Here is a 55551-nt window from a genome sequence, read left to right as displayed (position 1 = left end):
TGGAGGACAAAGGCTCCTTTTTGGTCACTTTCAGTCTCCGTAGTTTGGAGTCTTCCTCTGACTCATTTAAGGTTGCGCTACACATGACAGCGACATCTGGTGGACAAATATAAAACACTGTCGCTTTAAGAACAGAGAAAATTGCATTTTTTTATTCCTAGTTTTGGCATTTTTCTCTTTAATTTCCTTCTTATTTTCCTCCTGTTATCTATTTTCTTCTTTTTTCTTTTTTTCTATTTTTACCATTTTTTATTTTCCATTTTTATTCTTTTTTTTCTATTTTTCTTTTTATTCTTGTTTTTTTTCGTTTGCCTCATTTCCTTGTTTATTTTTCTCTAATTGTTTATTTTTCTCTGAATATAGGAAAACAAAGGCTCCTTTTTGGTCCCTTTCAGTCTCCGTAGTTTAGAGTCTTCCTCTGACTCATTTATGGTTGCGCTACACATGACAGCGACATCTAGTGGACAAATATAAAACACTGTCGCTTTAAGAACAGAGAAAATTGCATTTTTTTATTCCTAGTTTTGGCATTTTTCTCTTTAATTTCTTTCTTATTTTCCTCCTGTTATCTCTATTCTTCTTTTTTCTTTTTTTCTATTGTTTCCATTTTTTATTTTCCATTTTTATTCTTTTTTTTCTATTTTTCTTTTTATTCTTGTTTTTTTCTTTTGCCTCATTTTCCTTGTTTATTTTTCTCTAATTGTTTATTTTTTCTCTGAATATAGGAAAACAAAGGCTCCTTTTTGGTCCCTTTCAGTCTCCGTAGTTTAGAGTCTTCCTCGGACTCATTTAAGGTTGCGCTACACATGACAGCGACATCTAGTGGACAAATATAAAACACCGTCGCTTTAAGAACAGAGAAAATTGCATTTTTTTATTCCTAGTTTTGGCAGTTTTCTCTTTAATTTCTTTCTTATTTTCCTCCTGTTATCTCTATTCTTCTTTTTTCTTTTTTTCTATTTTTTCCGTTTTTTATTTTCCATTTTTATTCTTTTTTTTCCTATTTTTCTTTTTATTCGTGTTTTTTTTTTCGTTTGCCTCATTTTCCTTGTTTATTTTTCTCTAATTGTTTCTTTTTCTCTAAATATAGGAAAACAAAGGCTCCTTTTTGGTCACTTTCTGTCTCCGTAGTTTGGAGTCTTCCTCTGACTCATTTATGGTTGCGCTACACATGACAGCGACATCTAGTGGACAAATATAAAACACTGTCCCTTTAAGAAGAGATGATTATTTTAATCAGAGAAAATTGCATTTTTTTATTCCTACTTCTTGCATTTTTTTCTTTAATTCCTGTCTTATTTTCCTCCCGTTATCTCTATTCTTCTTTTTTCTTTTTTTTCTTTTTTCTCTTTTTTATTCTCTATTTTATTACTTTTTGTATTTTTCTTTTTATTCTTGTTTTTTTTTTTTTGCCTCATTTTCCTAGTTTATTCTTCCCTATATTTTATTCCTTATTTTTGTCTTTCTTCGAGAAAGTCTGGGTAAAAATTGGAAGACAAAGGCTCCTTTTTGGTCACTTTCAGTCTCCGTAGTTTAGAGTCTTCCTCGGACTCATTTAAGGTTGCGCTAGATATGACAGCGACATCTAGTGGACAAATATAAAACACTATCTCCAGCTGATTTTTTAAAAATCAACGCTATTTTTGTGAAAAAGCCCATTTGGCCCAACTTCACCCGGGCCCTAGCTTCAGGGGCCCCCGACTCAAAGGAGTCTGACACCCCCTGGTGGACACTATGCGAATTGTTTCCTTGTGTTTGAAAGAATGAAAACATGAATTCAAGATGGATGAGTCATGTTAAATAGCGAGAATAATTCAAGCCTGACTCACTGACACGAAAAGCAGGCAGTCAACCTCAGCCAACTCCAATAGAATAGACAGAAGCGTGAAGCTGAATTTCAGGATTACATGTGAAAGGGCACGCTGGTCAAAATTCAGCACTCCTCATAAAATACCAAACCTAAATGGCTCCCATACACAAACTACTTTTGTGGATCTCGTTTCAGGTTCTGCCGGCCATTTTCGAAAGCCCGTAAATCGGGGGTGTCAAACGGGCGGTCTGCGGGCCAGGTCAGGCCCGCTATGGCATTGAATCCGGCCTGAGGGAAGCGCAAGAGAAAAACGAGCCGCAGGTTTAATTATGTCCACTTGATGTTGCCAAAGGCAGGTGCCTCGCACAAATGCTGTACTTGTATTTTTTTTCTCTCTCTCTCTCTCTCTCTTCTCTCTCTCTCTCTCTCTCTCTCTCTCTCTCTCTCTCTCTCTTCTCTCTCTCTCTCTCTCTCTCTCTCTCTCTCTCTCTCTCTTTCTCTCTCTCTCTCTCTCTCTCTATTCCTCAATTTTCTCTCACTCTCTATCCCTCTCTCTTTCATTCTCTCTGTCGCTTTTTCTCGTTCTTTCTTCCTCTTTGTCCGTTTCTCTCTGTGTCTTTTTACCCTCTTTTGGTCCCTCTTCATTTTTTGCCCTTTCTCTCTCTTTTCTCTTTTTCTCTCTCTCTCTCTCTCCTTCTCTTTTCTCTCCTTCTCTCTATTTTTCTTTTGGATTTCTCTGTCTTTTCTCTCTCTCACTATTTGTCTTTTTATCTCTTTTGTTTCTCACATTCACTCTCTCTCTCTCTTTTCTCATGCTTTGTTCCTCTCTGTCTCGTTCTCTCTCTGTCTTTTTACCCTCTTTTGGTCTCTCTTCATTTTTTCCTTTCTCTCTCTTTTCTCTTTCTCTCGCTCTATATTGCTTTCCCATTCTCTCTTTTCCATATCCCTCTTTCTCTTTTCTCTCCACTCTTTCTCTCTTTCTATTTGGATTTCTTTCTTTTTCACTCTCTTTCCCCCCTCTCACTATTTGCTTTTTTGTCTCTTTTGTTTCTCACATTCTCTCTCTCTCTCTCTCTCTCTCTCTCCTCTCTCTCTCTCTCTCTCTCTCTCTCTCTCTCTCATCTCTCTCTCTCTCTCTCTCTCTCTCTCTCTCTCTTTATCTCTCTCTTGCTTTCCCCTTATATCTTTTCCCTATCGCTCTTTCTCTTTTCTCTCCTCTCTTCCTATTTGGATTTCTTTCTTTTTCTCTCTCTCTCTTTCCCCCCTCTCTCGCTATTTGCTTTTTTGTCTCTTTTGTTTCTCACATTCTCTCTCTCTCTCTCTCTCTCTCTCTCTCTCTTCACTCTCTCTTCTCTCTCTCTCTCTCTCTCTCTCTCTTTATCTCTCTTGCTTTCCCCCTTATCTCTTTTCCCTATCGCTCTTTCTCTTTTCTCTCCTCTCTCTTTCTATTTGGATTTCTTTCTTTTTCTCTCTCTCTCTCTTTCCCCCTCTCTCGCTATTTGCTTTTTTGTCTCCTTTTTGTTTCTCACATTCTCTCTCTCTCTCTCTCTCTCTCTCTCTCTCTCTCTCTTTCTCTCTCTCTCTCTCTCTCTCTCTCTCTCTTACTCTCTCTTTTTTTTCTCTTTCTTTGTTCCTCTCTGTCTCGTTCCCTCTCTGTGTCTTTTTACCCTCTTTGGTCTTGGTCTCTCTTCATTTTTATCCTTTTTTCTCTCTTTTCTCTTTCTCTATCTCTATCTTGCTATGCCCATCTCTTTTTGTCTCATTTCTCTTTCTCTCTCTCTCTCTCTCTTCCCCTCTCTCTTTTTGTCTCTTTTGTTTCTCACATTCTATCTATCTATCTATCTATCTATCTATCTATCTATCTATCTATCTATCTAGACATCTATCTATCTATCTATCTATCTATCTATCTATCTATCTATCTATCTATCTATCTATCTATCTAGACATCTATCTATCTATCTATCTATCTATCTATCTCTATTTTCTTAGCTATGCCCATCCGAAATCCGGTAATAGGCAGGGGACACCCTGGACGGCCGGCGGCCAATCACAAGGCCCCAACAGACACGCAAGCGCTCCCACGCATCTCCACCTGAAGACAATTGGGAGTCACCGATCAACATACCGTGCGTGTTTTCGGAATGTCAGAGGAAAGCACCTACAGACAATTCGGAGTCACCCATCCACCTGCCAAGCATGTTTTCGGAACGTGGGAGGAAACCGGAGTGCCGGAAGAAAACCCACGCAGCCACGGGGAGAACATGCAAACTCCGCACAGGAGGTTCGATATCATGACGGCAGAACTGTGGGGTGGATGCGCCTGCCGGTGGGGGAGGACGGTTTAGTTAATACAGGACACAATGCACGATTAAAATCTGCGAGGAACCGAAACTTCCTGTGTGGAGTTTGCATGTTCTCCCCGTGCTTGCGTGGGTTTCCTCCCGCATTCCTAAAACATGCATGTCAGGTTCATCGGCCTAACCAATTTGTCCCAGGTAACCAGTTCAGGGTGTCCCCTGCCCACTGCCCAAAGATAGCTGAGATTGGCTCCGGCACCCCGCGACCCTACTGAGGATAAACAGTGCAGATAATGGATGGATGGACATAGAGAAATACATTTTTTTTTAAACAATTAGACACACAAATACATGAATAAAACGTTAAAAAAAAAAACATAATATTTTTGTAGTATTTTACAATATTTCTGTAGTATCATTTTTTGATTATAGTAACACTGTAGTGGTCTTTTTGTTGTATTTCTAGAGAAGTATTTTTGAAATATTTCCATTTTTGTGGTATATCTGTAGTGTTTTGTTGTATTGTTGTAGTAATATTTTTGTAGTATTTCTGTCATGATTTGTAGTAGTATTTTTGTAGGACTTCTTTCTCAGTGGTTATATAGTAGTGTTTTTGTAGTATTTTGTAATATTTCTGTGGTATCATTTTTTGATTATAGTATCACTGTAGTGGTCTTTTTGTAGTATTTTGTAGAAGTATTTTCCATAGTTGTATTTTTGTAGTATTTCTGTCATAAATATTTGGTGTAGTAATTTTGTAGTATTTCTGTCTTGATAATTCTGTGGTGGTGTGGTACTATTTTGTATTTTTTTTGTAGTACAATTTTTGTATTATAGTATCACTGTAGTGATTTTTTTGTAGTATTTCTGTCATGATTTGTAGTAGTATTTTTGTAGGACTTCTTTCTCAGTGGTTATATAGTAGTGTTTTTGCAGTATTTTGTAATCTTTCTGTGGTATCATTTTTTGATTATAGTATCACTGTCGTGGTCTTTTTGTAGTATTTTTGTAGAAGTATTTTCCATAGTTGTATTTTTGTAGTATTTCTGTCATAATGATTTGGTCTAGTAATTTTGTAGTACTTCTGTCTTAATAATTCTGTGGTGGTGTGGTAGTATTTTGTAATGTTTTTGTAGTACCATTTTTGTATTATAGTATCACTGTAGTGGAATGTTTGTAGTATATCTGTAGTATTTTCCATAGTAGATTTTTGTGGTATATCTGTAGTATTTTTTAGTATTTTTGTAGTCTTATTTTTGTGGTAAAATGTCTGTAGTAGTATTTTGTATTTTCCAAGAAGTATTTTTGGAGTATTTCCGTGGTAGATTTATGTGGTATATCTGTAGTATTTTTTGTATTTTGTAGTATTTTCATTTTAATGAATTGTATTAGTATTTTTGTACAACTTCGAATATAGATTTGAATAAATATAAATATAAAAACAGATTTTTGTGGTATATCTGGAATATTTTGTAGTATTTTTGTAGTCTTATTTTTGTGGTAAAATTTCTGTAGTAGTAATTTGTTTTTTCTAAGAAGTATTTTTGGAGTATTTCCATGGTAGATTTATGTGGTATATCTGTAGTATTCTTTTGTATTTTGTAGTATTTTCATCTTGATGAATTATATTAGTATTTTTGTACAACTTCTGTTGTAAGAGTTCTGTAGTAGTGTTTTAGCGGTATTTTGTAATTTTTTGTCGTAGCATTTTTGTATTATATATCAATGTAGTGGGATTTTTGTAGTATTTCTGTAGAAGTATTTTTGTAGTATTTCTGTAGAAGTATTTTTGAAGTCTTTGCATATTTTTGTGGTATATCTGTTGTATTGTGTTGTATTATTGTAGTTGTATTTTTGTACTATTTCTGTAGTAGTATTTTTATAGTAACATTTCCGTAGTATTTTGTATTCTAGTATTACTGTAGTGGTATTTTAGTAGATGTTTTTAAAGTAATTCCATAGCAGTACGTCTATAATTTGTTAATAGTACTTCCATTGAAGTATTTTTGTCGTATATCTTTTGTAATATTACACAAAGTTGTATTATTAAGGTATTTCCGTTGGAATATTTCTGTAGTACTATCATGTGTTATAGTATTACTGTAGTCGTATTTTTGTAGTATTTCTGTAGAAGTATTTTTGAAGTCTTTACATATTTTTGTGGTATATCTGTTGTATTTTGTTGTATTATTTATAGTTGAATTTTTGTACTATTTCTGTAATAGTATTTTTATAGAAACATTTTCGTAGTATTTTGTATTCTAGTATTACTGTAGCGGTATTTTAGTATATATTTTTTTAAAGTAATTCCGTAGCAGTATTCTTGTAGTACGTCTATAATTTGTTAATAGTACTTCCATTGAAGTATTTTTGTTGTATTTCTTTTGTAATATTACACACAGTTGTATTATTAAGATATTTCTGTTGGAATACTTCTGTAGTACTATCATGGGTTATAGTATTACTGTGGTGGTATTATTGTAGTATTCGTATAAGTATTTCTTTTCTTTTCAGAATAAAAGCAAAATCATATATCAGTACTTATTTGATACTTCGTTTTGCAGTAATTTGGTAGTATGTGTGTAGTATCTCTGTAGAATTTTTTTTTGTGGTAGAAAAACACACAAAGGGAAGACGGGAACAAATATTCCACCCCCGAAAAAACACGTTTCCACGAGTAGTACTTTATTTAGAAATATTCTCATTTCTATTTCGAACATTTTCGTTCGAGGGCCGGATGAAAAAGGCTGGGGGCCGCATATGGGCCCTCAGGCCGTAGTTTCCTTTCGGTTTAATCATTAATGGCGTCCCGCGGCAGCCGGTTCCGGGAAGGGACAAAGTCTCTCCGGCTGTAAATCGGAGAACGATAAGGAAGGTGAGCCTCCCGAAGCCGAGTTGGGCGATCCGAATAGCAGGAGGAGGGGACTTTCTACCCCGTTGCATGCTGGGACAAAGAGGAAGATCGTTTTCTCCTTATAGCCCAGAGCTGATTTTTGTTACTCAAAATAAGAACTTTTCTTGTTTCCTCTTTGTTATCTATTATTTATTGGAAGTAGAAAGAGGGGAAATAAGACGGGAAGATAGAAAGGGAGAGAGAAAAAAGAGAGATACAAATAGAGAGAAAAGTAAAAAAGAGAAGGAGGGAAATGAAAGAGGGAGTGAAAGAGAGAAGGGCTGAGAGAGAGAGATTAAGAGAGGGAGAGAAAGGGAGGATGATTTAAAAAAGAAGAGTGATAAGAGAGAGAAATATTTCTTTCTTTCTTTCTTTCTTTCTTTCTTTCTTTCTTTCTTTCTTTCTTTCTTTCTTTCTTTCTTTCTTTCTTTCTTCCCTTTTCATGTCTCTCTTTATGTATCTCTTTTTTCTCTCTTTCTTTGCCTCTTTCTCTCCCTCTCTTTTCTCTCTTTTTTTCTCTCTTTTGTTCTCTCTTTTTTCTCTGTTTTCTCTCTTTCCCTCTTTCTTTCTCTCTTAGTTGCTATCTGTCTTTGTTTCTTTGTTTCTTGGTTCTTTGTTTGTTTCTTTTTTTTCTTTCTTTCTTTCTTTTTTATGTCTCTCTTTATGTTGTTTTCTTTTTCTGTCTCTCTTTATGTACCTCTTGTTTCTTTCTGTTTTTTTCTTTCTTTCTTTCTTTCTTTCTTTCCTTCTTTCTTTCTTTCTTTCTTTCTTTCTTTATGTCTCTTGTTTTTCTCTCTTTCGTTCTTTCTTTATGTCTCTCTTAATGTATTTATGTCTTTTCTCTCTTTCTTTGCCTTTTTCTTTCCCTTTCTTTTCTCTCTTTTTTCCCTGTTTTCTCTCTTTCCCTCTTTCTTTCTCTCTTAGTTGCTATCTTTCTTTCTTTCTTTCTTTCTTTTTTCCCTTTTCATGTCTCCCTTTATGTCTCTTGTTAAGTATCTCTTTTCTCTCTCTTTCTTTGCCTCTTTCTTTCCCTCTTTTTCTCTCTTTTTTTCTCTTTTTTCTCTCTTTCCCTCTTAGTTGCTATCTTTCTTTCCTTCTTTCTTTCTTATTTTTAGGCCTCTCTTTATTTTGCTCTCTCTTTATGCTGCTATTTCTTTATGTTACTCTCTCTTTATGTCTCTATTTATGTACCTCTTGTTTCTTTTTTGCTTTCTTTCTTTCTTTCTTTCTTTCTTTCCTTCTTTCTTTCTTTCTTTCTTTCTTTATGTCTATTTAGTTGCTAAGTTGCATCTCAAACTGGGTGAAAGTCACACCACCGTCCCTCTCTGTTGTAATTCCCCGTTGCACTTTTCCTTCCCCTTTTCTTCTCTTTACAATTTTTTGTTCTCCGTACTATGAAAGGCGCACCCTGGCGCTTTATTCCGAACAGTGATTGTCTTCCTTCATTCTAAGGCCCAGCTGTCAAAGAGGCGGCCTGCAGAGAAAGCCAGAGAAGCACAAGAGAAAAATCAACTGCGCGTTGGCAAAGCCAGGCACCACTCGCAAAACAACTGGAGCTCTTCTTTGTTTCTCTCTCTCTCTCTCTCTCCCCTCGTTCTGTCTTTCTCTACCTCTCTGTCTCTTTGTTTCCCTTTCTTTTATTCTGTTTTTCACTCTCTCTCTCTTCTCTCTCTCTCTGTTTCTCTCACTGTCTCTTGTTCTCTTTTTCTTTCTTATTTCCTTTTGTCTCTCTCTCTCTTTCTCTCTCTCTCTCTCTCTCGTTCTCTCTCTCTCTGTTCACTCTCTTTTCCTCTCACTGTCTCTTGTTCTCTTTTTCTTTCTTATTTCCTTTTGTCTTTGTCTCTCTCTCTCTCTCTCTCTCTCTCTCTCTCTCTCTCTCTCTCTCTCTCTCTCTCTCTCTCTCTCTCTCTCTCTCTCTCTCTCTCTCTCTCTCTCTCTGTGTCTTGTTCTCCTCTTGTTCTCTCTCTCTTTTCACTCTCTTTTCCTCTCACTGTCTCGTGTTCACTTTTTCTTTATTTCCTTTTGTCTTTCTCTCTCTCTCTCTCTCTCTCTCTCTCTCTCTCTTTCTCTCTCTCCCCCTCTCTCTCTATCTCTCTCTCTCTTGTTCTCCTCTTGTTCTCTCTCTCTCTGATCACTCTCTTTTCCTCTCATTGTATCTTGTTCTCTTTTTCTTTCTTATTTCCTTTTGTCTTTCTCTCTCTCCTTTTCTCTCTCCCTCTCTCTCTCTTGTTCTCCCCTTGTTCTCTCTCTATGTTCACTCTCTTTTCGTCTCACTGTAGCTTGTTCTCTTTTTCTTTATTTCCTTTTGTCTTTGTCTTTATCTCTCTTTCTCTCTCTCTCTTGTTCTGTTGTTGCCTCTTTCTCTCTCTCTCTCTCTCTCTCTCTCTTTCTCTGTTCTCTCCCTACGTTTCTCTCACTTTCTCTTATTCTCTCTATCTTGTTTTCTTTCTTTCTCTTTTGTTCTCTATTGTTTTCTCTCTCTCTCTCTCTCTCTCTCTGTTCTCTCTCTACATTTCTCTCTTGTTCTCTTATTCTCTCTATCTTGTTTTCTTTATTTCTCTCTTGTTCTCTGTTGTTCTCTCTCTCTCTTTCTCTCTCTCTCTCTCTCTTTGTTCTCTCTCTATGTTTCTCTAACGTTCTTTTGTTCTCTCTTTCTTATTTTTATTCTGCCTTTCTCTCTCTCTCTCTCTCTCTCTCTCTCTCTCTCTCACTCTCTCTCTCTGTTCTCTCTCCATGTTTTTTTTAACTTTCTTTTGTTCTCTCTTTCTTATTTTATTCTGCCTTTCTCTCTCTCTCTCTCTCTCTCTCTCTCTCTCTCTCTCTCTGTTCTCTCCCAACATTTCTCTCACTTTCTCTTATTCTCTCTATCTTATTTTCTTTATTTCTCTCTTGTTCTCTGTTGTTCTCTCTCTTTCTCCCTCTCTCTCTCTCTCTCTCTCTCTCTCTCTCTCTCTCTCTCTCTCTCTCTCTCTCTCTCTCTCTGTCTCTCTCTCTCTCTCTCTTTGTCTATTTAACAGACTAGTAAAGCCCCCGTGTGGCCCCCAAGCTAAAATGAGTTTGACTAAGAATATAACAATTTCTTTCGAAAAATCTCACAAGGTGTTGCGGGGGAGAATGGATCTCTCCCAGATTCGGGACTCGTTGACGATCGGGGTCATAGACTTAGTTCTTTGCAGGTTTTCAGGGTGACACACAAGCTCAGGTGTTCCTCGGAAGACGCCGAGCTCCCGAGTCCCGGAAAGACCGGTCTCGCGGGCGCAAAGGGATACAAAAGAATAGAAAACATTTGAAAAGGCGAGCTAGCATTTGCGGGCGGGGAGGAAGGAGGGGCCAAAATACCTTCCTCGCATTACTCTCCAAACATCGGTGGCGGGCGGATTATGAAATGGACAGGCTGCCAGATTTCATCACCATTCCTGTCAAGGTGCTCAAATAAGTGCGTCCTCTTATTTCTTTAAGGGAAGTTTGAATTTTGATCAGACCATTTTTTTTTCGTTTTCGTTTTCGTTTTCTTTCTTTCTTTCTTTCTTTCTTTCTTTCTTTCTTTCTTTCTTTCTTTCTTTCTTTCTTTCTTTCTTTCTTTCTTTCTTTCTTTCTTTCTTTCTTTCTTTCTTTATGTATCTCTTTTTTCTTTCTTTTTCTTTCTTTCTTTCTTTCTTTCTTTCTTTTTTCTTTCTTTATGTCTCTCTTTCTTTCTTTATGTCATTTCTTTCTGTCTTTATGTATTTTTTTCCTTTCTTTTTTGTTCTTTCCTTTTCTTTCTTTCTTTCTTTTTCTTTCTTTCTTTCTTTCTTTCTTTTTGTTTCTTTCTTTCTTTTTCTTTCTTTATTTTTCTTTCTTTCTTTCTTTCTTTCTTTCTCTCTTTGTGTCTCTCTTTCAATCTTTATGTCCTTTCTTTCTTTCTTTATGTATCTCTTTTTTCTTTTTTTCTTTTTTTTCTTTGTCTCTCTTTCTTGCTTTTTCTTTCTTTCTTCCTTCCTTTCTTTTTCTTTCTTTCATTCTTTCTTTCTTTATGTATCTCTTTTTATTAATTTTTCTTTCTTTCTTTTTCTTTTTTTCTTTCTTTCCTCCTTTCTTTCTTTCTTTCTCTTTCTTTCTTTCTTTCTTTCTTTCTTTCTCTCTTTGTGTCTCTCTTTCTTTCTTTATGTCCTTTCTTTCTTTCTTTATGTATCTCTTTTTTCTTTTTTTCTTTTTTTCTTTGTCTCTCTTTCTTGCTTTTTCTTTCTTTCTTCCTTCCTTTCTTTTTCTTTCTTTCCTTCTTTCTTTCTTTATGTATCTCTTTTTCTTAATTTTTCTTTCTTTCTTTTTCTTTTTTCTTTCTTTCCTCCTTTCTTTCTTTCTCTTTCTTTCTTTCTTTCTTTATGTCCTTTTTTTCTTTCTTTCTTTACGTATGTCTTTTTTCTTTATTTTTCTTTCTTTCTTTCTTTCTTTCTTTCTTTCTTTCTTTTCTTTCTTTCTTCTTTTTTTCCTTTAGTTTGTATGGCATCAAACAAATATATTCACGATTTACTCAAGATCTAAAAATCATTTGTCTTGATGAATGCACACGCGAGATTAGACATATCAAATGTAAACGTCAGATATATTTGTGGCTGGGCAAAGGACATGATTCACACCAGATTTGTCTCCAGTCATGGTACCAGAAAAGTCGGAAAATGGTTTTTGAAAGTCCTTAAAAAGTGCTTAAATTTGGCAATAAAAGGCTGTACGAACCTGTAGGTCTTAGTGAAAGTATGCTGAACTTTCAGAAACCAGTCACATTTTATTTTGAAGGCTTCCTGTCCCCACCGGGCCGCTTCCGGTCCCGTTCCAGTGGCTAAGTGGCGCTCCTGTCGCCCATCGAATGCGCCATCGCCTCGAGCGAACATTCCTGCGTAGGCGAGGTGCGACCTCAAGCCAGCCGAGGAGAACCAGCTTGATTCTTCTCTCGGCTTCTTCTTTCGCGTCTACTTGAAGAACTGAACGGAGACTGAGACGCTCCGGTCCGACTTCGCCCGCAGGTGCGCCCCGCCGGGACATGGATCGCGTCAAGGAGGTCCTGGAACCGGGCAAGTGCACGGATTGAGTCCCAAAATCGAGGTACTGCTTGACTTTTCCGGACTTTTTCTGCTTTTTACAAACTACCTGAGAGTAGGCACGCCTCTGGGACACACGTCTCAAACACACTTTGAAAAAAATGAAAACTCTAGTCACAACTAATAATAAAAATTTAAAAAGAGATATGTACGGACTGTTGGGACTGAAATGAGAGATAGATAGAAAATAGAGAGAGGCAGAAAACGATAGAGAGGGAGAGAACAAGACAGAGAATGAGGTAGAGAGAGAGAGAATGTGAGAAAAGGAGAGAGGGATTGAAGTAGAGAAAGAGAGAGAGAAAGAGGGAAAGAAAAAAAGAGAGAGAACAAGAGAGAAACATGAGAGAGGAGAAAACAATAGAGAGAGAACAAGACAGAGAAAGAGAGAGAGAGAGAGAGAACGACTGAGAAAGAGAGAAAGAGAACAAGACAGAGAATGAGGTAGAGAGAGAGAGAGAGAGAGAGAATGTGAGAAAAGGAGAGAGGGATAGAAGGAGAGAGAGAGAGAGAGAGAGAGAGAGAGAGAGAGAGAAAGAGGGAAGGAGAAAAAGAGAGAGAACAAGAGAGAAACATGAGAGAGGAGAAAACGATAGAGAGAGAACAACACAGAGAAAGAGGGAGCGAGAGAGAGAAAATGAGAGAAAAAGAGATAGGGATTGAAGGAGAGAAAGAGAGCGAGAGATAGAGAGAGAGAGAGAGAGAGAGAGAAAGAGGGAAGGAGAAAAAGAGAGAGAACACTAGAGAAACATGAAAGAGGAGAAAACGATAGAGGGAGAACAAGACAGAGAAAGAGGGAGAGAGAGAACGACAGAGAAAGAGAGAGAGAGAGAGAGAGGGAAGGAGAAAGAGAGAGAGAAAACAAAAGGGAAAGATAAGAGAGGGAAAATGAGAGTAAGAGAACAAGTTGGAGAAAGAGGGAGAGAGAGAGAGAATGATCGAAAAAGAGAGAGATAGAGGGAGAGGGAAGGAAAAAGAGAGAGAGGACAAGAGAGAGAACAAGAGAAAAACATGAGAGAGGAGAAAACGACAGAGAGAGAACAAGACAGAGAAAGAGGGAGAGAGGGAATGACAGAGAAAGAGAGAGAGAGAGAGAGCGAGAGAGAGAGAGGGAAGGAGAAAGAGAGAGAGAAAACAAGAGGGAAAGATAAGAGCGAGAAAATGAGAGTAAGAGAACAAGACAAAGAAAGAGGGAGAGAGAGAGAGAGAATGAGTGAAAAAGAGAGAGATAGAGGCAAAGGGAGAGAAAGAAAGAGAGAGAGAGAGAGAAAGAGGGAGGGAGGAAAAGAGAACTAGAGAGAAAGATGAGAGAGGAGAAAAGGAAAAAGAGAGAACAAGACAGAGAAAGAGGGAAGGAGGGAGAAACGAGAGAGAGAACAAGAGGCAAAGATAAGAGAGAGAAAACGATAGAGAGAGAACAAGACAGAGAAAGAGGTAGAGAAAGAGAATGAGAGAAAAGAAGCAAGATAGAGGGAAAGAGAGAGAAAGGAAAAGAGAGAGAAAGAGGAAAGGAGAAAAAGAGAGAGAACAAGAGAGAACAATGAAAGAGGAGAAAACGATAGAGCAGAAGACAGAGAAAGAGGGAGTGCGAGAGGAAGAGAGAGAAAGGGGGGTGAGAGAGATAAACAAGAGAAAGAGGAAGAGAGGGAGAGAGATAAAAACTAGAAAGAAATAGGAGAGAGAAAAATATAGAAAGAGGACAAGACAGACAAAAAAGGTGAGAGAAAAATAAATAAATAAAGTGAGAACACTAAAGAGTAAAACAGAGATAAAGAGAGAAAAACCTAGTGAGAACAAGAGAGAGTGAGAGAGAGAACCAGAGAAAAAAGAGGGAAAGAGACAGAACAAAGGAGAGAAAGAAGGCAAGAGGGAGAAAAGAGAGTGATAAGGAGAGTGAGAAAGCAAATATGAGAGAGAGGAATACACCCAGATAGTAAGAGTGAGAAAAAGAGAGAAATAGACAGAGAAAGAGAGATAGCGAAATTGAAAGAGAGAACAAGAGAGAAAAAGAGTTAAAGAGAGAATGAGAGCGATAACGAGAGAGAAAGAGGGCGAGAGAGAAAACAAGAAATAGAAAGAAGGAAATGGGAAAAAAGAGAGAGATAGAGGGAGAGGGAGAGAAAGAAAGAGAGAGAGAAACAGGGAGGGATAAAAAGAGAGAACTAGAGAGAAAGATGAGAGAGGAGAAAATGATAAAGAAAGAACAAGACAGAGAAAGAGGGAGGAAGAGAGAATGAGAGAGAAAGAGCAAGAGAGAGAGAAAGAGAGATGGAGAAAACAAGAGAGAGAACAAGAGGGAAAGATAAGAGAGAGAAAACGATAGAGAGAGAACGAGACAGAGAAAGAGGTAGAGAAAGAGAATGAGAGAAAAGAAGCGAGATAGAGGGAAAGGGAGAGAAAGAAAAAGAGAGAGAAAGAGGGAGGGAGAAAAAGACAGAGGAAGAGAGAGGGAGAGAGAAAAAGAGAAGAGTGAGAAAAAGAGAGAAATAGACAGAGAGAGAGAGATAGCGAAATTGAAAGAGAGAACAAGAGAGAAAAAGAGTTCAAGAGAGAATGAGAATGATAACGAGAGAGAAAGAGGGCGAGAGAGAAAACAAGAAATAGAAAGAGGGAAATGGGAAAACAAAAGAGGGAAAGAGAAAGAAGAAGAGAGAGAATGGGGAGAGAGAGAGAGAGAAAAAGGGAAATAAAGAGAAGCCGAGAAAAAGAGAGGATAGATATAGTAGAGAGTACGGAGAATATCTCAATGAGTAGAAATTCTCAGTTCATCGTCCCTTTCTGCGTCTACAACAAAAATACTCTATCACAAATCCTACAAAAAACTACAAAATGACTACAAAACTAAATATCAAATGTAGTGCTTCAAAACAGGACCTATCATTTTGCTTTCATTCGAAAAGTAAAAAAATACGAATAAAAGACAAAATTAGGTAGATAAAAAAATGAAAAATTAGGGTAGGGGTCCAGGATCGGCCCCATGGCCACATTTTTTAACCTAAAGTGGTCTAACTTTTTAGCTACATCCCAAGCTATCTAGCTAGCCTTTTACTTATTTTGTTTACCTGATTACCTATCTCGCTAGCTACCAAGCTAACTTTTTAGCTCTATAAAACCTATCTAGTTAGTTAGTTTTTTTTGCCTGCTACCTTGCTAACATTTTCCCTTTTTTGCTAGTTACTAAGCTAAATTTTGGCTTCCTTTTTAGCTAGCTATGGAGCTTTCTTAAACTTTCTATCTGGTCATTTATTGGCTTTTGACTCTTTTAGCTAGCTTTTTAGCTTTGTTTTTAGCTTTCTATACGGCTATATAGATGGTCTTTTACTCTTTTAGCTAGCTATCTATCAAGCTAACTTTTAGCTGTTTCCCAAGATATCTAGCTAGCTTTTTACTTTTTTTTGCATGCTACCTAGCTAACATTTGCCCTTTTTTGCTAGTTACTAAGCTAAATTTTGGCCTCCTTTTCAGCTAGCTATGGAGCTTTCTTAAACTTTCTATCTGGTCATTTATTGGCTTTTGACTCTTTTAGCTAGCTTTTTAGCTTTGTTTTTAGCTTTCTATACGGCTATATAGATGGTCTTTTACTCTTTTAGCTAGCTATCAAGCTCCCTTTCAGTTTTTTGACCTGATTACCGTTCTAGCTAACTATGAAACTAACCTTTTAGCTATTTCCCAAGCTATTTAGCTAGCTTCTTAGATTTCTTTTTGCATGCTACCTAGCTAACATTTTCCCTTTTTTTGCTCGTTACTAAGCTAAATTTTGGCCTCCATTTCAGCTAGCTATCTAGCTTTCTTTAACTTTCTATCTGGCTATTTATTGTTTTTTCCTCTCTTAGCTAACTTTTTAGCTTTGTTTTTAGCTTTCTATCTGGCTATATAGATGGCCTTTTACTCTTAGAGCTAGCTATCAAGCTCCCGTTTCGTTTGTTTACCTGTTTATCTTTCTAGCTAGCTATCAAGCTTTCTTAAACTTTCTATCTGGCTATTTAGATGGCTTTTTACTCTTTTAGCTAGCTATCAAGCTCCCTTTTAGTTTTTTTTTACCTGATTACCTTTTTAATAATTAGCAAGGTCAATTTTTAGCTATTTCACAAGCTATCTTACTGGCTTTTTATATATTTTGCCTCCTACCTGGCTAACGTTTTGCCCTTTTTGCTAGTTACTAAGCTAAATTTTTGCCTCCTTTTCAGCTAGCTATCTAGCTTTCTTTAGCCCTTTATCCGACTATTTAGATGTCTTTTCCTCTTTTAGCTAGCTATCAAGCTCCCTTTTCGTTTTTTTTTGTTTACCTATCTAGTTAGCTATCAAGCTAACTTTTTAGCTACATCCCAAGTTATCTAGCTAGCTTTTTACTTTTTTTGCCTGCTACCTAGCTAACATTTGCCCTTTTTTGCTAGTTACTAAGCTAAATTTTGGCTTCCTTTTCAGCTAGCTATCGACTTTTCTTAAACTTTCTATCTGGCTATTTATTGGCTTTTTTCCTCTTTTAGCTAGCTTTCTAGCTTTGTTTTTAGCTTTCTATCTGGCTATATAGATGGTCTTTTACTCTTTTAGCTAGCTAGCAAGCTCCCTTTTAGTTTTTTTTTTACCTGATTACCTTTTTAATAACTAGCAAGGTACATTTTTAGCTATTTAACAAGCTATTTAACTAGCTTTTTATATATTTTGCCTGCTACCTAGCTAACGTTTTGCCCTTTTTGCTAGTTACTAAGCTAAATTTTTGCCTCCTTTTCAGCTAGCTATCTAGCTTTCTTTAGCCCTTTATCCGACTATTTAGATGTCTTTTCCTCTTTTAGCTAGCTATCAAGCTCCCTTTTCGTTTTTTTTTTGTTTACCTATCTAGTTAGCTATCAAGCTAACTTTTTAGCTACATCCCAAGTTATCTAGCTAGCTTTTTACTTTTTTTGCCTGCTACCTAGCTAACATTTTCCCTTTTTTGCTAGTCATTAAGCTAAATTTTGGCCCCCTTTTCAGCTAGCTATCTAGCTTTCTTTAGCCTTTTATCTGACTCTTTAGATGTCTTTTTCTCTTTTAGCTAGCCATCAAGCTCCCTTTTCGTTTTTTGTTTACCTACCTAGTTAACTATCAAGCTAACTTTTTAGCTACATCCCAAGCTATCTAGCTAGCTTTTTACTTTTTTTGCCTGCTACCTAGCTAACATTTTCCCTTTTTTTGCCAGTCATTAGGCTAAATTTTGGCCCCCTTTTCAGCTAGCTATCTAGCTTTTTTCAGCCTTTTATCTGACTATTTAGATGCCCTTTTACTCTTATAGCTAACGATCAAACTCATCTTTTAGCTATTTCCCAAGCTATTCAGCTAGCTACTTAGATTTCTTTTTGCATGCTACCTAGCTAACATTTTCCCTCTAGCTCTATTTAGAAAACCGGCTTTTTTCGTCTCAGCTCCTCCCAAACATCTCCTCAGATTCTTTTCTTTAACGATATTTAAAATATTCCGAAATATTAAGTGCTAAAAATAATGCTAAACAACTATCCTACTCACAATCTTTACAGCAACCCATCGACAGAAACAAATCATAGATCATAAATAGGAACAGCTCAAAATAGCACAAGGTATGTGCTAGCAGCAAGACGGCGACTTTATTTTAGTCATCAAAGCCAACAACTACAAATAAAAATAAAAAAATTGGCCTTGAAAGTGCTTGAATTCAGCCTCTAAGCTGCGCTCGTGCTCGCACATTCTCAGCGCACAAGAAAATCGAGCCAGCGCACAAAAATGAGGGCTCGAAATTACTTATTAAGAAGCGACTTAAGTCAAAGTGACAGTGCATGAAGGTCAAAATACACGGAAATGCGGTATTTTGAAGTCGAGTCGAAGTAGAACGAAGTTGAGTAAAGTTAGTAGAGTTTGTCGAGAACCGGCTTCTTCGGCTCGGCTCACTAAAAGGAACCGGCTCCTTCGGGTCCTAAACGGCTCTTCGGGTTGTTTTTGCTTCTTTCATCCCGACACGGCCAAATATTATGCTAAATTATGCACAAAATGACTTAAAAGAAGAGGGGAATAGAACAAAAAAAGAAAAAAAATACCAAAATGAAAAAGTAGTGAAAAGCTGTGAAAAAAGAGTCAAAAGGAAGAGAAAAAAAGAAGGAAAAATTTGGAAAAAAGCCAGAAGAAAAGAAAAGAAAGAAATGTAGGAAAAAAGTAAATAGAGAACAAAAAGAAAAAAGTAACAGCCTGGAAAAAATAAACACAATGAGATTTTTTTTAAAGGAATTTAAAAAAAAGTAGAAAAAAAACACGGAAAAAAGAAGAAAAAGTCTGTGTTGCATTCAAATAATTTCCAATGATATCAAGTGAATCGTGTTGCCACTAAAAAATGTGATTAAATACAGTTCTGTATCGTGCAACCGACTCAATAAGCCCCCAAAAATGTGAATATTATGCGACAAAATATATCAGGAAATAAAAAGAAATGAATATCTTGTGAAAGAATTGTAAAAACAAACGACGTTGCAATAGTTCATGAGTCAATTCGTTCAAAAGTGAAAAATCATTTTGCATTGCCGGAGACTCAGCAAAATGTCACTTGATGTCAAATTTTGGACATGTTTGATAATGACCTAGCTGCCACACTTGGGATTGCCGTTGCTCACAGTTGTTTCAAGCGTTGCTCACCGACTTTGTGTGAACGCTCAGACCCGTAAGGAAAATGACAGGGAACATTGCCCATGAATACCAGTTTTTTTGACTGTAAGTCCCTGTTTCTGTTCCTGTCAGGTGTTTGGGAGAGGCCATGGCAGGTCTCTGGGACTGTTTTCGGCGCACTTTCGTCTGTTGCCTTCCCGAAGAGGCCCAGCGCTCCATCGCCGTGGACAAGGAAATCCGGCGAGAACTGAAGAAACAGAAGAGGATGGAACGCAAAGAGATCAAAATTCTCCTCTTAGGTGAGCCATGCCGTGTGTTTCCGGTATGAGTGGTCCCACCAGGGTCTCATAAACTTGTCCCTCTTTATTTATATACTCATCTCATCTCATTAGCTGCACCGCTTATCCTCAGTAGGGTCGCGGGGGTGCTGGAGCCCATCCCAGCAATCATCGGGCAGCGGGCAGGGGACACCCTGAACTGGTTGCCAGCCAATCGCAGAGCACACGGGGACAGACAACTCATTCACACCTAGGGACAATTTGGACCGGCCAATCCACCTAAAATGCATATCTTTGGAACGTGGGAGGAAACCGGAGTGCCCGGAGGAAACCCACGCAAGCGCGGGGAGAACATACAAACTCCGCACAGGATGTCTGGAGCTGGATTTGAACCCAAGACAGGTTCCCATGACATGAACTGTGCCGCACAAGCGCTAACCACTGCGCCGCCGTGCTGCTATCTGTATACTGTTAGGAATTAATATTAAAATGTAGCATTTACCAAATTGTTCGAATTACCGTAAATTCCGGACTATAAGCCGCTACTTTTTTCCCTAACTTTCAACCCTGCGGCTTATTCAGTGATGCGGCCAATTTATGTCATTTTTCTAACGGGCGCTAGCGGCGCTCAATTGTTGCTACAGACACAGACACAGAGAGAGAAAGAGACAAAGAGCAACAAAGGAAGAGAAAAAAAGAGAGACAGAGAGTGAAGACAGAGACAGAGAGTAGGAAAAAAGGGGTGGAAAAGAGAGAGAGAGAGAGAGAGAGAGAGAGAAAGAGAGACAGAAAGACAGAAAGAGAGAGAGAGAGAAAGAGAGAGGAATTCAAGTACAGTGTCTTTGTTCGAGGCACCTGGCTTTGGCAACATCAAGTGGACATATTTCAACCTGCAGCTCGTTTTTCTCTTGCGCTTCTCTGAGTGTGGTCTCGCAGGCCGGATTCAACCCCTTCGCGGGCCTGATCTGGCCCGCGGGCCGCCTGTTTGACACCCATGCTCTAAACAGACCTCTGAGATGATCACAGTGCAGGTGCATTTATACAGAGACTCGATTACGCACAGGTGGATTCCATTTATCATCGTTAGTCATTTAGATCAACGTTGAATCATTCAGAGATCCTCACTGAACTTCTGGACTGAAAGTAAAGGGGCTGAATCATTTTGTACAGCCACTTTTTCGTTTTTTATTTGTTAAAAAAGTTTAGAATATCCAATAAAGTGCGTTCCACTTCGTCACTGTTGATGCTTCACAAGAAATGACACAAAGTTCAAGGGGGCCAATAGTTTCGCAAGCCACTGTATGTCCATATAATGTACCTAGCATGTTTCGTGTGTAGTATGTGGTTGGCTCCCGAATGCAATAATATATAAATCGCAACATAATGCCCTTAAGAAAATCAGCAACTCAGCTCTTGTTGTGCTGTGGGCATAATACTCGGTGTCAGGTTGGGAAGCGCGAAGCGCAAGTATTGATCATTTTTTAAAGCAATTATTAAAGAGAATAGATCGGGAATTTATTTGTATTTTAAGCATTGCTGCTTTTTTGGCCATTATTAAATTTCAACCTGAAATGATCTGTACTTGTGCGACCGCGATCCATTATCCACGGTCCTGAGTTGCTTTGAACAGGAACCAGCAGAAGGCACTTTTGTCTAAAGTAAAATTCACAGTTGTTGCCACGATCCGTTATCCCTGGTCGAGTATTTCTGAGAACAGAGCCCGGCAGAGTACCATTTTTTTTCGGTTCAGGCCACGGAAGCGTGACGTTTTGGTCCGTCTAGAATGAATTGCACTATTTTGGCCACAATCCATTATCCCCAAACAACTATGGCGTGGGCTGAGAGAGTAAATTTGTGTCATAGACGGCACTCCTTTTTTAAGTTCTTTCCACGTAAAATAAACTGCACCTGTGAGGTGGCGATCCATTATCCCCAGAGGATTATTGCTACGAGCGGCTGCTTTTTTTTCTTTCTCCCTTTTTATTTCACCTTTCCAACAAAGATGAACAGCACCCCTGCAGCTGCGATTCAATATCGATTCTTATCGTTCCTTCACATGCCATTCACATTATTTGAACTCCTTTTGTACACTCAGGGTACAAAGAAAAATTGTATTCTTCTTCGTGCTTTTTAGCAGTCATTTTCTGTTGCACTCCACAACACAGCGACATCTAGTGGAGAGTATTACATCATTTCCCATTAAGAAATGTAGTGTTCAATCTCGAGTCAAGATTTATAACTTTAACATTTCATATCTCTTTAAAGGGACAATGTGTATCATTTGACCAATAGATGAATGCTACAGAACACAAGGACGAATACAAACTACAGAAACTCCAAGTGACCGAAAAGCAGCATTTTAGTCTCATTATTTTGGCCCAGCCTTTTTGAGGTTTTTGAGCAACCGTAGCAACAAAATAAAAATAAACAGCACCTGAGAGGTCGCGATCCATTATCCCAAGTCGATTATTTCTTCTCATAAAATGCTGCTTTTTTATCCCCCCTTTTCAACTAAAATGAGCAGCAACTGTAACAACAAGATGGAATCCATTATCCCCAAACAAATATTGCGAGGGTTAAAGGAGCAGATGTTTTTTCTTCTTTCCACATAAAAATAAACAGCACCTGACAGGTCGCGATCCATTATCCCAAGTCGATTATTTCTTCTCATAAAATGCTGCTTTTTTTATCCCCCCTTTCCAACTAAAATGAGCAGCAACCGTAGCAACAAGATGGAAAATAATGTCAGCTCCATTTCGGTGAAACTCATGTTCTGTAACTTTTCGACAAACGAGTATTTAAAAAAAATACATGTTTATATGATAGCACGTGTATTTTTTTGCTTCTAATTCCACTGTTTTAGCTACAATCCATTATCCCCAAACAAATATTGTGAGGGCTAAAAAAACAAGTGTTTTTTTGTTCTTACCACATAAAAATAAACAGCACCTGAGAGGTCGCGATCCATTATCCCCAGTCGATTATTTATTCTCATGAAATGCTGCTTTTTTTATCCCGCCTTTCCAACTAAAATGGGCAGCAACCGTAGCAACAAGATGGAATCCATTATCCCCAAACAAATATTGCGAGGGTTAAAAGAGCAAATTACTTTTTGTTCTTTCCACATAAAAATAAACAGCACCTGAGAGGTCGCGATCCATTATCCCAAGTCGATTATTTCTTCTCATGAAATGCTGCTTTTTTATTCCACCTTTCCAACTAAAATGGGCAGCAACCGTAGCAACAAGATGGAATCCATTATCCCCAAACAAATATTGCGAGGGTTAAAAGAGCAAATTACTTTTTGTTCTTTCCACATAAAAATAAACAGCACCTGAGAGGTCGCGATCCATTATCCCAAGTCGATTATTTCTTCTCATGAAATGCTGCTTTTTTATTCCACCTTTCCAACTAAAATGAGCAGCAACCGTAGCAACAAGATGGAATCCATTATCCCCAAACAAATATTGCAAGGGTTAAAAGAGCAAATCATTTTTTGTTCTTTCCACATAAAAATAAACAGCACCTGAGAGGTCGCGATCCATTATCCCCAGTCGATTATTTCTTCTCATGAAATGCTGCTTTTTTATTCCGCCTTTCCAACTAAAATGAGCAGCAACCGTAGCAACAAGATGGAATCCATTATCCCCAAACAAATATTGCGAGGGAGGGTTAAAAGAGCAAATGATTTTTTTGTTCTTTCCACATAAAAATAAACAGCACCTGAGAGGTCGCGATCCATTATCCCCAGTCGATTATTTCTTCTCATGAAATGTTGCTTTTTTATCCCGCTTTTCTAACTAAAATGAGCAGCAACCGTAGCAACAAGATGGAATCCATTATCCCTAAACAAATATTGCGAGGGTTAAAAGAGCAAATTATTTTTTTGTTCTTCCCACACAAAAATAAACAGCACCTGAGAGGTCGCGATCCATTATCCCCAGTCGATTATTTCTTCTTATGAAATGCTGCTTTTTTATCCCGCCTTTCCAACTAAAATGAGCAGCAACTGTAACAACAAGATGGAATCCATTATCCCCAAACAAATATTGCAAGGGTTAAAAGAGCAAATTATTTTTTTGTTCTTTCCACATAAAAATAAACAGCACCTGAGAGGTCGCGATCCATTATCCCCAGTCGATTATTTCTTCTCATGAAATGCTGCTTTTTTATCCCGCCTTTCCAACTAAAATGAGCAGCAACTGTAACAACAAGATGGAATCCATTATCCCCAAACAAATATTGCAAGGGTTAAAAGAGCAAATTATTTTTTTGTTCTTTCCACATAAAAATAAACAGCACCTGAGAGGTCGCGATCCATTATCCCCAGTCGATTATTTCTTCTCATGAAATGCTGCTTTTTTATCCCGCCTTTCCAACTAAAATGAGCAGCAACTGTAACAACAAGATGGAATCCATTATCCCCAAACAAATATTGCAAGGGTTAAAAGAGCAAATCATTTTTTGTTCTTTCCACATAAAAATAAACAGCACCTGAGAGGTCGCGATCCATTATCCCCAGTCGATTATTTCTTCTCATGAAATGCTGCTTTTTTTATCCCGCCTTTCCAACTAAAATGGGTAGCAACCGTAGCAACAAGATGGAATCATTATCCTCAAACAAATGTTGCGAGGGTTAAAAAAGCATATTATTTTTTGTTCTTTCCACATAAAAATAAACAGCACCTGAGAGGTCGCGATCCATTATCCCCAGTCGATTATTTGTGCGAGCGGGGGCCGAAAGTGTCATGATTACTGATGCAAGGCTCCTTTCGCGCCAACTGCCTCGGACGCTGATTGGCTGCCTGTCCCTATTTAAACCCCCTCCGATCTGTCCCCTGTTGTAAGTCCGTCTGCGAATCTCCGCGATACAAGGCAAGCCTTTTTCGATCCTAACTCCCGCCTGTCCCGTTTTTGCTCCCGTTTGTCTCCGGCTACGACCCGTTTTGATTCCGACCACGTCTGCTCTCCCGTCCTGACTTACAATCCGTTTTTGATCCCGACCACGCCTCGTTCTCGTTCACTTTTTAAACCCCTCGTCTTCCTGTCACCCGTTATCAGTCCGTCTGCGAACCTCAGCTCACTCTAGGCAAGCCTTCCGATCCTGACTCTTTCCTGTCCTGATTCCTGTTTGATTCCCGGCTCCGACCCCTTTTCTGAACTTGACTACGTTTTTGCTCCCCCGTCCCGGCCATTGATCTGTTTCTTCCCCGCTCTCGACACTGCCTTCGCTCGCCACGGAAATACCACTTTCGCGTCTGAGTAACCTGCTCCCCACGATCAAGAATCTACAAATCGTGTATACTACCCTTTCCCTTCTTCCTAAAAAAACTAAGAGAAACGCACGCAAGTGGGTCCTGTTTTCGTTCTGGTCCTGACAGAAAGAGCAAATTCGTCTCGTAAAATTCTGCTTTCTTATCCCGCCTTTCCAACTAAAACGAGCAGCACCCGTACGGCTCTGATTCAATATCCGTGATCGATTATTGCTGCAAGCGAGGACGATTGGGCCAGCATTGCACTTTTACAAAAAACGGGGGTTACTTTGCCTTTTTTGGGTACCTTGCATAAGTTTCTGGTCTCCTTTAACCACAATAAACAGAGAATGACAGTATGTAGGTTACACGTGTGTTCTTAGCAGTTATCCCTGTGGCTTGTGAATCAAACATGTTTGACACGCTTGCGTAATCCGGTCTTGCCTGGCCTGTTTAGCGGCTCAACCGGAGACTGAAGTTCGTGCGAGTATGTCAAAAATTGTCCAGATTGCCATCGCGTGTAAAAGTCACAAGACAGGAGTGGCAAACACGAAGAATCTTTATTTTGTGTTCTCAAGGGCAGTAAAATGCTTGAATTTCGGGTGCTTGAAAATACTTGAAATTGTCGACAGTGCTATTAATGACGCAATAAATTTAAATTTTATTTTTTAAAGTGTAAAAAAATGACGCCAACACGCCTGCTCTGGTCTTTATGTTATGTGAAGCGTCACCGCCCCCTACTGCACCCGAGAGGTAGCTAGCTATCTTCCCTACCTTTTTAGCTATTTAACAAGCTATATAGCTAGCTTTTTACATTTTTTGCTTTCTAACTAGCTAACATTTTTTTGCTAGTTATTAAGCTGAATTTTGGCCTTTTTTTAGCTAGCTATGTTGCTTTTTTAACTTTCTATCTGGGTATTTATTGGCTTTTTTCCTCTTTTAGCTGGCTTTCTAGTTTTGTTTTTAGCTTTCTATCTGCCTATATAGATGGCTTTTTACTCTTATAGCTAACTATTTAGTTCCCTTTGAGTTTGTTTACCTGATTACCTTTCTAGCTAGCTATCAAGATAAGTTTTTAGCTATTTCCCAAGCTATCTAGCTAGCTTTTTACTTTTTTTGCATGCTAACAAGCTAACATTTCCCCTTTTTTGCTAGTTATTAAGCTAAATTTTGGACTTCTTTTTAGCTAGCTATCTTGCTTTCTTTAACTTTCTGTTTGGCTATTTATTGACTTTTTTCCTCCTTTAGCTAGCTTTCTACCTTTCCTTTTAGCTTTCTATCTGGCTATATAGATGGCTTTTACTCTTATAGCTAACTCAAGCTCCCTCTAATTTGTTTACCTGATCACCTTTCTAGCTAGCTATCAAGCTAATTTTTTAGCTATTTCCCAAGCTATCTAGCTAGCTTTTTACTTTTTTTGCATGCTACCTAGCTAACATTTTCCCTTTTACCTTAAGCTAAATTTTGGCCTCCCTTTGAGCCAGCTATCCAGCTTTCTTAAACTTTTTATCTGGCTATTTAGATGGCTTTTTACAATTTTAGCTAGCTATCAAGCTCCCTTTTTGGGAGGGCGCAAGAGGATTTCTTCCTCCAAGGGAGGGTGCGACATAAAATAATTTACAAGCACTGGCCTATCAATAGCAGTAGGCCCGACCTGCAGCCTCGCTCTTGCCTTATCTCTCAGTCACTTCCCGGACCTGATAATAATCCACGAAGCACCTGCTTGTCATTACCATTTCTTTGCGCTCTTCTGACTTGCCTCAGAGTCTGATATTATTGAATAATTTCTTTTCAACGTAACGAGCCGCTAAAATACTAGCACAGCTGTACTGCAATGTTTGTTGACCATGGGCCCGCCCACCCCGGCTGTTTGACTGACAGCATGCACCAGCCTATCACAGTTGCGCACACAGTCATACCCACCCCACACAGACTTCATCCTAACCTTTGTGATAGCAACTGCTCACTGCTGTCTGCTGAACACAATGCACGATACGTTGATATCAATGACAATAAAGTCAATTCAAAAAAATCCCCAAAGAAGTCTCTGTGCACACATTTAACCAGCCTTCTCTTTAAGACAAAAACTGAAAGGACTAGAGAAATTAAATCTTTGAATGATTAATGAGCTTTGCTGTCATAAACGCCTCCATAGATGATTAACGACTTTAGATTATCAATTTTATTTGTCACGCGGTCGAACTGTAGTGTCATAAAACACTTTATCCCTGCAGGCAATTTTTGGAGTAAGGCTTGAAAAGCCCTCATGCATGATAAAACTTGAATACTTGTATATAAAGTATTATTTTGAAGTTATATTTTAAAACATGTGACGCTTTAGTAAATTAAACTGCATTCAATTAGAACAATATGTAGATTTATTAGAAATTAAAACAATTTTTTCCGAAAATAAATAAAACATAGTTTGAATGTCATAGGACAAAATTATGTCATAATTACTCTTTGGCCTCGGACTCTGATTGGCTCCCGGTCCCTATTTAAACACACTCATAGCTGTCCCCTGTTGTCAGTCCGTCTGTGAACCTCAGTTAACACTAGGCAAGCCTTTTTCGACCCTGACTCCCACCTGTTTTTTCTGCTCCCGTCTGTCCCCCGGCTTCGACTTGTTTTTTATCCTGACCACGTCTACTCTCCGGTCCCGACCACGTCTACTCTCTTTTCCTGGCTTACGACTCGCTTCCGACCCCGACCCCTTTTTTGCTCTCCTTTCCCGGCTACTGACCCGTTTTTCCGCTGCCGACATCGGATAGATTTTACTCACATTTTTCTAATTTCTTCTGGAATTTCTTTGGCTCGTGGCATGTCAATTGTGTTGTTGAGATTTTGTCACTGACCTCACTTCATCTAAGAGATACAATTTAAGTGATTTCTTGATTCAACACAGGTAATAGCAAACAATTGGCTCCCGTTCTGTTCCCGACCTGTCCTGTACCCTGTACGCTGTATCCTGTATCCGGTATCCGGTATCCGGTATCCGGTATCCGGTATCCGGTATCCGGTATTCGGTATCCTGTATCCTATATCTTGTATCCAGTATCCTGTATCAATCCCCTGTCCCTGGCTTCCCGATCGTCTCTGTTTATCTGACTTGTTCCGATCTCTGACCACGCTCCGATCTCCCGTCCCGGCTGCCTGACTTGTTTCCGTCCACTGACCACGCTCCGATCTCCCGGTTGCCCGACTTGTTTCTGCCCTCCGACCACGCTCCGATCTAAAGTCCCGTCTGCTCGACTCGTTTCCGCCTTCCGACCACGCTCCGATTCTCCTGCCCAGCGATCGCCGAATCGCTGGCGTTTCTTTTCTCGCGCCTGACTTCTCCACTTCCGCAATAAAGCTTGGTGTGAAATGTTATGCGTTTGGGTCTACCACCTGTTCGAGTTCTGACAAATCTGGTTTTGTCAGTGATAAGTATGCGAAAAACACAGATTGGCATTCTATTTACAGTATACTGTATGGATATGTATATTCAATATGCGTTACCTTTCTTGTGAGGCTTATATAGAGGTTTTTTTTTTTTATTTTGGGTCCGACATGGCTCTTTCAACCATTTGGGTTCCCAACCCCCGACCCAACATGAACAGCACCAGCATGAGCCTAAATATATCTTGAATCCATTCTCTGCCTTTCAAAATAAAAGTTTTAATCAAAGACCTAATCTTCCACAAAGCACACCCTGATATCTTTAGGAGTTCCTACTGACCGGTGTCACGGTGGACTCCTAAAATCCCGTTTCCGTTCTCAGGAACCGGCGAGAGCGGGAAGACCACCTTCATCCGGCAGATGCGCATCATCCACGGACGAGGTTTCTCCGAGGAAGACCGGAAAGAATTTGCCAAATGCATCTTCCAGAACATCTTCACCGCCATCAAGGCCATGACCAGAGCCATGACCACCCTTAGAATTCCCTACTCCAATCCAGATAACGAGGTACGCTTGTTTTTGGAGTTCCACGCGACAACAACTTGTTGGCTTTTACAATTTTCAGAGCTTGCAAACCAATACTCAGCTGAGACACGCTATATCCATTTTGTCTCTGGCTTCAACTGCTCTCAAATAGCATTATATAGTGTACACTACAGGTGTCAAACAGGCGGCCCGCGGGCCAGATCAGGCCCTCTAAGGGATTGAATCCGGCCCGCGAGACAACACTCAGAGAAGCGCAAGAGAAAAACAAGGTGCAGGTTGAAATATGTCAACTTGATGTTGCCAAAGCCAGGTGCCTCGAACAAAGACACTGTAATTTATTTCGCTCTCTCTCTCTCTCTTTCTCTCTCTTTCTCTCTTTCTCTCTTTCTCTCTTTCTCTCTTTCTCTCTTTCTCTTTCTTTCTCTATTTCTCTTTCTTTCTCTTTCTTTCTCTTTCTTTCTTTCTTTCTTTCTTTTCCACCCCTTTTCTCCCACTCTGTTTCTGTCTCTTTCACTCTCTGTGTCTCTTTTTCTCTTCCTTTGTTGCTCTTTGTCTCTTTCTCGCTCTGTGTCTTTTAACCTCTTTTGCTGTAACTTCCTTTTTTCCTTTTTTCTCTTTTCTCTTTTTCTCTTCATACCCTTCACGCTTTCTTTTCTCTCCTTCTGTCTTTCTATTTCTCTTTGGATTTCTTTCTTCCTCTCCTTTTCTTTTCCCCCTCTCTCACGACTTTTTATCTTTTGTTTCTCACGCTCTCTCCCTCTCTCTCTTTTTCTTTCTTTGTCCTGCCCTCTCTCCCTCCTCCCCCCTCTTTCTCTCATTTCTCTATCCCTCTTTTTCTTTCTCTTTAATATACTAGTCCGGCCCCCGACAGAATGTTTGTTCTATCGGTGGCCCCCGAGTTCAAATGAGTTTGACACCCCTGGTGTACACCAACCTGAGGAAGCAGTGAAGTCTTCATATTTCTTGGCTTTTACAATTTTAAGGGCTTGAAAAACAATACTCAGCTGAGACACTCTATATCCATTTTGTCTCTGTCTTCAAACCACTCCACGATATCCTTTTCTATTTCTGGGTACTGTCCAAGTCATTTTATTTTATTTTTTTCTCCAGGCACCGTGTTCTGCAATAATACTTTTCAATTAAAATAACTAAATTCAGCACACTTTTACTGTAAATTCTTTGCTCACTTTTGCCACATTGATTTTCTGTTGGTTCTTTGTTCCTGTTTAATATGCGTATATAAGCCCCCTATCTGAGTGTTTCATTTTACAGTTTTAAATTTAGCTTATATACGTGAGGGAGAATATGTTGATTAGGAGAAATTCAGTTCCTATCTATCTATCTATCTATCTATCTATCTATCTATCTATCTATCTATCTATCTATCTATCTATCTATCCCTATCTATCTATCTATCTATCTTTATCTATCTTTATCTATCTCTATCTCTATTTCTATCTCTATCTATCTATCTATCTATCTATCTATCTATCTATCTATCTATCTATCTATCTATCTATCTATCTATCTATCTATCTCTATCTCTATTCATCTATCTTTATCTATCTCTATCTCTATTTCTCTATCTATCTATCTATCTATCTATCTATCTATCTATTTAGTAACGCCACCTGAGTGTATTGATAATGCGCTACAGTACTCGTTACCAAGATTATGAACCGTGTTTAGGAATGCCTTCTTGGTTACATGCTAGTTAGTCCCAACTCCTTAAGCCATTGACTCTCCCCTGCAGTTTTACGCCAGGAAGATCGCCGATGTGGAAACGGTGCACATCAACAAGCTGGAGCGAGACTACGTGGACGCAATTCGCCGTCTCTGGTCCGACTCCGGCATGAGAGTGTGTTACAGTCGGCGGTGCGAGTACCAACTCCTGGACTCCACAGAGTAGTGAGTGCAATAGTTCATTAGGATTGTTATATATCATACAGTATAGTATGTTGCAAAAGTGAGTAAACCCCTCATATTTCTGCAAGGCTACTCGTATGGTTGCCAAAGATGTGGGCTGCTCACAGTCAGCTGATTGTGAACAGTCCAGTATAGGTTTCATTATAGTGCTTAATGGAACATCACTGAAGAAACATCAATTACACTTAATGGAAAGAAGAATTTCAAGCAAGGCCATGGTTTAGTGAAAACATAGCCTCTGGTCTGATGGTCTGGTGTGTTCTCAGCTACATGAGCCAACTGGACCGCATCGCAGAACCGGGCTACATCCCCACGGAACAGGACGTGCTGCGGGTCCGATTCCCCACCACCGGCATCCACGATTATTCCTTCATCATCAGCAATATCACACTCAGGTAGCTAACAGAGTACTTGTATCCAGATGATATACAGTAAGGCAAATATGCTTTTCGGCAAGTATTTTGCTGTTAGCATGACTCATTAGCATGTGGACGTTAGCATAATTTGTTAGCGTGTAGCTGTTAGCGTAATTTGTCAGCATGAAGCAGTTAGAATGTAGCTGTTAGCATAATTTGTTATCAATCTTGTCGCTGTTAGCGTGTAGCTGTTAGCGTAATTTGTCAGCATGAAGCAGTTAGCATTTAGCCATTAGCATGACGCCTTAGAATGTAGCTGTTAGCGTAATTTGTTATCATGTAGACGTTAGCGCAATCTTTTAGCATTTAACAGGTAGAACGTAGCTGTTAGCATGACGCAGTTAGCATTTATCTGTTATTATGACTCGTAAGCTCATTGCCGACAGTGTTGACAGCTAGCATGAGATAATGTTTGCGCTTGCCAGCCGAACATTTTGTGTTGCTTACAGCATTGATGGGAATGAGTTAGCATAGCATCAGCCTGTTGTAGCTAATAACTGCAAGCCCAGCTCACCGCTGACAGTGTTTACAGCTAGCTTGGGCTAGCAGCGCATGTAACTGTTAGTATCTACTCGTTAGCATTAACTCGTTAGCATCCACTTATTAGCAACCACTCGTTAGCATCCACCATTTGCCCATGGTTAAATTTAATGTGGGTCCGTGACCCCTTCATGCCACCCCTGGAAACTCCCTGGTTACCATGGCTACCCATTAAAATCAATAGGTCCAATGCATTCCGGATGGGAAAATCTCAAACCCATTCATTGTCAATGGGGCTTTTTTTTCCATTTTCGCTATCGCTAACCCAGACCAAAGCATACGATTCCCGTTCGTGGTAGTTCTCATTTTTGGAGGAGAGGGAATACTGAATTGCCGATCCGTAGAACACCATACCCACTGTGAAGCATGGTGGTGGAAACATCCCACTTTGGGGTTGTGTTTCTGCAAAGGGACCAGGACGACTGATCTGTGTAAAGGAGAGAAAGAATGGGGCCACGTATCAAGAGATTTTGAATGAAAATTTCCTTTCACCAGTTTCAATCCTAGTGATTTGCTGTCTTTTGAGTTAACTAATCTGCGAATAAATATTTTTTTCCTCTGCCGCAGGATCGTAGACGTCGGCGGCCAGAAATCGGAGCGTCGGAAATGGATCCATTGCTTCGAAAACGTCACTTCGCTCATTTTCCTGGCTTCCCTCAGCGAGTACGATCAGGTCCTGGAGGAGAGAGACACAATTGTAAGTGTGAGCTACGACTAGTATAACTAAGATAACAAATATTTGCGCCAGTATTTGCGCCAACGGCCTCGGTCTCTGATTGGCTCCCTGTATTTAAACCCTCTCCTTTCTGTCACCCGTTGTCAGTCCGTCTGCGAAACTCTTGTTTACTCTAGGCAAGCTTTTTTTGACCCTGACTCCCACCTGTTTTCTCCCGTCTGTTTCCGGGCCTCGACCCGTTTCCGATCCCGACCAAGTTTTTTTTGCTCCCCTGTCCCGGATACTGACCCATTTTTTCCGTTCCCGACACTGCCATCGCTCGCCACAGAAGTCCCACTTCCGCGTTCAGAGCAGTGCAATGGCAAAGTGAAGGCACTAAAGAGCAGTGTATGTGTCATTTTTAAGCAGACCGGTTCAGAAATGTGACAATAATTTCAAGTATTTAGAAGCATTTCAACCTTGAAAATTGTGACGGTTGCCATGGCGCCCAGTTGGCCCCGCCCGTGTGGCGCCGGCTGCAGCTTGTTGACGGATCGGCTTCCCCACTATTTAAACCCTGTACTATCAATCCCCTTTTGTCAGTCCGTGTGCGAATCTCCGTGTGTTCAAGGCAAGCCTTTTTCGACCCTGACTCCCGCCTGTCCCGTTTTGCTCCCGTTTGTCTCCGACTACTACCCGTTTTGATTCCGACCACGTCTGCTCTCCCGTCCTGACTTACAAACCGTTTTTGATCCCGACCAAGTCTGCTCTCCCGTCCCGGCTTGCGACTTGTTTCTGACCCTGACCACGTTTTTTTGCTCTCCAAGTCCCGGCTACCAACCAGTTTTTCCGTCCCTGACACTTCCGTGTTCGGATCACAATCCGATTGCGAGAGCGACTTGCTTTCAATAGAATTATGAGAAAACGTTACGCGATTGGGTCTACCCTGTGTGCTGGTCGTGACAGTACACGTTGTGTGTAGAAGTACTTTTTTTCCCGCCTGTCCCGTTTTGCTCCCGTTTGTCTCTGGCTACAACCCGTTTCCAACCCCGATCACGTCTGCTCTCCCGTCCCCACTTAGGACTCGTTTCCGACCCCGACCACGACTTGCTCTCCCAGTCCCGGCTACTGACCAGTTTTCCGCCCCTGACACCGCCTTCGCTTTCTACGGAAGTTCCACTTCCATGTCCGTATCACAAGCCGAGTACCAGACCAAACACCGGATTGTGGGCGCACCCCTTCCTCGTTCCTTCAATAAAACTTGTGGTAAACGTTACGCGAGTGGGTCCTGTTTCCGTTCCGGTCTTGACAGAATAAAACAACCCCAAAAAATGAATGAAAAATTGTAATACAGTGCAAAACAATAACAAATGCTACTGGTTCATAACATGTTAAGATTTTAGGATCCGTGAAACTTTACAAATAAGTTGTGAAACATTGTATGGGATGAGATTAGACATGGCACTCCAGGGTCAAACGTGTAATATAGAGACTACAAGGATAAACAGGGTTGGGTAGGGTTACTTTAACTGGATTACTTTCAATGACTTTTGGATTACTCCAACTCCAATTATGCTAATAAAAGACAAAAGAAACTAAATATGAATAAAATGATGACTCACAACACGCGGTAAGCTTTCTCTCCTGGCTTTGATCTCTTTGATCTCCGGCAAAACGAACATAAAATGCCACAGAAACAAAATGAAAATAAAATTTTGTCATTCTGTTCCTATTTAGTTTCTTTTGTCTTTTATTCGCATATTTGGTATTGGAGTAATCCAAAAGTCATTGAAAGTAATCAAGTAACCCTACCCAACCCTGAGGATAAATAGGCAAAAAAATACAACATAGTGCTTAAAAAAAAGTCGAAACGTGACGACAATTTCATGCATTTACAAGCATTTCAACCTTGAAAACTGTCACGGTTGCCTTGGCGCCCAATTGGCCCCGCCCGTGTGACGGTTAGTACATGGAAAATAAGTGAAATATCATTTATGAGAAGAAATATATTCAAAAAAGCAAAAGTAATATATTTTCACAGTTTTATGAAATAGTTCATTAAGCAACAACTAAAAGAGAAAATATGTATACATATATAACTAGATATTTCTATATATTTATATATCCTTCCTTCACTCGTATCTTATATTGTTTCCCACTTGGATTTAAGGTATATGTGTCTTAATGCGTCGAAATCCTCAGCCCTATTCCCTTAACTTCCACCAGATGTCGCCCTAACACAAATAAAAAGTAGACAAAACTGCTTATAAGCGCTATTAAATGATCACTATCGCTTTAAAGTGTTTAAAATGATTTAGCAATCGCCTGTTTGACATGAATTCATCGATTTATCCTTTTAGTAGCGGGAAAAAAGTATATTAAATCACAAAAAAACTGTATTTAAGTTGTATTCAATGCGGTCAAAACGGACGAAATTCCAAATGCCGTATGGGGCGTAATCAGGGGGGGCAGGGGTGGGCAGTGGCCACCCTAAGAAAAGTGGAGGTATTACAGCACCGAATATGCTATCCCAATAAGATCTCATCTCATCTCATCAGCTGCACCGCTTATCCTCAGTAGGGTCCCGGGGGTGCTGGAGCCCATCCCAGCAATCATCGGGCAGTGGGCAGGGGACACCTTGAACTGGTTGCCAGCCAATTGAGGGCACACAGGGACAGACAACTCGCTCGCTCATTCACACCTAGGGACGATTTGGACCGGCCAATCCACATGAAAATGCATTGAATGTGGGAGGAAACCGGAGTGCCCGGAGGAAACCCACGCAAGCACGGGGAGAACATACAAACTCCGCACAGGTAGGCTAGGAGCTGGATTCGAACCCACATAGGAGGTTCCCAAGACCTTAGAACTAACCACTGTGCCTCTGTGCTGCCCCTCCCAATAAGATAATCCTATTTATATATTATTCTGTATTATTTTTAAAAAATATATATAATTTTATTAAATTATGATATCATTTATATATTCTCTTTCCAGTAAACTTTTAACTCATTTAAACTTGAAACCCTTTTATCTTAAGAAAATTTAAAGTCAGGGGTCGAAAGAGGCTTGCCTTGAACACACGGAGATTCCCAGACGGACTGACAAAAAGGGATCGATAAGACAGGGTTTAAATAGTGGGGAAGCCAATCCTTCAACAAGCTGCAGCCGGCGCCACACGGGCGTGGCCAATTGTGACGCCATTTTCTTCCTCTCTGTACTTTGCCGATATTGTTTTATCGAGTCCATTTTTGAATACAGTTTAAGCTCGTCCTGAAGTTGTTTCAAAGTTAACAATGCCCAACTGAGTTCAAAGAGCCTTTATAAAAAAAAATTTCACCACTGTTTTTATCTGACTTTTATCATCTGTGTTCCGGCCACGGAGCGCATTAGGCTGAAGAAAAGGAGGGGGGAGGGGTGGTGAGTGATTACATGCACGTGCTTGCGTTTTTTTTGTTTTAATTGTTGGATGAAAGTGGTGAAAGTAAGAAAAATATAGTCCAAATGCCCAAGACACACCACAGGAAATGGTGATCATAGAGTAAAGGATCATATATATCTAGTAGTGTTTCGGTAGGGCATTGGTTAGCACATCTTCATTTACAGACGAGGTGGCCGAGTGGTTAAGGCGATGGACTGCTAATCCATTGTGCTCTGCACGCGTGGGTTCGAATCCCATCCTTGTCGGGTAACTTCTTCACTCAGATATTTTTACAATTACAGAAACTCAATAGAGATTATATTAAATACAGATCATGAACATCTTGGCTTAGGAGGTAAAGCGCTTGTATTGGGATCAAGAAGTCACAGGTTCAATTCCCGGATTTTCTAAGTTATGGGACATCTTCATTGACCCGAAAAGCGTTTTATATATGCAATTCATTTACATTAATTTGCAATAAAGGTACCCGGTTCGAGAAACGTTTGTTAGCCTGGAGAAGGAATGGGCGCCACCAGGCTGTATCCAAGACACACCACAGGAAAGGGGGCCCCTAAGGCTAACCATATATCTTGTAGTGTTTCCGTAGTGCAGTGGTTAGGACATTCGCGCCAAACGTTCCCGGGTTCGAGACCAGGTAAAAACATTTGTTAGCATGGAAAGGGATGGGCGCCATCAGGCTGTACTTGCTCAAAACACACCACAGGAAAGGGGGCCCCTAAGGCTAACCATATATCTTGTAGTGTTTCCGTAGTGCAGTGGTTAGGACATTCGCGCCAAACGTTCCCGGGTTCGAGACCAGGTAAAAACATTTGTTAGCATGGAAAGGGATGGGCGCCATCAGGCTGTACTTGCTCAAAACACATCACAGGAAAGGGTGCCCCTAAGGCTAACCATATATCTTGTAGTGTTTCCGTAGTGCAGTGGTTAGCACATTCGCGCCGAACGTCCCGGGTTCGAGACCAGGTAAAAACATTTGTTAGCATGGAAAGGGATGGGCGCCACCAGGCTGTATCCAAGACACACCACAGGAAAGGGTGCCCCTAAGGGTTAAGGGATCCCACTAACCATATATCTTGTAGAGTTTCCGTAGTGCAGTGGTTAGCACATTAGCGCCAAACGTCCCGGGTTCTGAGACCAGGCTGTACTTGCTCAAGACACACCACAATAAATGGTGCCCTGACCACTCCCTCTCATCTCATAGCATGTTTGTGTGTCTCAGAACCGCATGGAGGAGAGCCTGGCATTGTTCTACACCACCATCCATTCTCCTTGGTTCCAAAGAGCTTCCGTCATACTGTTCCTGAACAAAACTGACATCCTGGCTGACAAAATACTCACATCTGACCTGAAGAAATACTTTCCTGGTTTCATGGGTAAGATCTCTTTGCTTCCATCCAAAATGTGATTGGTTCATGTAAGGAACTTTACTTTCAATGGACTTTTAGCAAAATAATAATAAAAAGTTGCATATGGAAATTGTATTTACACAACCAATACAGTAGACAAAGCATGGGAGCAAAGTGGATAGCGCCTGTGCGGCACAGTTATGAGCAATGTTCCCTGTCAATTTCCTTACGGGTCTGAGCGTTCGAACAAAGTCGGTGAGCAACGCTTGAATCAACAGTGAGCAACAGCAATCCCAAGTGTGGCAACTAAGTCATTATCAAACATGTCCAAAACTTGACATCGCGTTACATTTTGTGGAGTTTCCGCCAATGCAAAATTATCATGTAGGGTTTAGATCAGGGATAGTGTCAGAGTACAGTAGATAGATAGATAGATACTTTATTCATCCCCGAAGGGAAATTCACATTTCCAGCAGCATCCCTGAGCTGAGAACAATACAATAATAAAGCAAAAAAAAAATACAATATACAAATACCCAGTGTGACGCGCAAATGCCCACTGTAGCGTGTTATATAGAATAACTAAATAGTGCTACACAGAATACAGTACATATTGCAATAAGATTCGGTAATATGCAATGTAGGTGGTGTGGTTTACTGTGGGCTTTTACTCTGCCGGGTAGAGTTAAAGAGCCTCATGGGCATGAGGAAGAAAAGATCTCTTCAGTCTGTCCGTAGTACAAGACCGTAGAGAGTCTGTAGTTTGCAATAGTCTGTGGTCTGTGCAGCCCTTTGAGACTCCTTGTGATTAAGGGCGTCACAAATCAGCATGACTAGAAATGTTTTTGAGTTTTTCCTTGCCCTCATGTAAGGTTTAGATCAGGGATGATGTCATAATAGTCTAGTCTGTAATAGTCTGTGGTCTGTGCAGCCCTTTCAGACTCCTTGTGATTAAGGGCCAAACAAATAAACAGGACCTGACCTGACTTGACATATTTGGAGTTTTTCCTTGCCCTCATGTGAGTTTTAGATCAGGGGATGGGGTCAGAATAGTCTGTAGTTTGCAGTTGTCTGTGGTCTGTGCAGCCCTTTCAGATTTCTTGTGATTAAGGGCCAAACAAATAAACAGGACCTGACCTGACTTTAAGGACGTTGTCACGACCACCATTCCTTGTTCGGCTTTTAACGGCCATCCGACGTCCTCAGATTTCAATTTAGTTTCTTGACAATAGGCCGCCGTATAGCAGGTTGTCATGTCTGTGTCTCCGGGACATTTTTCTTTCCTTTCTTCATTGTGCGATTCCGAGCAGTCAGTCACTAAAGTCATTTGCAAAGTGCGCAACCCGCCCACTCCATTTTCTTTCCCTTCGTCGCCAAAGTAAGTCATAATTAGGAGATCTTTTGTCCCTTCTATAATTAGGCTTCAAATGACTCTGTCATTTTTAGGATTTGATGGCGTACTTCATGTACCGTGCCAGAAACTTTATGACACATTACCATATTTCAGGCTTCAAACTTAGAGTTGAAAAACTCAAAACTATTTTTTAAGATTTAACAACGTCCGAGAAATTCGACATTTTATATTGTGCTAGCCAGGATGAGTATAGATGTTAAGTGGGGATTGTATGAGAGTGTGATTGTGCCGACTGTGTTGTACGGTGCAGAGACTTGGAGCCTGAACGCAGATTTGAGAAGGAAATGAAATGTTTTTGAGATGAAGTGTTCGAGGAGTAAGGAGTGACAAGATTGGATAGATTGAGAAATGAAACTGTGAGAGACAGAACTGGAGTAGTAGTGGAACGGAGCGAGCGTGTGGATTAGAGAGTACTCGGTTGGTTTGGACACATGGAGAGGATGAAGAGGATCAAGAGAGCAGAAGTTAATGGAAGGAAAGAGGTCAAAATGTATTGGAAGCTAGAGCTCTTGTTGGTGATAGGAATGATTGGAGGAGTGTTGTAAAAGGATAGTGGGATGTTTAGACGCGTTCTAAGGGATGGGCAGGGCACCTCTATGATGCAGTAGGGGTAAACCAGTGAAAGCTGTCGAACAGAAGTGTGTGTTGCGTCACCCTGACCCGAGTGACACGGCCGCTTTCTTGTGTCCCGTTTCATCTGGAGGGACGAAAGCATGACCAACCTAGGTGCCGAGGTGCCTAACTTTTTTGGGTGTTTGGGCATTTGGGTTGGCCATGGTCCATACATTTTTGTGTGTGTTTTTGCTGCTTTTTCCCTTTTTAAAATTTTCTTTGTTTTTGTTTGTCTTGCTGTCGGTCACCCCTCTTGAGGGTTGTGACCAGGTTAGCTGGATAGATGTCTAGATGTCTAGATGTCTAGATGTCTAGATGTCTAGATGTCTAGATAGATAGATAGATAGATAGATAGATAGATAGATAGATAGATAGATAGATAGATAGATAGATAGATAGATAGATAGATAGATAGATAGATAGATAGATAGATAGATAGATAGATAGATAGATGTCTGGATAGATAGATGGATAGATGTCTAGATAGATAGATGGATAGATGTCTAGATAGATAGATGGATAGATGTCTAGATAGATAGATGGATAGATGTCTCGGTAGATAGCTGTCTAGATGTCTAGATAGATAGATATATAGATGTCTAAATAACTGTCTTGATAGATAGATAGATGTCTAGATATATAGATGTCTAGATAGATAGATGTCTAGATATATAGATGTCTAGATAGATAGATGTCTAGATAGAAAGATGTCTAGATAGAAAGATGTCTAGATACATAGATGTCTAGATGGAGAGATAGATAGATAGATAGATAGATAGATAGATAGATAGATAGATAGATAGATAGATAGATAGATAGATGGATAGATGTCTAGATAGATAGATGGATAGATGTCTCGGTAGATAGATAGATGGATAGATGTCTAGATAGATAGCTGTCTAGATAGATAGATAGATAGATAGATAGATAGATAGATAGATAGATAGATAGATAGATAGATAGATAGATAGATAGATAGATAGATAGATGTCTAGATAGATAGATAGATGGATAGATGTCTAGATAGATAGCTGTCTAGATGTCTAGATAGATAGATAGATAGATGTCTAAATAACTGTCTTGATAGATAGATGTCTAGATAGATAGATAGATAGATAGATAGATAGATAGATAGATAGATAGATAGATAGATAGATAGATAGATAGATAGATAGATAGATAGATAGATAGCAGGGTTGGGTAGGGTTACTTTAACTGGACTACTTTCAATGACTTTTGGATGACTCCAATACCAAATATGCTAATAAAAGACAACAGAAACTAAATATAAATAAAATGACTAAATTTTGTGCAGGCTTGGGGAGTAACGGAACACATGGAACGGCAAAAATGATGTTGGCAAGCTGTTTGGATTGATTTTCATTTTGTTTCTGTCGCATTTGATGTTCGTTTTCCCGAAGATCAAAGCCAGGAGAGAAAGCTTACCACGTGTTGTGAGTCATCATTTGATTCATATTTAGTTTCTTTTGTCTTTTAGTAGCATATTTGGTATTGGAGTCATCCAAAAGTCATTGGAAGTAATCCAGTTAAAGTAACCCTACCCAACCCTGCCCGGGACCCATCACTTTACACAGATCGAATGAACACTGTGTGTCTCACATGTTGTTGATTCTTAGAAAATATTTACATTATTTTTAGCTTTGAGTTTGTAGCCTGAAACGTTACTGTTACTCCCCAAGCCTGCACAAAATGGAGTCATTTTATTCATATTTAGTTTCTTTTGTCTTTTATGAGCATATTTGGTATTCAGGGTTGGGTAGGGTTACTTTAACTGGATTACTTTCAATGACTTTTGGATGACTCCAATAGCAAATATGCTCATAAAAGACAAAAGAAACTAAATAGGAATAAAATGATGAGTCACAACACGCGGTAAGCTTTCTCTCCTGGCTTTGATGTCTTTGATCTCCGGCAAAACGAACATAAAATTCCACAGAAACAAATTGAAAATAAATCCAAACAGCTTGCCAACATCATTTTTGCCGTTACTCCCCAAGCCTGCACAAAATGGAGTCATTTTATTCATATTTAGTTTCTTTTGTCTTTTATTAGCATATTTGGTATTCAGGGTTGGGTAGGGTTACTTTAACTGGATTACTTTCAATGACTTTTGGATTACTCCAATAGCAAATATGCTAATAAAAGACAAAAGAAACACAATATGAATAAAATGATGACTCACAACACGTGGTAAGCTTTCTCTCCTGGCTTTGATCTCCGGTAAAACGAACATAAAATGCGACAGAAAGAAAATGAAAATAAATCCAAACGGCTTGCCAACATCATTTTTGCCGTTCCATGTGTTCCGTTACTCCCCAAGCCTGCACAAAATTTAGTCATTTTATTCATATTTAGTTTCTTTTGTCTTTTATTAGCATATTTGGTATTGGAGTAATCCAAAAGTCATTGAAAGTAATCCAGTTAAAGTAACCCTACCCAACCCTGAGGATAAATAGGCAAAAAAAAAATACAATATAGTGCTTAAAAGTCGAAACGTGACGACAATTTCAAGCATTTACAAGCATTTCAACCTTGAAAACTGTCACGGTTGCCTTGGCGCCCAATTGGCCCCGCCCGTGTGACGGTTAGTACATGGAAAATAAGTGAAATATCATTTATGAGAAGAAATATATTAAAAAAAGCAATAGTAATCGAAAGTAATCCAGTTAAAGTAACCCTACCCAACCCTGGTTAATGGGGGCGAATACGTTCGCTAGGCACTGTGTTTTTCCTCATGATGCTGGTGTCACTGTCTGCATGCGGAGCATCGCTTTGACACTTTCCATCTTCTACCTCCGGAGTCGGACCCTCCTTCTCGTCTCCCATGGCAACAGATGGAAAAAAAACCTATAACATGTGTGTAGGGAGGGCTTGTGACACTTGAACTATACGGAACAGACCACCATCGATTTATTGTTGCTGTTGTTTCGCACGTCACTTCACTGCCTTCTCTCACGATAAACATCAAGGATCCCTTTTAATTGAATCCAATTGAACTGAATAGTCTTCATTGGAGCTCGGTGGCCTTGGGGGTATGGCGCCCGCTCCGAGACTGGGAGGTCGCTGGTTCAAGCCTCGGCCGAGTCATACCTAAGACTTAAACATTGGTACCCGTTGCCTCCCTGCTTGGCGTTCAGCATTAGGGGTTGGAATTGGGGGGTTTGCTCACCTAATGACTCCCAACACCTCAGTTAGGTTGAGCAAAGGGGCTGGGAATCCCCTCCTCTGAAACAATCTCCCAAAAAGAGTCAGAAATGACTCTAGCCACCTCCCACTAGGGGGATATGGCTGAGAGAGAGAGTCTTCATTGGATTGATATCAACGTTGCCAAACATTGAGATTGGACATGGCACTCCAGGGCAATGTTCCCTGTCATTTTCCTTACGGGTCTGAGCGTTCACACAAAGTCGGTGAGCAACGCTTGAAACAACAGTGAGCAACGGCGATTCATCCATGTTCAAACATGTCCAAAACTTGACATCAAGTTACCGTATTTTCCGCACTATAAGGCGCACCTAAAAGCCTTTATTTTTTTCAAAAACTGACCATACAGTGCGCCTTATATCTCATCTCATCTCTTTAGCTTCACCGCTTATCCTCAGTAGAGTCGCCGGGGTGCTGGAGCCCATCCCAGCAATCATCGGGCAGTGGGCAGGGGACACCCTGGACTGGTTGCCAGCCAATCGCAGGGCACACGGGGGACAGACAACTCACTCGCTCATTCACACCTAGGGACAATTTGGACCGGCCAATTCACCTGAAATGCATGTTTTTGGACTGTGGGAGGAAACCGGAGTGCCCGGAGGAAACCCACGCAACCATGGGGAGAACATACAAACTCCGCACAGGAAGTCTGGAGCTGGATTTGAACCCACGCAGGAGGTTCCCAAGACATGAACTGTGCCGCACATGGATTTACTACACTCACGGATATAAGAGGACCATGGTTGCACATTATTATTGAACGCAACAACTTCGATGAGCTACTCGGGCTATATATTTTCCCAGTATCTTGTTTCAGAGTGATCTTGATGTTTCTGTGATGGGTCTTTTTTTAAATTAAACTCAATTCCAAGTGTTTATTGTCATATGCACAGTAAAGTTGCGAGCGAAAAAGAAAATAGAAACTAAGGAATGGTTGGCATTTCTTGAATTGAAGACTTTAACCTTCCGAATGATATTTGGAACGATGCATTTGAGTGACATCGTACAGACACTGTTTCCGTATATGTCTGAGACACGTATTCGCTTCTTTGCAAGCTTTTCGTAATTCCGTTTATTATTGCTTTGGTTGCTTCTTAGAGATAATGACTCTCATGCTGCTTCGGTGTCACAACAGGGAGATTATCATCTGATGATGCGATTTGACGCTTTCACTGCCAGTCTATTTAAAGGGACAGTTGTGTATTACAGGGTTTTTTCATGGCCAAATTCAAAAACTTTTCAAGCACTTTCCGGGCTCGTTTTAAAAATTCCCAATACATTCAAACGAAGAAATCCAGCACCCATCAAAAGAAGATTTTCTTGTTGTTGACTTTGATGACTACAATAAAGTCGTTATCTTGCTGCTAGCACGTATTTGAGCTATTTTGAGCTGCTCCTATCGATGATCTAGGATCAGCGATAGGCTGCTATAAACTGACATGAATTCTGCCATTCTGCTTCAACAATGCATCAGAACAGAATCAGGACCCACTCGCGTAACGTTTCTCACAGTTTTATTGGGAAGAAGGAAAACGATTCCACACACGATCCGAAAACAAACGACGTTTGTAGGCCGTACAACATTTGCAATAATACGTGAGTCAATTCATTCAAAAGCGAAATTTTTTTTTGCATTGCCGGAAACTCAGCAAAATCTATTTTGATGTCAAGTTTTGGACATGTTTGATCATGACTTAGTCGCCACACTTGGGATTGCCGTTGCTCACTGTTGTTTCAAGCGTTGCTCACCGACTTTGTGTGAGCGCTCAGACCCCGTGGAAAATTACAGGGAAAATTACTACAAGGCGCACCTAAAAGCCTTCATTTTTTTCAAAAGCTGACCATGCGCCTTATAATACAGCGCCTTATATATGGATCAATATTAAGTCGCAATGTCTTGCAACTAAGGCAAGCAGCCGCCGACAAGATTTTCCCCCGAAGGCGAAGTCGTCCGCGGTGTATGCTGGGATTTATATACCGGCGTTTCATTTCCTAACCAATGTGTCAATCATCATTTGAATCAGTCACTATTGGCTAAAGTTATTCAGAGGTAAAGGGGGCGGATCCTTTTTTAATCATTTACAGGCTCGCATAGGCTAAAGGGGCGAAACAAAGCCTGCAATTGGCCGAAAAAGATGAATGTGAATCACACGTCGGGTTGCACTACGGCATAGAGAAAACATTTTTTACTATTTTGTATTTGTAAATATTTGACTCTCCTGGATTTACTACACTCACGGTTGTAAGAAGACCATGGTTACGTATCATTATTGAACGTGATGGCTGCAAGAGAACTTCGGTGAGCTATGCGGCTTTATGTTTTCCCGGTATCTTGTTTTAGAACGATCTTGATGTTTCTGCGATGAGTCTATTTTTAAACTAAATTCAAGTGTTTATTGTCATATGCACAGTAAAGTTGCGAGCGAAAAAGAAAACAGAAACCGAGTAATGGTTGGCATTTCTTGAATCCCAAGACTTTAACCTTCTGAATGATATTTGGAACGATGCATTTGAGTGACATCGTACGGACACCGCATCCGCACGTGTCTGAGACACGTATTTGCTTCTTTGCAAGCTTTGGGAATGTTAAGGGGGTAATCAGTTGGACTGAACCATCTGACTGTTTTGTCCACGTTCCCATTGTAGCGCCTTATAATCCGGTGCGCCTTATGTATGGAAAATATAGGACCAAAAACTATTTTTGGGGGGTGCGCCCTATTACCCGGTGCGCCTTATAGTGCGGAAAATACGGTACTTTGATCCTGATTCGGTTGGTTCTTTTTCCATCTAGGTAGGAGACAGGACGTGGAAGATGCCAAAAAGTACATCCAGAAGCTGTACCAGCAGAAGACCACCAACCCGGAGCACAGCAAGGAAAGGAAAAGCCTTTACATGCATCACACTTGCGCCACCGACACGGACAACATCCGAAAAGTCTTCAGCGACATCAAAGACACTGTATTGCTCAAGTCGCTGAGCGAATACGGCATCTTGAATTGAACTCTCATTGATATCAATGGCGCCCTGCGATTGGCTGGCAACCAGTTCAGGGTGTCCCCTGCCCACTGCCCGGAGATGGCTGGGATGGGCTCCAGCCCCCCCGCGACCCTAATGAGGATAAGCGGTACAACTGATGAGATGAGATATCAATGGCGTTTGAACTCCGGGGTAAACGTGTCATAAAGATTCCAAATTAAAAAATCAGGTTGTGTGTTTGGGTGCCAGCAGAGGCATAAGCGACCACTAGGGGGCCTCAAAGAGCGGTTCACTTTTTCGGTGCCAACATTGTCAGAAATACTACAAAAACGCTACAAAACTATTAAATATAGTGCTTAAAACCAGGGACCTTATATATTATTTTGCTTTCATTCGGAAAAGAAGATACAAAAATACTATGATACAAAATACTACAGAAATATTACCCCAGAATTACTAGAAGTACAGTACAAAAATCCGACTACAGAATTACGAAAAAAATACTTTAAAAAGTACTGTAACGCTTGAAAACGGAATATCAAATGAAGTGCTTAAAATAAGGACTTTATATATTATTTTGCTTTCATTCAGAAAAGAAAATATAGTATTAAAATACTACAAAAATACTTTGATACAAAATACTACAGAAATACTACCCCAGAATTACTACAAGCACAGTATTATTACAAAAATACAAAAGAAATATGACAATACTATGGGAATACTACAAAAAAATACAAAAGTATTACTTAAATATTGCTTTGGAAATACATCAAAAATACATCTACAGAAATACTACAAATTTACCACCTTATTGTACGATAACACAAAAAAACTACCAGAAATATATTACTACAGAAATTATACTACATAAGTTTTACATCATAAATACTGCAAAAATGCAACCACAGCGATACTGCAAAAATACTACAAAATAAAACTACAGAAATACTACAGAATCAAAAACTCTACTATAGTAATACTACAAAATACAAAAGAATTAGTACAAAAATACGAAAAAATAATAATAGAGTATTTCTACAAAAAACACCAAAATCATTAAAGTACTGTAATACTACAGACATACAACAAAAAAATCTACTATTGTATTACGACAAAAATACTACAGAATTTACTACTATGGAAAAACTACCAAGAAAACTACTGCAGAATTAGTACAAATTAAAACTACAGAAATACTACAGATGTACATCAAATATTCTACAATCGAAATACTACAAAATACAACAGAAAAAGAACAAAAATACAATAAATAAAGTATTACTACAAAAACAAATTCATTAAAGAACTGTAATACTAGAGATATACAACCAAAGAAATCTACTATCGTAATACAACAAAAATACTCCAGAATTTACTACTATGGGAAAACTACCAAGAAAACTACTGCAGAAATAGTACAAAATTAAACTACAGAAATGCTGACTTTACAGACTTGTACAGATGTACATCAAATATTCTACAAAATAAATATTACAAAATACAACAGAAATAGTACAGAAATACAAAAAAAGTATTTTTTACAAAAACACCAAAATCATTAAAGTACTGTAATACTAGAGATATACAACAACAAAATCTACTATCGTGATAACAAAAATACTACAGGATTTACTACTATAGAAAAACTACCAAGAAAACTACTGCAGAAATAGTACAAAACAAAACTACAGTAATACTTCCAATAAACTACAGAACTTCAACAAAAATCAGACTAGAGAATTACCCCCCAAAAAAATACTTTAAAATAAGTACAACTACTGTAACGCTTGAAAAACTAAATATCAGATGAATTGCTTAAAATAGGAATAAATATCGGTACTGCCCAAATGGGCGTTTCTTTCTTTCTCTGTCTTTGTTCTGCCTAAATAAATTCAGTTTGGTGGGGGAAGGGTCCCCCAGAGTTAGGAACGTGACCAAGGAGATGGACCTAAGTTCCTCCTCTTCTGGCCCCTCCCCCTCTCCAACTGCCAATTGTAATAAAACGTCAAAATGCCTGGTGTATCTTTTTTAGTAATCAGCCAACTTTAAAATAACTCTCCCACATGTAAGAGATCGATTTAGATCCCACAAATATACACGCGCCGCACAATTTGAAAAAAGACTTATAAGCACCATCTGGTCGTGAAAATACGGTAAATGCATTAGAGCGAAAAGATTGGACCGAGGCACTCATCAAATAAATGCTCAGGTTTACAGCACACACTACTTATCAGGTAAGAGAAATTAAATGTAAATGATTGAGTCCATATGACTTAATATATCAGCAAAATATCTTGTTATTTTCTTAGCCTCAGCTAACTGTTAGCATCCACTGGTCCGCATCTGGCCCACAGGCCGTATGTTGGACATTCCTGGTGTATCTGATGAGGGATCGGACTTTGAAGGACATGAAAAAAATACATTGTAAGTTTTATGTTTGTATTGTGTTCATAATTTACGTTGTCAATAAATGATTTAAATCATGGCTTCACGTTGTCATGATTACCGGTGGGAATCACCTGCCAGTCCTGTCAATCTTCTGTTGTCAGTCCGTCTGCGAACCTCAGTGAACACTAGGCAAGCCTTTTTCGACCCTGAGTCCCACCTGTCCCGTTTTTTTGCTCCCGGCTGTTCCCGGCTTCGACCCGTTTTTGATCCTGATCACGTTTGCTCTCCCGTCCTGGCTTTCGACCTCTTTTTGTCCCCGACTACGTCTTGTCTCTTATTCTGACATAAGACTCGCTTCCGACTCCGACCACGTTTTTGTTCTCCTATCCCGGCTAGCGACCTGTTTTTTTCCGTTCCCGACACCGCCATCGCTCGCCACGGAAATACCACGGAAATACCACGGAAATACCACTTCCTGGATCGTGTGCGCAATCCTTTCCCTTCCAGATCGAGAGGTGCGCTCTTAGTAACTTCTACTTCGTCTCGACTTCAAAATACCGCATTTAGGACACAACGTCAGGGGAACCTGTGTATTTTGACCTTCGTGCACTGTAACTTTGACTCAAGTCGCTTCATAATTAGTCATTTTGAGCCCTGATTTTTGTGCGCTGGCTCGATTTTCTTGTGCGCTGAGAATGTGCGAGCGGTGCGCAATTGCGCATGCGCGCAGTTTAGAGGGAACACTGGTCCTGATCCTGTTCCGGGTTATGACAGCCAAGCCTTGCAAATATTTCACGGAGGATGAATTCATGACACATTTTCAGTTTACCAAATCTGCCCCCGCCCCTCTTTCTGAAAGTTTTGGACCCCCCCTGCCTTCACCTGTCGGAACCCTGAACAAATAAAATCCAGTGGAGGCGATAAGGACCGACAACGGGTGGCGGTCTGCCTCTTTAGTGATAATGAGATGCTCGCTCTCCCACGACTTTGCCGTCATGCTGCTGCATCCGCACTGATAAACGATCCTGCAAGCCGGCACGGAAGCATTCCTATTGACATGTAGGAAGAAGGTGAGCGCTAAAAAGAAAAATAGAAAAAAAGAAAGACGGGGGTTCCCGTTTTGTTGCTATGCGTGTCAGTGATAAGAGAATTCCAAGCCTTTTCTAAAGTTGTTTTCCAGTTGGCAAAATATAAAATAGAAAGACAAAAAGTATAAAGAAAAGTAGAATAGAATAGAATATACCTTTATTGTCATTGTTACAACATGGGATATATTGTGACAACGGAATTGGACGTGGCACTCCAGGTCCACATTTTACAGTGAGGATAAGGAAAACAAAGAGATAAAAGAACAAAGAAGATGTTTGTACTTTCCTTGTTGGGGGGTGTTTGAGGGGGTGAGGGACAGACAGAGATGGGCGGATCCAACTAGATGTTTATGTAAAGTATAAAATATAAAATATTCTAAAATAAAAACTATTCACAACCGGGTTATTGCAATTTAGAGCTGTGAAAAGTCATAATGACAACTAAAATACCTTGCAGTAAAAGTGTGAATAGTGTAAATTATTGCAACTTAGTGGTGGACCCAAACGCAGGAAGCAGGAAACATAGCAAGGTGCTCAAAGATGATGGTGTTGAATCACAAACTCATCCAAAAAAAAGGAAACAAATGGATAAAGACAACAATCGAACAGTCTGAAATAGAAAACAAAAAAAAAAAAAACTCAGAAAGTAGAATGCAGTGGAACAAAAATGATGGTAGAATATGAAAAAGGAAAACAAAAATCAGCCAACACTGGGTGCTCTCCAAAATGCCCTCATGAAGGGTGAGCTTCATAAGGCCCAGGTATGGGGTAAATGGACACACATGTCCCAATTAAAAACTGATTAAGCGCCTTCTGGTGGATGGATGCACATTGTCAGGACCAGAACGGAAACAGGACCCACTCACGTAACGTTTACCACAAGTTTTATTGAAGGAACAAGGAAGGGTGCGCCCACGATCTGGTGTTCGCTCTCATTCTCGAACACGGAAGTAGATCTTCCGTAGCGAGCGATGGCAGTGTCAGGGGCGGAAAACTGGTCGGTAGCCGGGACTGGGAGAGCAAGACGTGGTCGGGGTCAGGAACGAGTCGTAAGTCAGGACGTGGTCGGGATCAAAAACGGATCGTCATTCGGGAGGGGAGAGCAGACGTGGTCGAGATCAAAACGGGTCATCGCGGGAGACCAACAGGAGCAAAAAACGGGACAGGAGTGAGTCAGGGTCGAAAAAAGGTTTGCTTTGAAAAACAGAGGTTCACAGACGGACTGACAAAAAAGGGTTGACAGTACAGGGTTTAAATAGTGGGGGAGCCAATCTGACAACAAGCCACAACCAGCGCCACACACGCGGGACCAATTGGGTGCCATGGCAACTGTGAGAAACAAATCATACATTGTAAAAACATTTAACAGTACAAAAATAAAATACTTCTTCAACGACTGTTTTTTGAGTCAACAAGTAAAGAACATCTCAAATAAAAGATATAAGCAACCGGCAGACCGATATCGATCAGAAAAGTTCCATATTTCATTTTGTTCTAAAAAATGTACACTATGTTGTTATCATTAACAAAAAGAACAGGGGTTTGAACTGGGCAGAGGTGTGTGATTATTGGAAACACTTGTGCCCATTTCAAACCCCAGTTGGGGCCCTCTGGTGGTAGGAGGTATGTCAGACCCAAACATATATTAGGGTTAGGGTTAGGTTAGGAAGCAATCTTTCTTTCCCAAGGTCCCCTAAATCTGAGGCCCTTGGGAAAGTAAGTCTTTGCACTGGCCATTCAGGAAACTGGAGCGTTTCTTGTCTTACCTGCGTTTGTTTAGTCCATCTGGAAAGAGAGTGTTGAGTTTTATTATCCAGTGTTTTTCTGCCTTGCGTCTTTCTTCTTGCGTCCAATTGCTGTTTGTCTGTAGGCCCCATATTTCTAGTGCCTGTAGTCCATGTTGTATGAAGTGGGCTACAAGGTGTGTGTTAGTTTCCCTACTGTTCCTGATGTTGTAAATGTGTTGTGCTAATAATAATAATAATAATAATACTAATAATTTCCTTTGTATTGTCATTCTTTTGTAACAATGTACACAGAACGAAATGTCGATACACCTGACCCGTTGTAGCGAGCCGATGCAGCCGCAGCCAACAGAGGGCGCCGCCATTTTACCAATGTTATAAGTCTTAGGTATGACTCGGCCGAGGCGCGAACCAGCGACCTCCCAGTCTCAAAGCGGGCGCCTTACCATCTAGGCTACTGAGCTGGTATCTACATCTGATTGAATTTCCTGTCTCTCCTATATATTTAATGTCACAGTGTTTACACTTTATGACATATATACAGTTTTCCGTAGTAGGTGTGAGTGTTAGTTTAATTAGGTAGTTTGTGTTGGTGACGGTGTTCCTAACTGTGGTGGCTTGTTTGTAGAATGTGGGGCCCTGCGTTCTTGTTATGTTGATTTCCGGTAATTTACTTTTTACTAAGTAATTTTTGAGGTTTTTGTTTCTTTTAAAGGCTGAGATGATTTTGTAATCTTGGATTATGTCTGTGTTCTGTAGTGTCTGGTTTATATTTTGTCTAATTTTTCTTTTAGCAGTTTGGCTAAATGCTGAGTAGGTACTTATTAGGGGGATGATTTTCTGTGTGTCCAGTTGCCCTGTGGTTAAAAATGTTTTACGGACTTGCCTGAGGAAAGATCTAGAGCACAGGTGTCAATCAGGCGGCCCGCGGGCCAGATCAGGCCCGCTAAGGGATTGAATCCGGCCCGCGAGACAAGACTCAGAGAAGCGCAAGAGAAAAACAAGCTGCAGGTTGAAATATGTCAACATGATGTTGACAAAGCCAGGTGCCTCTCACAAAGGCACTGTACTTGTATTTATTTCTCTCTCTCTTCCTTTCTCTTCTTTCTTTCTCTCTTTCTCTTCTTTCTCTTCTTTCTTTCTCTTCTTTCTTTCTCTTTGTTTTTTCTTTTCTTTCTCTTCTTTCGCTTCTTTCTTTCTCTTCTTTCTTTTCTTTCTCTTTTTTCTTTTCTTTATCTTCTTTCTTTCTCCTTTTTCTTTCTCTTCTTTCTTTCTTTTCTTTCTTTCGCTTCTTTCTTTCTCTTCTTTCTTTCTTTCTTTCTCTTCTTTCTTTCTCTTCTTTCTTCCTCTCTTTCTCTATCTTTTTCTTTTTCTCTTTCTTTTTCTCTTTCTCATTCTCTCTCTTTCTTTCTTTTCTCTTCCCTTCTCTTTAATCTACTAGTCTGGCCCCCAACAGAATTTTTGTTCTATCGTGTGGCCCCCGAGTTCAAATGAGTTTGACACCACTGATCTAGAGTATCCTCTTGGTCTCAGTGCCTTGAAAAGGGTTTGGGTAGCCTTTTCAAAGTCCGTATTCTGTAAGCAGATTCTGTGGAATCTGAGCAACTGTGATTTTATTAAGCCCCTATAGGTGTGTTTTGGATGTAGGCCGTTTTTGTGTAAGAGCGCATGTGTGTCTGTGTCTTTGAAGAAGGCCTTAGTGTCTCAAGTATGTGTTTGGGTGAATGAGGGTCCTTTGTAAGTGGTTGTGTCTAGAAAATCTATCTGGTGTTCATTTGTGGAATGTTTGGTTTAGGGTTAGGGTTAGGGCACAGTGGGTAGTTTCAAATTGTTCTTATGACTTTTTGCCTTTTACCTGTTAATTAATTGTATTTAATCTATAAATAAATGTTATAAGATTTTTGTTTTTTAGTCATTTTGTGTTTTTGAAAGAAACATGTATATAATGTTAGTATCTGATATACCTACTGCCACTTGAGGGCCCCAACTGAGGTTTGAACTGGGCACAGGTGTGTGATTATTGGAAACACTTGTGCCCAGTTCAAACCCCAGTTGGGGCCTTCTGGTGGTAGGAGGTATGTCAGACCCTAACCTATATTAGGGTTAGGGTTAGGGTTAGGACACAGTGGATGGTTTCAAATTGTTCTTATGACTTTTTGCCTTTTACCTGTTAATTAATTTTATTTAACCCATAAATAAATGTTATAAGATAATAGATTATTACCATTTAGTCATTGATTACAAAATTGAATAACAACAATGTTTAGGTAAACCCTTTTTTAATATTTCTAATTTCTTTTAGTATGTGGCCATTTTAATGCAATTGTAGGGCGTCGCTGATATGCAATGTAGGCTTTTATGAGGATATATATGCGGCACTTGAGGTTGTTTTTTTTTATTTATTTTTTTTAGTCATTTTGTTTTTTGAAAGAAAGATGTACAGTAAATTCCGGCCTATAGAGCGCACCTGATTATAAGCCGCACCCACCACATTTTAAGAGGGAAACCGATTTTGTACATACACAAGCCGCACCTGTATATAAGCTGCACGCGCCCACATTTAAAAATGTAACACAAATTTAACCAAACCCCACTTTAAGTCCCGCGATTGAAACTTAATGTCCTTCATTAAAGTACACAGTCCAAAAATCACAGCCGGCAAAATGAACGGAAAATGATACCGGTACAAATTACATAAATGGGCCGCATCACTGAATAAGCCGCAGGGTTGAAAGTTTGGGGAAAAAGTAGCGGCTTATAGTCCGGAATTTACGGTATATAATGTTAGTATCTGATATACCTACTACCACTTGAAGGCCCCAACTGGGGTTTGAACTGGGCACAGGTGTGTGATTATTGGAAACACTTGTGCCCAGTTCAAACCCCAGTTGGGTCCCTCTGGTAGTAGGAGGTTGATGGATCTAAACTGTAAATAAGTTATTCTATTGTTGCATACTGTGTTCTATTCTTGCTTGTGTGCCATTATCGCATAGTCCAATAGTAGTAATATTGTTGATACGATATCATGTTGTTGTAAGTTTAAATAGGTGTTGATACGATAAGATGTTGTGAAAACAGATCTCAAACTGTTTATTTTGTCGCTCCCCCTCCCTTTAGCAGAAGAAACATGTAAACTAGGGCGTTCCTAATACAATAAAAAGGCAAGGACGAAATAGACTTTTTCAGAGTGTCTAGTAGACTGTAACAGGCAGTCTATGGTCATTCTCCTTGCGAGTAAGTCATATTCACGTCTCTGTGTCTTCTTTGAGTGCAGGTTTTTATTACAAGTGTTGGGGTTAACCTAAAAGAGGTATGTCAGACCCGAACATATATTGTACTTCCTCTGCTTTGAACTGCACAATCCTTTTCGATATATTGGAGAAAATGATTTTTTTAAATTTTGGTCACAGCTTGGGTCCTCAAGTCAGACCAGTTAAGAACCAGTGCAACAGATGAATATTAAGCGTCGCCCGTTAAACTGAATTAAAACCGGCTGATATCGATAAGAAAAGTAATAAAAACACTGATGAGAAAGCTGATATCGGGTACGAAAAGACCCTCCAGATGACGGATGAAAAGGCAGAGGAAACGATTCATCTCCACTATCCGACAACGTTGTATCCTTCCTTCCGGCTTTGCACCTGCGAGCCTCTCGCTGCATTAATGAGTTTCTGAAAAATGGCTCATGGGCCTCGGGTTTATTAACGTGGCGGCGAAACACAAAATCTTGGCAATTAAAATGAAGATGAATCGCTACGCTCGGGTTCCCTGGTCGCGGCGGTGGTCCCCGAAAATGCGGATCCTTGTCGCCGGGTCATTAAGCCGAGCCGAAAACGGCGAAATGTGTTTACCCCCCGCACAAAAGCCGGTCGGTGGGGAGTAGAACATTTGTGAGGACGGGTACATGCATTATGCAACTCCTGCTGCAGGATGCATTATGTATCATTTTAAAACATTGGTTCTCCGTCTAAGGCAGGGGTGTCAAACTCATTTGAACTCGGGGGCCACACCATGGAACAAACATTCTCTCGGGGGCCGGACTAGTAGATTAAAGAGAAAGAAAAAGAGAGATAAAGAAATAGGAGAAGGAGTGAGGAAAAAGGAGAGAGGGTGGGACAGAGAAAGAAAAAGAGAGAAAGGGAGAGAGCGTGAGAAACAAAAGAGATAAAAAGTCATGAGAGAGGGGGAAAAGAAAGGGAGAGGAAGAAAGAAATCCAAAGAGAAATAGAAAGACGGAGGGAGAGAAAAGAGAAAAGAAAGCGTGAAGGGCAGGAAGAAAGAAAGAGAAAAGAGAGAAAAGGAAAAAAGGAAGTTAGAGCAGAAGAAGTTAAAAAGACACAGAGAGAGAAAGAAACAAAGAGAAACAAAGGAAGAGAAAAAGAGAGAAACAGAGAGTGAAAGAGACAGAGACAGAAAGTGGGAGAAAGGGGGAGGAAAAGAGAGAGAAAGAGAGAGAGCGAAAGCTAGCTAGAGAGAGAGAGAGAGAGAGAGAGAGAGAGAAAGAGAGAAAGAAAACCGCTCGCTTCGTTTGCAACAAAAAAAACGATACCAAGATAGAGGCTACCGCGGCGAACTCTTTTGACTCGATTGATTTGCCGTTTCGTGATCGTCGGTGTATACCGGACGGTACCCATCATTGACAAATTTGTGTTTTTCCATACAGATTTTCTTGTACCTTGTACATGTCTTAAAATGCATAATAAAAGTACTTTGTATGGCAAAAACGTACAGGTTGACAGGTATGTATTAGGAGTAATTGTCATGATTGCTAACTCTGGTCACCTGGAGCAATCATGTGGGCGCCTTCTGATTGGCTGACGCTTCGTTTTTTAGCGCGCTGCGCCCAGACCTCTTCGTCAGAGTATTACTTTTGTAACTCTGTGTGACTCTCCTGTTTTCCCGTTTGATTAAGAACTCTGCTTACCTGCCTCCGACTCGACCTGTTTCCGTCCAACGCTACGATACCCTCTCCAGCCCCGGTAAAGTCGACCTGCTTGACTTCCGCACTCCGATTGGCTACTCGATCCGAAGCTATCTTTCCGGCTCCGCTGCTGACGTCTGACAGTCATCACGTCTCCTGCAAGCCCTGAATGCTTCCCTAATAAATAACTGAAACGAATGCTCTGGGGTTTCCTGCTCTGTTCTGGTCTCATGATAGTAATAGGCAATATTCACAAGGCAACTGTTGTCTGCTCTGCTGCTGTAGCGACAGCTGGCATGGTACCGTATTTTCCGCACTATAAGGCGCACCTAAAAGTCTTAATTTTTTTCAAAAGCTGACCATGCGCCTTATAATACAGTGCGCCTTATATATGGCTCAACATTAAATCGCAAGGTCTCGCAACTTACGCAACAGCCGCCGACGAGATTTTCCCCTGAACGTGGAGTAGTCCACGTTGTATGCTGGGATTTATATACCGGTGTTTCATTGGCTAACCAATGTGTAAATCATCATTTGAATCGATCACTATTGGCTAAAGTTATTCGGAGCCTCGGATAGGCTAGAGGGCCGAAACAAACCCTGCAATTGGCCAAAAAAGATGTGTCAATCATCCGTTAAATCGATCGCTATTGGCTGAAGTTATTCGGCGCCTCGGATTGGCTAGATGGCCAAAACAAACCCTGCAATTGGCCGAGTTT

General features: G+C 40.0%; 1 protein-coding gene and 1 non-coding gene across 2 annotated transcripts; both read left to right on the top strand.

The window, feature by feature from the left end:
- The first annotated feature begins 11831 nt into the window (after positions 1 to 11831).
- Positions 11832 to 47175, top strand: LOC148355921 (guanine nucleotide-binding protein subunit alpha-14-like). The gene is made up of 8 exons (XM_088348856.1): positions 11832 to 12082; positions 18811 to 18977; positions 27972 to 28156; positions 29889 to 30043; positions 30328 to 30456; positions 31585 to 31714; positions 36334 to 36487; positions 44503 to 47175. Exons 2-8 carry the CDS (start codon positions 18827 to 18829, stop codon positions 44709 to 44711), a joined length of 1113 nt encoding a protein of 370 aa, XP_088204982.1. The 5' UTR covers positions 11832 to 12082; positions 18811 to 18826; the 3' UTR covers positions 44712 to 47175.
- On the top strand, positions 35278 to 35359 carry trnas-gcu (transfer RNA serine (anticodon GCU)). The gene has a single exon. It is a non-coding gene; the product is annotated as a tRNA-Ser (tRNA).
- Positions 47176 to 55551: the final 8376 nt, after the last annotated feature.

This window comes from Urocampus carinirostris, chromosome 12, assembly GCF_059441175.1.
Source record: "Urocampus carinirostris isolate Australia breed hairy pipefish chromosome 12, RoL_Ucar_1.0, whole genome shotgun sequence".
In the NCBI taxonomy this organism is placed as follows: Eukaryota; Metazoa; Chordata; class Actinopteri; order Syngnathiformes; family Syngnathidae; genus Urocampus; species Urocampus carinirostris.
This window is presented reverse-complemented; position numbering and strand designations above follow the sequence as displayed.

Bases quoted from the DNA above. Each gene is read 5' to 3' on its own strand.
- LOC148355921 (XM_088348856.1), top strand. From the start codon at position 18,827: ATGGCAGGTCTCTGGGACTGTTTTCGGCGCACTTTCGTCTGTTGCCTT. The intron at 18,978-27,971 runs GTGAGCCATGCC...TTCCGTTCTCAG, and splicing joins GATCAAAATTCTCCTCTTAG to GAACCGGCGAGAGCGGGAAG. The intron at 30,457-31,584 runs GTAGCTAACAGA...CCTCTGCCGCAG, and splicing joins ATCAGCAATATCACACTCAG to GATCGTAGACGTCGGCGGCC.